Here is a 72,089-nt window from a genome sequence, read left to right on the forward strand (position 1 = left end):
TTCCATCATTGAATTCACCACCTTTAGTGTCCTGTGGATTAACATGGACCAGAAACTGAACTAAACCATTCATATAAACACTGTGACTGGGAAATTTGCATGGAATTACTCACCTTCTGACTTCCCAAAATCTGTCCAGGATTTAGAAGGCAGAAGTCAGGAGTTGGTGGAGTCCACTTGCCTGGGTGAGTGCAGTTATAATACTCATGAAGTTAACCACAATTAAGGGTGAAACAGATTGCTTTATAAGCACTCCATCCACCATGCAAAACATTCATTCATTTGACCACTGGCAAACAATGACCACTGTGGCCATACACATTGCAACAATTCATCAAGGCTCCTTCCACAGCATTTTATAAAACTGTGACCTCTACTACCTAAAAGAATGAAGGAAGCAGACACTTGGGAACACTACTACCTGAAAATTTTCCCTTTAAGCCACACACCATCCTGATCTTAAATCTTCAAGCAATTAGGGATGGGTAACAAATACTGGCCTTGCCAGTGACCTGTGTTGTGTGGAATTACCACCTTGTCAAATGGAACAGACTTTGAACACATCCAGCAACTGAACATTGAGCTGCTGTAGGCCATCAACAGCAGTAAAATTATACTCAAAGGCCATCTGCAATGTCATGGCCTGGCACATCTCTCACTCTATCATCACCATCAAGCTAAGGAATCAATACTGGTTCAAAGAAGAGTGCAGGGCAGCATGCCAAGAGCAGCATCAAGAAAACCTGACAAATATGTGTCAACCTGGTGAAGCTACAAGACAGATTACTTGCATATCAAACAGCATAAGCAGCATGTGACAGATACGCTAAGTGATTCCACAACAAACAGATCAAACCTGAGCTCTACAATCCTGCCACATTTGACTGTGAATGGTGGTGGACAAGAAAATAATTTGCTGCGGTAGGGGGCTCCACAAATATCCCCATTGTCACACCTTCTCAACTTCACCCATCACCTGAGGCATGATGACCTTTGGGCTATCTCTCTGAGGACAGAGTAGCCCTATGGCCCTCAGATTATGGTGGCATTATCTTATTTTAATTTTACCAGACTGGCATCCAATAATAATATATATAGTGCTATTCCCCTCTCAGAGTCGAGTCATAGCGAGGTGCAGCACGGAAACAGATTCTTTGGACCAACTCGTCCATGCCAACCAGCTATCTTAACCTACTCCAGTCCCAGTTGCCAGCATTTGGCCTGTATTCCTCTAAATCTTTCCTATTCATATATCCATCCAGATGCCTTTTTAAAGTTGGTAGAAAGTGAGGACTGCAAATGCTGTCGGTCAGAGACAAGAGTGTGGTGCTGGAAAAGCACAGCAGGTCAGGCAGCATAAGAGGAGCAGGAGAATTGACATATTCTCCTGCTCCTCGGATGCTGCCTGACCTGCTGTGGTTTTCCAGCACCAATACTCACCTTTTAAAAGTTGTAGTTGTACCAGCCTCCACCACATCCTCTGGCAGCTCATTCCATACACGCACCACCTGCTGCATGAAAAAGTTGCCCCTTAGGTCTCTTTTAAATTTTTTCCCTCTCACCCTAAGCCAATGCCCTCTAGTTCTGGACTCCCCATTCCAGGGAAAATACCTTGTCTATTTACCATATTCATGCCCCTCATGATTTTATAAACCTCTATAAGGTCAGTCCTCATCCTCTGACGCTCCAGGGAAAGTAGCCTCAGCTTATTCAGCCTCTCCCTGTAGCTCAAATCCTCCAACCCTGGCAATATTTCTGAACTCTTTCAAGTTTCACAACATCCTTCCGTTGGAGGAGACCAGATTTGCACACAATATTCCAACAGTGGTCTAACCAATGTCCTGTACAGTCGCAACATGACCTCCCAACTCCTGTATTCAATACTCTGACCAATAAAACAAATGCGATAGGTGGAAGGAGGTCAAGGTGAGGGTGATAGGCCGGAGTTGGGTGGGGGCAGAGAGGTCAGGAAGAAGATTGCAGGTTAGGAAGGCGGTGCTGAGTTCGAGGGATTTGACTGAGACAAGGTGGGGGGAGGGGAAATGAGGAAACTCCATCCCCCATCACAAAGGAACTGGTCCTCACCCTGAACAACTTCTCTTTCCAATCCTCCCATTTCCTCCAAACCAAAGGAGTAGCCATGGGCACCCGCATGGGCCCCAGCTATGCCTGCCTCTTCCTAGGATATGTGGAACAGTCCATCTTCCGCAGCTACACTGGCACCACCCCCCACCTTTTCCTCCGCTACATCGATGACTGCATTGGTGCTGCCTCGTGCTCCCACGAGGAGGTTGAACAGTTCATCCACTTTACCAACACCTTCCACCCCGACCTCAAATTCACCTGGACCGTCTCAGACTCCTCCCTCCCCTTCCTAGACCTTTCCATTTCTATCTCTGGCGACCGAATCAACACGGACATTTATTATAAACCGACCGACTCCCACAGCTACCTTGACTACACCTCCTCCCACCCTGCCCCTGTAAAAACGCCATCCCATATTCCCAATTCCTTCGTCTCTGCCGCATCTGCTCCCAGGAGGACCAGTTCCAATACCATACAACCCAGATGGCCTCCTTCTTCAAGGACCGCAATTTCCCCCCAGACGTGGTCGACGATGCTCTCCACCGCATCTCCTCCGCCCTTGAGCCCAGCCCCTCCAACCGCCACCAGGGCAGAACCGCACTGGTCCTCACCTACCACCCCACCAACCTCCATGTACAGCGTATCATCCGCTGTCATTTCCGCCACCTCCAAACGGACCCCACCACCAGGGATATATTTCCCTTCCCTCCCCTATCAGTGTTCCGAAAAGACCACTCCCTCCGTGACTCCCTTGTCAGGTCCACACCCCCCACCAACCCAACCACCACTCCCGGCACCTTCCCCTGCAACCGCAAGAAAAGCAAAACTTGCGCCCACACCTCCCCCCTTACTTCCCTCCAAGGCCCCAAGGGATACTTCCATATCCACCACAAATTCACCTGCACCTCCACACACATCATCTATTGCATCTGCTGCACCCGATGTGGCCTCCTCTACATTGGGGAGACAGGCTGCCTACTTGAGGAACATTTCAGAGAACACCTCTGGGACACCCGGACCAACCAACCCAACCACCCCGTAGCTCAACACTTCAACTCCCCTTCCCACTCCACCAAGGACATGCAGGTCCTTGGACTCCTCCATCGCCAGATCATAACAACACGGCGGGTGAAGGAAGAGCGCCTCATCTTCCACCTAGGAACCCTCCAACCACAAGGGATGAACTCAGATTTCTCCAGTTTCCTTATTTCCCCTCCCCCCATCTTGTCTCAGTCAAATCCCTTGAACTCAGCACCGCCTTCCTAACCTGCAATTTTCTTCCTGACCTCTCCGCCCCCACCCCCACCCCACTCCGGCCTATCACCCTCACCTTAACCTCCTTCCACCTATCGCATTTCCAACGCCCCTCCCCCAAGTCCCTCCTCCCTACCTTTTATCTTAGCCTGCTACACACTTTCCTCATTCCTGAAGAAGGGCTTATGCCCGAAATGTCGATTCTCCTGCTCCTTGGATGCTGCCTGACCTGCTGCGCTTTTCCAGCAACACATTTTCAGCTCTGATCTCCAGCATCTGCAGTCCTCACTTTCTCCCCAATAAAACAAATGCCTTCTTCACTATCCTATCTACCTGCGACTCCACTTTCAAGGAGCTATGCACCTACACTCCAAGGTCTCTTTGTTCAGCAATAGTCCCCAGTTACCTTCCCATTAAGTGTGTAAGTCCTGCTCTGACTTGCCTTACATTTATCTAAATTAAACTCCACCTGCAACTCTTCAGCCCACTGGCCCATCTGATCAAAATTCTGTGTTACTCTGAGATAACCTTTTTTTTGCTGTCCTCTACATCTCCAATTTTGTCATCTGCATACTTACTCTACCTCCCATGTTCACATCCAAATCATTTATGTAAATGATGAAAAGCAGTGGACCCAGCACCAATCCTTGTGGCACTCCACTGGTCATAGGCCTTCAGTCTGAAAGGCAACCCTCTACCACCATCCTCTGTCTTCTATCTTCAAGCGAGCTCTGTATCCAAATAGTTAGTTCTCCCTGTATTCCATGAGATCTAACCTTACTACTATCTACCATGAAGAAACTTTACCAAAGCCTTACCGAAGTCCAAATAGATCATGTCACTGCTCTGCCCTCATCAATCCTCTTTATTATTTCATCAATACATTCTATCAATTTTGTGTGACATGACTTCCCATGCACAAAGACAGGTTGATTATCCCTATTCAGTCCTTGCCTTTCCAAATGCATGTAAATCTTGTCCCTCAGGATTCCCTCCGACAACATGCCCACCACTGATGTCAGGCTCACTGGTCTATAGTTCCTTGGTTTTTCCTTACCATCTTTCTTAAATAGTGGCAACACATTAGCCAATCTCCAGTCTTCTGGCACCTCACCTGTGACTATCGATGATACAAATATCCCAGCAAGGGGCTCAGCAATCACTTTCCTAGCTTCCCACAAAGTTCTAGGGTACACCTGATCAGATCCTGGGGATTTATCCACCTTTGTGTGTTTCAAGCATCCAGCATTTCCTCCTCTGTAGTATGAACATTTTTCAAGATGTCACCATCTATTTCCCCTCATTCTATAGCTTCCACATCCTTCTCCACAGTAAACACTGATGCAAAATACTTGTTTAGTATCTCCCCAATCTCCTGCGGCTCCACACAAAGACTGCCTTGTTGATCTTTGAGGGGCCTTATTCACTCTCTAGTTACCCTTTTGCCCTTAATGTATTTGTAAAAACCCTGTGGACTCTCTTCAACCCTATTTGCCAAAGCTATCTCATGTCCTCTTTTTGCCCTCTTGATTTCCCTCTTAAGTGTACTCCTACTGCCTTTATACTCGATCCCTCCTGTCTATACCTGACATATGTTTCCTTCTTTTCTTTAACCATAACCTCAATTTCTTTAGTCATCCAGCATTCCCTACGCCGACCAGCCTTGCTTTTCATCCTAACAGGAATATATCAGCTCCGGACTCTCGTTATCTCCTGATGAGTGCAGCTCCAACTCAAGAAGCTGAAAACCATCCAGCACAAAGACATGCTTGACACCACACCCACAAATATCCATTCCCTCCACTAATGTATAGTAGAAGCAGTGGATACCATCTCTAAGTTGAACGGGAAAAATTTCACTGAAGCTCCTTTGGCAGTACCTCCCAAACCACCACCACTTCTATCTAGAAGGACAGAGCAGCAGGTAGATGAGAGAACACTACCACCTCCAAGTTCTCCTCTGAGCCACTCATCATCCTGACTTGGAAATAGATTGCCGTTCCTTCAGTGCCACTGAATTGAAAGCCTGGAATCTCTACCCTAATAGCCTACCTCTACCTAATAATGGGTCCACCTGCACTCAACAGACTGCAATGTTTTAAGACGGCAACTCACACCCTCCTCAAAGGAATGAACACTAAGTGCTGACCCAGCCAGCAAACCCACATGCCTTGAATGAATAAAGACCACAGTTCTCTTCGGTAATTAAGCATGGGCAACAAACGCTGGCCCAATCCGCGATATTTACATAAATGCAATATTAACTTGCCCAAAATAAACAGATTGACATTTACTCGAGTAGAGTTAATGAAGGAATTTTGAAAGAGTGTACTCAAATCTGTAGATATATAAGACAAATATTCTGAGTAAATAATTTTGAAAGTGTCATATATTGATAAATCTTACCAACTGATGTTTTTTAATTACTGGGAGGATTGGGGGAAGCAGCAAATATTGCATCAAAGAACCACCGAACTTTGTAGCACAGAAGGACCAACTTGATCTACTTTAATTTGGCTGGGATGTTTACAATAACTCAGAACGCTCCACGTGCCATATGACATTGAAAGTAATCTGAGAATTGTAGTACAGGAATTAATTTTCATTTTTTTTCATGACACTGTTTAATAATTGAGAATTTTATTTTTCACAGAGCTATCAGTAGATAGATATTTTTAAATTCCATTTAATAGATATAGATTTACAATAATGTTACCATTATGCAATTCCTTGGTGGGCAATTTCCTGTATTATGTAAGGTCTTTGGTTAATGAAAACCGATATTCTTTAAACACACTTTGTCCTTTTATTTCAATTTTAACTACAGTAAATGATATTTCCCATTAATATAAATTGCAGTGCTGACTAATACATATTGTCCTGTCCTTCATCCATCCTCATTATAAGAATGCACATCCATCCCCATCACTTTTGTCTTGTCAACATTGATCAGGAAATTGTATTTCCCATTGACTTGCTCAAGATCTTCCTTTAATTCCTGAACTGAGTTAACAAGTAAAATAATGTCATCAGCAAATCAAAGATTAAAACCTCATAGCCAACCAATCAGCAGCCCACATTTTTATTTTTCAGGTTATCATATTAATTTTTGCTTGAATATTGATCAACTACAGAGACAGTACATATCCCTGACTGATAAGTATTATCTGGAATAGCTTCACTCAGGATTGTGGCCACCATCTACAGACCTGTAAACATATTCATTGAGATTACATGGTCCATGGCTATTGAAGATTAAAGTTAAAAATTAAACACATTTACCAAGGCAACAGGGCATAAATTTTACACTCTAGCGTTTGCTCACTTAATGATGACAATTCAAAGGTATCCAGATGAACTTAAAAGTGAATCAATGAAATTAATTGTCTGAACAACCAGAAAAAGATCATCAGAGTGTGCTACTGGAAAAGCACAGCAGGTCAGACACATCCAAGGAGCAGGAGAAACAACATTTCAGGCACCTGATAAAGGGCTTTTGCCCGAAACATCGATTCTCCTGCTCCTCGGATGCTGCCTGACCTGCTGTGTTTTTCCAGCACCACACTTTCGACTCTAAACTTCAGCAGTACTCACTCTCACTAGGAAATAGATAATCAGATCAATGTATATTAGTTTGTAGAAAATGTATTCAAAGTATGCTTTGAAGCTCAAATGGAGCTCGAGATGCTTCAGAAAGTGTAAGTTTAGTAAAAATACTTTTTGTCAAAATAGTTTGCTTGCAAGAGAAATGGAAATACCATAGACTAACAATGCTTGAAACATGAAAACAATTTCAAAATTAATCACTGTATTATCTCAAAGTACACTGAAGTTAAAGGTACAAATGAGGTAGACTGAAAAAATATTCAGAAAGCAATGCAGGCTGATCATATCATGGCAAAGTTGAAACCACAGCCTTTTGTCCTAGTTACTGCTACTTTGAGCTCTTAGTTTATATACATTATAATCATACATTTCAAAAAGTAGGAAATAGAACCATATTTAAAACAAGTGAGTTTAAACTTATTGGCTGTTTAAAATTTGATTTACCAAATTAATATTTTTAACAGTCTCATATAAAAGATGTAGAGCTGAATTTTACTGAAAAATCAGCTATGTGGGAGGTTTCATGGAAGGCTTTTCTCCATGAGCTCTAGCGACTAATCTCTTACAATTCACTGCTGCTCATCTCGTTATGTATGCACCATGCCTCTAAGGGGCCACTCTTGCACTCACCAGCAGCAGTATTACTCATCGCTGCCAGGACCTTCCAAGATTTGTGCCACAGATGCTACATTTTGATATTAGCTGTGAACCAGTTCAAATACAGCAAGCAGGAATGGATATTCACAATTTGTTGCTGCACGTTTCTAAAGTGAAAGGCTGAGAAATAAAGCACTCCTGCTTCATGAGCATGGACCTGGACAATGGACTAACGGAAAGAAAGGCTGTCCTACTTCTTCAGGACCATCAGAGGAGACCACAGCACCATATCCTGTCAGCCTGGTCTGACGTTGCTGCCTGTGTCAGTGCAGTGTCTATGGATCAGAGAAATGCCCAACAGCGCAGGAAGGTTAACAACCTTTTCCATTTGGCAAGGGGTAAGTGACGCCATATTCTCTCTGCTGCCTCACACTCGCTCTAAATCTGCATTTATAATAAACATCGCAGCTGTGCCAACACAAAGGGTTAGTAGATCAGAGGTCTACCTTGGAAACAAAAGTAGAAGTTGCTGAAAAAGCTCAGCACATCTGGCAGCATCTGTGAAGAGAAATCAGAGTTAATGTATTGGATCCAGTAACCCTTCCTCAGAACTGATGGTAGCTAGGAAAATGTTTGTTTATATTGCAGAAGATAGGGTGGTGAGAGGGGTTAAGGGGTAAATGATAGGTGGGGATAGAGCCCAGAGAGAGATAAAAACAGTTGGATAGACAAAGGAGTGAATAACAATCTGGCTCGGAGGGTGAATAGCTGTTAACGGGGACTGTTAGTGGCTAACAATAAGTAATGTGTAACCGCAGACTATGTGATAACAAGGCCTAGTGTGTGGGGTGGGGAGCTAGGATATGGGAGATTTCAGGTCCTAAAAGTATTGAACTCGATATTGAGTCTGAAGAGCTGCAGGGTCCCCAGTGGAAAAGTAAGTTGTTGTTCTTCCAGCTTGGGCTGAGCTTGGTTGGAACACTGCAGCAAGTCTGAGACAGGGATGTTGGCCAGGCAGCAGGTTGGGATGTTAAAGTGGCAGGCAATTAGAAGTTAAGGGTCTGTTTTGCGGGCAAAACATTGATGTTCTGCGAAGAGGTCAACCAGTTTACGCTTTGTTTCCCCAATGTAGAGGAGACCACATTGTGAGCAGCGAGTGCAATAGACTAGATTGAGGGAAGTGCTGCTTCACCTGGAAGGAATGTTTGGGTCCTTGGATACTGTAGAGGGAGGAGGTAAATGAGCAGGTGTTACCACTTCAGCAGTTGGCAGGCAAGGTGCTGTTGGGCTGTGGTCGGGGGAGGTTTTGGGAGTGAAAGAAAAGTAGAGCAGGGTGTCCTGAAGGGAACAGTCCATGCAGAAGATAGACAAGGGAGGGGAGGGGAATATGTGTCTGGTGGTGGCATTTCGCTGGAGATGGCAGAAATGGCGGCTGATGATCTTTTGAATGTGGATGCTGGTGGGATGGTAGGCAAGGACAAGAGGAACCCTATCGCTATTGCGGGAGGGAAGAGAGAGGGTGAGGGCAGAAATGCAGGAGGTGGATCGGACCCATTGGAGGGCCCTGTTGACAACGGTGCTGGAGAATCCTCGAATAAGGAAGAAGGTGGACATTTTGAAGGCTCCCTTGTCGAAGTTAGCCTCATCAGAACATATGTGATGGAGATGGAGGAACTAGGAGAATGGAATGGAGTCTTTATAGAAAGCAGGGTGCGCGGATGTATAGTCTAGGTAGTTGTGGGGATCGGTGGGTTTGTAGTGGATATTAATGGTTAGTCTATCCCCAGAAATGGAAACAGATGTCGAGGAAGGAAAGGGAGGAATGAGGTGAAAATGAGGGCGGAATGGAATTTGGAAGCAAAATCGATTAACTTTTCCAATTCAAAACAAGAGAGGGAAGCAGCACCGATGATATTGATCTATCAGAGAAAGAGTTGTGGGTGGGGACCAGAATAGGACTAGAACAAGGGATGTTCCACGCACCCTATGAAGAGGTCTGCCTCAGCTTTTGAACAATGGAGACCCTCAAATCCCATTATCATGCACACTTTGCCACAGTTATTTGCTACGAAACACAATAGTTTCTGAAAGTGAAAATCAAATCCACCTAATTAGCTGAGTGGCTCAAAACCAACTTATAGTCACATGAAAAGAACTGTTGATTTGTTTGATCTACCCATGAATTACAAGACTTGACTTTTGATTGTCAGTCTCCAGACTTTGCTAAACTGCTACTGCAGATCTCAATATCTCTTTGAAATCTAACTTCTGGAAAGAAACTGATGTTTTGCCTGTGAAGTGAACCAACCTACAAATTTTCCAGCCTATAATTACTGCATCTTCACTACACACACTATGTCTGAGCTCTTGTGGTACAGACTTTGTTTTAAACTTAAAGAATTTGATGAGCCATTTTAAATTGGACTTCACAAATAGCATAAGGGGAAACACACAACAACCTCTTTCTTTTTATAAGACTGGAAAAGGAAATATGATAAGCAAATTAAAAAACACACTTCTGTTATCAGACAGAAGAGAACAGTAAAGATAATTCAATTCACCATGCCCTCTTGTCCATGACAGCTGCAAATATTAATTCTTTTTTTCATTGTTCGATTGAATTGGTCTCTACCACTGTTTCAAATCCTAACCATCTCACATCATGAAAGAAGTTTTCTCATGCCATCTTGCTGTTTATTTTCAAATGTTTCCTCTGGTTTTTGATCCTTCTACCAAACTGAACAGTTTCTTCCAATCTACATTGTCCACGCACCTCAGTATTTAAAGAACCTCTATCAAATTTCTGCAATTTCTCATTAATGAGAACAATTTCAGCTGCACTCTAATCTATCTTCATAACTGACATAATCATCCTTAAATCTTTGCTGTACCCTCCAATGTCTTCACATTCATCTTGAAGTATGGAGAAAAGAAATTGGAGAAAATACTCAGTTGAGATTGAAACTAGTGCCTTGAAAGATTCGCTATAACTTCCTTGCTTTCACTCTATGCCTCTGTTTATAAAGCCCAGATTCTCTATGTCTGCATCTTCAATGCTTTGTGCACATACACCTTGAGGTACTTCTGCTCCTGCAACATCTCCCCGTACAGAATGTCTCATTTATTTTATAATTTTTTTCTTCATTCTTTCTACCAAAATTCATAATGTCACATTTCTTTGCATTAACCTGCCATGTGGTCACCCACTCCAACAGTTGATACTGACTTGTTGAAGACAACGTTTCTCTGAGATGTGGGCTGCAGATATGCCCAGTCATTCTGATGTTCCACACACAGCGATCAACATGCCGATGTGGATCATTGCAATGACATTCGGTTTATAACTGGCAGCATCCTTCAATGCATTTGATCCTGGCCTGAAGACTTATCAAGATAGAAACACAGAACCTTGGAGAAGAAGGTCATTTGAGCCAGTGTTCTGAGCTATCCTGAGCCTGTGCTAACACTGTGCCTTGCTCATTGAGAGGAAATGGCACTGAGGATTAAAACTTCTGTCTCTCCTCTGGCATTTTTGAAAGCTGACAAAAGGGCTATAAATGTCTCATTTTGACATTTGACTTAGGAGTCAATTTATTTCAACATCAGTTATCTCAAAAAGAGATGATAGAGGATTGTAAAAATGAATTGCTATAATGTCACCAGACCATAGGGCTGCTCCCTCATGAGAGAGAGACATTAGATTACATTACATTACAGTGTGGAAACAGGCCCTTCGGCCCAACAAGTCCACACCGCCCCGCTGAAGCGTAACCCATCCATACCCCTACATTTACCCCTTACCTAACACTACGGGCAATTTAGCATGGCCAATTCACTTAACCTGCACATCTTTGGACTGTGGGAGGAAACAAGCACTGGCCTTCACATCAAAGGGCAATGCTGTGTGATCAAAACAGTGAAGGGGAGGGTAGGGACTAAATCAAAATAGAGTTGGAAGGGGAAAAGGCACAGAATTTATTGGTGCAGAGATCATTGCCGGAAAATTCCAAGTAATTAAGAGTGTCAAAAGATAGTTCAAGTGGTGCGAGTGGAGTGTCGACAAGTTGCAGACGTAAGTAAAGTGTCAACAGCAAGTGATGGGATAACTTATGATCCAATTAATTGAGGCAGACATGTAATTACAAAAATCAAAAACAAGATGGTGCTAGAGACAAACTAGCTGGAACATAACATGATAAATATAAGAGTAGCATGACAAGGATCTAATCAAAGTAACACATAATCCAAAATTGTACAAAATAATAAAGGTAGAAAAATCATAATAAGTTATCAAGGTGATGGTGTCAAAACAGAACAGTAAGGAAGAGTTTACAGATACCAAACAGTATGGTGGGGTTACACGTAGTGCGACATGAATCCAACATCACATTTGAGGCTGTCTTTATGGTTGTGGAACTTGGCTACCGGTTTCTGCTTAGCGATTTTGCATTGTTGTGCATCTCAAAGGCCACCATGAAGGACACTTACCCAAAGATCAGAGGCTGAATGACCTCAGGAGGAAACTTTTCTGCCTGGTGATTGTTGTTGGTGTCTATTAATCCGTTGTTGTAGTTTCTGCATGGTCTCACTAATAAACCAGGCCTCAGGGCATCCTTTCCTGCAGCATATAAGATAGATAACATTGGCCGAGTCACATGAATACCTACTGTGTACGTGGTGGGTGATGTTCCGACATGTGATGATAGTATCCATGTCGATGATCTGGCATGTCTTGCAGAGGTTGCTATGGCAGGGTTGTGTGGTGTTGTGGTCACTGTTCTCTTGAAGACTGAATAGTTTGCTGTGAACATTTGGCGCTTGTTTGAAGGCAAGAAGTGGAGACATAGGGATGACCTTGGCGAGATGTTAGTTATCACTAATGACATGTTGAAGGCTGTGAAAAACATGGTGTAGTTTCTCCAGTCTGGGGAAGTACTGGATGATGAAGATCCGTCATGTCACATGTCTTTGTTCTAAGGAGGTCCTTGCAGTTTTTAACAGTGTTACATTGGAACTGGTGATTGTTGAGTTGAGCATCGCATCCTGTTCTTAAGGGAGCATCTTTCAGTGTCTGTAGGTGTCTGTCATATTCCTCCTCGTCTGAGTAGATCCTGTGTGTGCAGGGCTGGAGAAGTGAAGCATCATGAGGTTATCTGTGGGCTTGCGTGAGGGTGACGTACTGTGGTGTCTGTCATTGATGGAGATGCGTGTGTCCAAGACTGAGATTGATTCTGAAAAGTAGTCTATGGTAGGTCTGAAGATGAGATGAAACTTGTTGATATCTTCATATAATTGTTTCAGTGATACTGAATGACCTCCTTTCCAAAATCAAACTGGAGAATGCATTCAATTTTGATAATGAGTAGCTGGCTGGATGGACAGATTGTGATGCAGAATGATGGCAACAGCATGAGTCCAGTTCCAGACCGGCCAAGAATACCACGAAGGACCCTCCTACTGAACTTCTTCCCTTAGCTTAAGTATGGAGACCCTCAGGTTTTACCACTACCAGTCATTTGTCTCTCCAGTGATACAGCAGTCCTATGGCCCTGTAGTTTTATGATGACTTTACCTTTATGAACCACACTTGATCCAAATTAATAAGAATGTTCTACTTTTTGGCCTATTTGTCCCTCTTAATGCTAAATGCACACTAGAGCACATAGATTACTGTTGTTCTGTCTTAATTTATGTTATTTAGATTTACTAGGATGTTGCCTGGTATGGAGGGAAGGTCTTACGAGGAAAGGCTTGAGGGACTTGAGACTGTTTTTGTTAGAGAGAAGAAGGTTGAGAGGTGACTTAATAGAGACATAGAAGATAATCAGAGGGTTAGATAGGGTGGACAGGGAGAGCCTTTTTCCAAGTATGGTGATGAGGGGGCATAGCTTTAAATTGAGGGGTGATAGATATAGGACAGATGTCAGAGGCAGTTTCTTTACTCAGAGAGTAGTAAGAGTATGGAATGCTTTGCCTGCAACGGTAGTGGATTTGCCAACTTTAAGTACATTTAAGTCATCATTGGACAGGCAAATGGAATAGTGTAGGTTAGATGGGCTTCAGATTGGTATGACAGGTCAACGCAACATCGAGGGCCGAAGGGCCTGTACTGCGCTGTAATGTTTATGTTCTATAAGCTTACTGTATATTGAAGTGTATATTTGGCTTCATTCCAATCTAAATTTAGCACTTATTTTTTACTAGATAGTTTATACATTTTCAACTATATTTCCTTTGTCAGTGAAAACGAATAATTACAAATATATTCAGAAAATGAAGAAATTGAACAATATTTGATCACAGTGGCTCAGTCGGTAGCCCTGCTGCCTCACAGTGCCAGGTACCTGCGTTTGATTCCACCCTCAGATGACTGTCTATGTGGAGTTTGCAACATTCCCCCAGTGGAGAAAGTGAGGACTGCAGATTCTGGAGATCAGAGCTGAAAATGTGTTGCTGGAAAAGCGCAGCAGGTCAGGCAGCATCCAAGGAGCAGGAGAATCGACGTTTCGGGCATGAGCCGAAGAAGAGCTGAAGAAGGGCTCATGTTGAAACGTCAATTCTCCTGCTCCTTGGATGCTGCCAGACCTGCTGCACTTTTCCAGCAACACATTTTCAGCAACATTCCCCCAGTGTCTGTGTGAGTTTCCTCCAGGTGCTCCGGTTTCCTCCCACAATCCAAACATGTGTGGGTTAGTTGGATTGGCCATCCTAAATTGTCCTTAATGTTCATGGGTGTGGAGGCTAAGTAAATTAGCCACGCAAAATGCAGGGTTACAGGGATAGGAAAGGGAGTGGTCTGGGTGGGATGCTTTTCGGAGGGCCAACATCGACTTGATGGGTTGAATGTCCTGCTTACACAATGTAGGGATTCTTTGATTCTATGAGTGTTCTTGTGAAGGGTGTTTGTTGATTTCTTTCAGAGTCTGATTTGACTTTTTGACATGTTCAGTAGCTTCTGCCTTGGTATTTCCACTCCTTTTATTTTAAATGGGGGTGTAGGGTTGAATGTAAAAAAAAAAGGACCATATTAATGTGAGATAACCAATTGTATTGGCAATGATGTGTGAATCTTGATTCACCTCTGATCCAGAGGTGCTGCTCTGCATACCGAATATTTGATCTGCTTGTTGGGAAAGATATCATGGTACTATTTGGGGGACGAGTTGGGGAGTTACCTCTGGTGGCTTTGCCAATATTTATCCTGCAGTCAACATCAATGGGTCAATTGTCTGCTCATTCCATTGCTGTTTGTGGGAATTTGCTGCTCACAAATTAGCTTGGCTGGCACGTTTCTTAGATGGTTAGCAGTGATTATACATCAAAAATTAGCTGTGAAGTGCTTTGACACTTGAGGGGTCAAGCGAAAAGAAACCGAAATCTTCCTTTTTTTTGTCACGGTTGCTATGGAGTGTGTTTACCTCGAGTGCCAAAGTCTCGCGATATTTCTGCTGTTGGCTTTGCTATAGTTTCTATGGTGACGGTGTAAACATAGCTGTTTGTTAATTATTAATTATAGGATATGGCCAGTGCTGGTGAGCAGGTCTGAGAACTCCCCAGTTAACACAACCAGCCTTAACAAAGGGTAAACAGTGCCTTTGCAACCAATGCACGTGGCGACAAATCCCTCCCAAACATTTTCAGAGTGAAAATAGGAAGTGTCCTCGCTTCACCCTTCCATTCAAACCCTTAGTGTAGTGCATTCACACCGCCAAGATGAAAGCCTACCTATCCTCCTATTCCAAGAATGCGGCCCTTCGCACGGCCGAGGAAAGAGATGTGAGTAGCAGATAATATTACAATAAAGATTAGTTGTCGCTTTGCTGAGGGAAGACTGCAGGTGGGCGCTCATCAGTGATCAGACGACAAACTAATTGCTTAACTTCGGGCAGGGGAGTTAAACAGCGTCTCTTTGGGTTGGCTTCTATCATAAATGGTAAAAACAATGACTGCAGATGCTGAAAATCAAATTCTGGATTAGTGGTGCTGGAAGAGCACAGCAGTTCAGGCAGCATCCAACTGCTCGTTGGATGCTGCCTGAACTGCTGTGCTCTTCCAGCACCACTAATCCAGAATTCTATCATAAATGTTCGATGGCAGGAGATTGGAACTAAATTAACTAGACTAAGTCATCCTTCATGTGAAGGACCAAGTAGGTCTTTCCCACTGCAATGCCACGGCAGACTGAATGGTTCTGGCCAGGAAGCAACCAGTGTTTTGTGCTGATTAGAGCTAGCAATGCCGCATTAACAGGCTTTAAGCTTAGGCTATTGTTTACCTGGATGCGATGTGTCCCTCTGGTGGCAATATTCAACGGGGCGTGCTCTTTTGGCATCAAGCAATTACATTACACACCAGGCTTTGTTAGTAATTCTGAGGACTGAAAGAGTCCCACAAGAGGCTACAGAGATGGGACAATTCACTGACAAATGAAATTCCATGAAATGGTGCATTTGTGTCAAATAGTAATAATTACATGAAAATTTGGACAAAGCTGGATAAGGCAGTAGAATGATGGGGGATTCAGATCTATAAGGCCTTTATGTAAGTAACTCAAATGGGTGAGGTCATAAAAAAGTGGAACATTGCATTCTGCTGCAGGAGCACAGTATATCAAAATGTAATGATAGCGAAGTAGGTCTTATGATTTAATTGGGAGCATTCCTGTCTCTGAAATAGATGCTTTGAATTCAAGTCCCACTCTTAGACTTGATAGCTAAGGAAGCTGTGTTCATAAAGTGGCCAGATAAGTTTAAATTAATCGTTCTAAATCTCTCCAATGGCAATAGGAGGCAATTTAAAAAATGATAGATTCCTGGTCAGCCATGTGAGGTGTTCCATGGAAAGAAATTGGAGCCCCTGCTATCACTATCAAAAACTCCAGGCAACAACATGCATATTCTGTTGACACAGCATCTGGGACTCTTTGGTTAGTTGGCTCAGCTAGTGGGCCTCATTCCTGAAGAAGGGCTTATGCCTGAAACGTCGATTCTCCTGCTGTTTGTATGCTGCCTGACCTGCTGCACTTTTCCAGCAACACATTTTTCAACTCCGCTAGTGGGATGGTGGATATGAATCAGATCAATGTGAACAGCACAAGATTTGATCCCTGTTCCAGCTGGAGTTGGCACATGCCTTCTTGCCCTACCCACTGTGGCACTGTTATTTAAACAGAAAACTCAAAAAGAATGTTGCATCCTTAAAAGTGGGTAGAAGGTGAATTTGCTTGTGAGGAGGAATTTATAATGTCATTCTCCACGTTTTAGAGAAATCTAACTCATAGTACGTTAATTACTTGGCCCTTTGATCAGCACAACTGGCCCATTTCATAGAATTCCTACAGTGTGGAAACAGGCCCTTTGGCCCCACAAGTCCACACCAACCCCTCCAAAGAGTAACCCACCCTGACCCATTCCTTTACCCTATTATCATCCATTTACCTCTGACTAATGCACCTAACCTATACATTCCTGAACACTATGGGCAACTTGGCAAGGCCAAGTCACCTAACCTACACATCTTTGGGTTATGGGAGGAAACCTGAGCAACCAGAGGAGACCCACGCAGACATGGGGAGAATGTGCAACTTCCACACAGACAGTCAGCCAAGGCTGAAATCAAACCCAGGTTCCTGGCACTGTGATGCAGCAGTGCTAACCACTGAGCCATCAAGCTGCCTCCTTCATCTCTGTCAGAGATGCAAGAATGTAAGAGGTCCATGAGGGAAAGGGAACCCTGTTAAGGGCTGGGTTAGGGTTGGTTTATGAAGCAATGCTTTACCTATATTTACAGAACAAGGTATTTGGTTAATACAGTCCAGGGTGGGTTTTTGTAGTGACATAACAAAGTTATTCAAAATTCTGAAGAAATGGGTTGGAGTAAATAGAAACAGATTGTTTTAAGTTGATATGAATCTTGAAAGAAAGCAAGAAATTTAAGTCAGATGGAGGAAAAAGGTGTTTTTTACTACACAGGACTGTCGAGCTTTGGAGCATATTTATACAATAAGTGAATAACACAGCAATCAACAATTAAAGTTGTGTCGCCATAGTCTTACCAGACTACAAGGCTGTTTTCTTATTAGAGAGACGCAACTGGTAGTGATTTAACCTGAAGGCTACTAGCTCTCAGGCGAGGGAAGAGGTTGAGAAGGAGATTCCTTCATGGTAACCTCAAACCAGTGATGGGAATTAGATTAGATTACTTACAGTGTGGAAACAGGTCCTTTCGGCCCAACAAGTCCACACCGCCCCACCGAAGTGCAACCCACCCATACCCCTACATTTACCCCTTACCTAACACTATAGGCAATTTAGCATGGCCCATTCACCTGACCTGCACATCTTTGGACTGTGGGAGGAAACCGGAGCAGCCGGAGGAAACCCACGCAGACACGGAGAGAACATGCAAACTCCACACAGTTAGTCGCCTGAGGCGGGAATTGAACCCGGATCTCTAGTGCTGTGAGGCAGCAGTGCTAGCCACTGTGCCACTGTGCCGCCCAAATTGTTGGCATCACACTCCTCTATAAACCAACGATCCAGCCAACTGAACTACACCGATTCCCATAGTTGAAGTAAACATCTAATAAACAGATAAAGGAAAAGAGGACATTAAATCAAGACCACTACCCATGTGGAATTAAGATTATTGTTTATATAAATAGCATAGTTGCCAATACTACTCCTTGCCAATTATATCAAATTATTTTAGATACTAATCTAATTGATTTAATAGAAAAGGCAAATGCTTTGGATTGAGGGGCTATTACCACCTGTGTACACTCAGTCTAAGTTATCAAACGCCATCTTCTCTTTCAAGAATAAGCAAAGCTGCATAATTATAATGGCATTCACCTATGACTGCATAAGGCACATTGAGTCAACCATTTACAATACAATAGAATTCCCACTTTTGCTTTACTTTGCTGCCATATTTCTCTCAGTCTACAGTTTTAATAAAATATAATTTTTTTGTCCCTTCATAACTGTCAAATATCCTGACCAGGACTGTCATCCTTCCAACTTGGCACTGCCTTCATGACCTGTCTTATCTGTCCATCTTCTTTCCCACCTATCCACTCCATCTTCCTCTCTGACCTATCACCATTACCCCCATCTTCATCTGCCTATTGCACTCTCAGCTACCTCCCCCGCTCCCCACCCCCAGCCCCACCCCCCTCCATTTATCTCTCCACCTCCTTGGCTCATAAGCTTCATTCCTGATGAAAGGCTTTTGCCCGAAACGTCGATTCTCCTACTCCTCAGATGCTGCCTGACCTGCTGTGCTTTTCGAGCACCATACTCTCGACTCCAATCTCCAGCATCTGCAGTCCTCACTTTCTCCTTTCATCTCTCACCTCTACATTTCTGATTTTTTTTTTACTTTTCCATGACAATATGGTGTTTTGTAATGTACAGAAAATCATGTCAGCTGCTATTGTAGGACATGTAAAAATTTACACATATCTAAGTTTACACATAATTCCTGTCTCCAGAAATGATGCCTCCATTGATAAGATTTTGTCACACTTCAGAGTGAATGTTTTCCATGACAAGTTCATAACTGCACATTTATAATGGAAACTCATGTTGTATAATGGTAGAAGGATCTGAAAGGGTTAATGCTGTAAAGTACCTTTGTGGGAGAAGCAGGGTCTGAAGAGTTAGTCCGACTGTGTGTCTTCACCATTCTTTGAAATAACAGGCTGAAACTTACAATTTTGGCTACGTGTGAACTGGAATTAGTTTTTTGGAGGGATTCCCAACAAGATTTCATTGTGCCTTACCAAACATGCTTCATCAACTGCCTACCCTGTTCTGTCCAAATCTATTTTCATCTTACCATGTGACATTCCCAGAATAACTTACCATCCTGGGGCAGCTGTTGAAAGATGCATCACTGACACCTCTGCCATCTTTGAAAGGCTACTGTGCATCCAGATAATAGTTGGAAATCTGGTATCACCTCTGACTGGCAGTGTAATGGCACAGCAACCAAAAAGCCAAGTTTCTGATGGCATATGGCTGGTAATCATTTGCATATATAACCCCATTCTTTCACTTTAACCACCAGGCCACTCAGTGTGCCTGTCCTCTACATCTCTTTGAAGTGCTTTCTTTTTGTCACTGCTATTCTTTCCTAAATGCCCACTGGACACCTACATCTAGTAATTATCCAATAGGGAACCATCACATACAGACAAGCAATAAAAAAAATCTAAGCATGAGCTTTTGTTGACAGACAGCAACAGGATTCAGAAAGGAAAAGAATAGATGCTGCAATTCACCCACCTCCACCATGCAAACCAAATGCTGGAATCGTGATCCTGACAGTCTATGATGGTCTTCTGCACCCAGCTAGCATCTACTGGAGTTGGGTATCAGTCAGGTCCCATTTGCCTTATAGGGTCCAATGAAGCTAAGCTCTGTCATCCACAAAATGAGTTCCAGTTTCAATGTCCTTCCACTTTTTTCAGATAATTGCTCCCATTTCCCCAGCTCCTCAGAAGTTATCACTCTGCTTTGCTGCCTGCTCAAATTGGGATGCACTTCAAGCCAGGTGTGTGTGGCATTCTCTGTCTGGACTATATTAGAGGACCCCACCCCCCCCCCCCCCCCCCCACCCCCCTCACCACCTCCGATTTATCCAAGCTGAAAAAGCACATCTTTAGCAGCCCTATTGTCTGCACCACAATTGCCAGCGTGGTGAATGTGCCATCCTGGTTGAGTGACCAACACACCATAAAGTGCTCGGACTCCCTTTCCATCCCAGACTCACATCAACCATAATGCGTGCCACTGAATTCATTAGAGACCATCATCATAGTTATGAGGCATGCGATGCAGTGACGTTCCCCTATCCTTTGGCACCTTGTGGAACTTCAAAAGTGAAGGGCACTTTTGCCAGTTTTGTCTCTTTTTTTAAGGTATTGTTGATAACGTTGCATTGCTAAGATGACATTGTCTGTTTGGCACAATCTGCCTTTGACCATCATTTCATGGACCAGCATGTTCACTCTGCATGCTTCTTGTATGTGCAAAAAAATGCTTGCAAAAGAACTGTTGCTGAAATTTGCAGACAGGTGCTTCATGTAATTGCCCCTTCAATGTCAAACCATTCAGTATTCATGGAACTGTGCATATGCCCATCAAATTAATGTTGACTTTGCCCACCTTGGGGATATTTTCCCATTGCATTTCACATTGAGGGAATAGCAAGTGATGGCAGGCACCTTAACATTTGGTTGACACTTTCAACAATAGCTTTACCTGGTCACCAGGTAACCCTCCCAGAGCCTTCATCATGTTCCCTTTTACCTTAGTCGACCCTAGAAGCCCATTCCAATCCATTTTGTTGACTATCTTTCTTTTACTCTTTTGAGTGTGGTAAGAGCGTGGAAAGAATTGTTTGTTCTTATTACCTGCAGCAACACCAGAAATATTCCCTCTTTCCAGTTATCAGCCTCTTAAAAACTTGAATCTACTTCCTTTAGTGTATTCTGTGATCTATTGCACACAAATTCTCTTATTATGTGGTTGGAGTGATCTAAATACGTGTGTTATACTGTTTAAAAACATCACTAACTTATTAGCAATAGATTGAAAAAGATGACTGCAGTATATTGTGTTGTTCTCACTCAGTTTATATTGTTCAGCTGTAAAGGTTAATCTAGATTCAGGATTATCTTAAAAGCAGAGAATGCTGGAGAAACTCAGCAGATCTGATAGCATCTGTGGCAGCAGAAACATTTCAATTCCGGTATAACTATTCAGAACATTGTGTTTCTATTTTCACAGATGCTGCTGAACCTGCTGAGTTCTCCAGTGTTTTCTGTTTGTATTTCAGATTTCCAGCACCTGCAGTATTTTGGTTGAATTCAGGATTGGCTCTTGCCTGTTTGAAGAGAGAATGAACTTGGTCTCATAGAAACCAATTGTTTTTTAACATCATTCTTAACTTTCTTGTGGCAGGATCAGAACATGATTTTTAGATCTAAGCCTTTTATGTATCAAACAAAAAGCAACTTGTCTAAATACAATTCAGTAGGAAACATTCTTTACGCTACAGTAAAGTTTCTTCCATTTAACTTTTAAACAACCAAATAGTCCATGTAACTCTCCCCCCACAAACCTCACTCCATGTTTATACTTTTACTCTGTCTCTTAAGTAGCTACATTCTTCTCCTGGAAATAGTCTAATATTTTTATCTGCTTCTACTTGTCAGTTTCCTTTCTCCATGCCCAGTTGGTCAACTTCTAATCTCCAACCTGACTTCTATAATGAAGGTTACCCTAGAGATTCCTCCCTCTAGCCAAAGTCCCCTCAATCCAAGTGTAAACTCTCAATTATGTTCTACTGTACATGGTGAATAAGAAAGACATCATTTCCTCTGCTTCAGGAACAGAACTAACTACCTCTATCTCATCACTCTTTCTGTCTTACTCAGATTCCTGCAAACCAACACTACAATGGTGTGCTATGAACTCTTCCCTCACCTCCATGGCAAAATGAAGAACATAGGTCTTATATCCCAGTAGGAATATTATCTGCTAGACCCCCAACTTCATTCTATATTGAAATTAAATAGATTGCGATTTTTGGGAAGGTTTGTAGCTCCGGTTGATGATATGGATGTAAGTTAGCTCGCTGAGCTGGAAGGTTTGTTTTCAGGCGCTTCATCACCATGACTAGATAAATCATCAGTGAGAGCCTCCGGTGAAGTGCTGTTGGTATGTCTTGCCACTCTATTTTTAGGTCTTGGTTTCTTAACGTGGGTGATGTCATTTCCAGTTCATTTTTTCAAGGGAAGGTGGATGGGGTCTAAATTGATGTCTTTATTGATGGAGTTCTAGTTAGAATGCCAGGCTTCTGGGAATTCTTATGCATGTCTTTATTTCGCTTATCCTATGATGTGTGTGTTGCCCCAGTTAAAGTGGTGTCCTACTTTGTCTGTATTTATGGAAACTATTGATAGTGGGTCATGTCTTTTTGTGGCTAGTTAGTGTTCATCTATCTGGTTATCAAGTTTCCTGCTCATTTGTCTGATATAATGTTTTTTACAGTTCTTGTATGGTATATTGTATATGTATCTAAGGGATCCTTTAGGTTCATTAATCGCTGTTAAAGTGTGTTGGTAGGATTGTGGGCTACCCTGATGCCAAGGGGTCTGAGTAGTCTGGAATTCATTTCTGATATGTCTTTGATATAAGGTAATTTGGCTATAGTTTTTGGTTGTGTTGTGTCTGCTTGTTTAGGTTTGTTTCTGAGGAATAGATGGATTGTGTTTACTGAGTACTCGTTTTTATGAAAACGTTGTATAGTTATTTTTCTTCGGCTGTTTGTAGTTCTTGGGTGGGGAAGTGTGATATAGCTCATTAAAATAACATCTTGATCCAGCTCTATTTGTGGGTGTTGGGATGATTGATTCTGAAGTTAAGTATTTGGTCCGTGTTTGTTGTTTTTCTGTAGATGCTGATTTGAAGTTCTCCATTAACTGTATGTTCAACTGTAACGTCCAGGAATGGGAGTCTGTTGTCATTCTCCTCCACTTTTATGAATTTTATGCCTGTCAGGATATTGTTGATGGTGTTGTAGGTTTCTTCTAATTTGTTCTGTTTTGTGGAACAACAACAGACTCCCATTCCTAGATGTGACAGTTGAACATACAGTTAATGGAGAATGTCAAACCAGCATCTGCAGAAGAACAACAAAAACGGACCACATCTGCAGAAGAACAACAAAAACGGACCACATACTTAACTTCAGAATCAATCATCCCAACACCCACAGAGCTGCATCAAGACATTATTTAAATGAACTATATCACACTGCCACACCAAAGAATTACAAATAGCAGATGAAAAATACCAATACCACATTTTCAATAAAACAGGTATCCAATAAACACAATCCACTGATTCCTCAGAAACAAACACACACAACTCAACCAAAAACTATAGCCACATTACCTTATATTAAAGACGTATCAGAAATGACTTCCAGACTACTCAGACCCTTTGGCATCAGGGTAGCCCACAAACCTACTAACACACTTAAACAGCAATTAATGAACTTAAAAGGTCCCGTAAATACTACCAACAAAACTAATGTCATTTATAAAATACCATGCAAGAACTGTAAAATACAGTATATCAGACAAATAAGCAGGAAACTTGCCACCAGGATACATGAACAATGAGCCACCAAAAGACATGACTCACTATCATTAATTTCCATACATATAGTCAAAGAAGGACACCACTTTGACTGGGACAACACACACATCCTAGGATAAGTGAAACAAAGATATGCATGAGAATTCCTCGAGGCCTGGCATTCTAACAGAAACTTCATCACTAAATGCATCAAATTAGACCCTCTATCTTCCCTTGAAGAAAGTAACCAGAAATGACAGCCCCCACCTTAAGAAACCAAGAGTTAGAAATAGAGAGGTGGGACATACCACCAGCGCTTCACTGGGGGCTCTCGCTGATGATGTTATCTAGTCATGGTAACGAAACATCTGAAAATGAACCTTCCAGTGAGCTAACTTACATTCATATTAAATAGACAGTTTAAAGCATAACCCCTTATAAAACCTGAAATTCCTATTCCACCCGATGAGACTTGAGGACGACCAATCTATTCAGACTCAACAGCAATTCTTTGCTGTTGTTGATAGTTATGAACATCTTGCACCTCATCATAGTGAAACAACTTAGACACCCTTCAACTTTTAACAACCTAGCTATAAAAGCTAGAATTCTATCTATCAGATAGAATTGAGAACAGGTCTCAAGACTCCCTTCATTCTTCTGTTTTATCCTAAGTTGAAAAGATATTTCCAGAATGTAACAATCTCATAAATATTGTAGTTGTAACAGTATTGGAGAAAAAAAAATAGAAGTTACTAAATTGATAGTGGTAGACAGATACCATGAATTTATTTCTGACATTGAATAAATACATTGTAAAACATAGGCTTATGTTTCCATTATCATACGGATTCCATAAATTCAGTTATAAAGAAGTGCTGAGTCTCTGGAAATATCATCCTTTGGATAAAATGTTAAGTTCAGGCTGTGGATTCCAGTGGATCAGATATGCAATTTAGATCCCACATTACTTTTGAAAAACAAAATCTAACTACAGTGTCCTGGACCACACTCTTTGCTCAATCAAAACACTCATTGACTTATCAGACAAATTATTGTGAGTTTGAGAATGCAATTTTATTTGCTCAACAGTCATTTGCTAAGAATTGAGTTTTTGAAGTGAATTCAGAATCCATGGGTAGAAAATCCATTTTTTGTGTGAAGCACATTCAAATATCTCAATGTTATGTGAACCTATCCATCACTTAACAACAAAAAACAAGGCAACACTATCATATTAGTATATCTTTAGAATTATCATCTGATAAATTCATGATTATGTTGTTTATGAACTATAGTAAATCTTAAAGAAGTTATCTTAAGTTACCTCTTTGCTTCATATAAATTGTGAAACTATGAATTCCACATATAAAATGTCAAACTACAAAGTCACCCCATCCAATAATAAATCAACTGTTTTTTTTATCTACAGTGTATGAGCAGTAAAGCAATCATGGGGGCAGGGTCAAAGCAACTTTTGAATTTGCCCCTGGGGTCCAAGCTTCCCTTGCTTCCAGGTAGTGGAGTTCTGCTGTACACAACAACCCTGGGTGAAAAGGTAAGTCATAAAAGTAAAACTGTAATTCCTTTATTCAGTGTTTGTTATGATTAAAATCCTAGGCTGGATTACCATTCTGCCTCTTTATACTAACTCTTTCATTAATTTAATGCAGCAGTTTCAGCTTTTTTGCTTCATTGAATCAACAATCATGAAAATTAACATTGGCAAAACCCAAACTCAGACAAATCAAAAACTCACCAGGTGACAGAGTGTCTTTCTAATCACTGTCTCTCTGATCTTCCATCACTGAAAGGCCAGGCTGTGCTTCTTGAGTATCTGAAAGGGAAAAGATCTAAGTTGTTATGAGGGGATGGCAGAAAGCAAGTGGTGCATGCTTACACCCTAAAGACTTTAAAATTCATATTTTATCTTTCGTTTTGGTACTGGATAGTCTCCCCCATTTCCTTGTGTGTGTGTTGTGTGTTTGATGTTGTGTCTTTGTTATTTTTACTCAGTGTTAATAAGTAATAAAATGGATCTTCGTTTCACTCAAGAAAACCTGGTAATAGGCACTTATTAAGAACACAAAGAACAAAGAAAATTTACAGCCCAGGAACAGGCCCTTCGGCTCTTCAAGCTTGAGCCGATCCAAATCTATTGTCTAAACCTGTTGCCCAATTCCTAAGCATCTGTATCCATCTGCTCCCCACCTACTCAAGCATCTGTCCAAACGCATCTTAAATGAATCCACTGGTGGCAACGCATTCCAGATGCCCACCACCCTCTATGTAAAGTACTTGCTGCGTGTATCTTCCTTAAACTTGCCACCTCTCACCTTGAAACCGTGACCTCCCGTTATTGATTCCTTCACCCTGGGAAAAAGCTTATCTCTATTCACCCTGTTTATACCCTTCATGATTTTATAAACCTCAATCAGGTTCCCCCTTCACCCCCCCACCCCCCCCATCTCCTTTTCCTAATGAAAACAAACCTAACCTACTCAACCTCTCTTCATAGCTAGCACCTTCCATACCAGGTAACATCCTTGTAAACCTTCTCTGCACCTTCTCCAAAGCGTCCACATCCTTTTGGTAATGTGGCAACCATTACTGTACACAGTATTCTAAGTGCAACCGAACCAATGTCTTGTATAAATTTAAAATGACTTGCCAGCTCTTATACTCAATACCCCGGCCAATGAAGGCAACCATACTATGTCCACCTGTGCAGTAACCTTCAGGGTACAATGGATCTCCACTCCCAGGTGTCTCTGCCCATCAACTTTTCCCAAGGCTCTTCCGTTCATTGTATAATTCGCTCTAGAATTAGTCTTGTCTAAATGCATCACCTCACATTTGTCTGGACTGAAATCCATCTGCCACTCTTCCACCCAACTCTCCAGTCTATCTATATCCTCCTGTATTCTTTGACAGTCCCTTATGCTTTCTGCTACTCCACCAATCTTCGTGTCATCTGCAAACTTGCTGATCATACCAACAGTGCCCTCTTCCAGATCATTTATGTATATCACAAACAGCAGTGGCCCCAACACTGACCCCTGTGGAACACCATTAGTCAACTTTCTCCATTTCAAGAAGCTCCCTCCAACAACTATTCTCTGTCTCCTATTGCTCAACCAGTTCTTTATCCACCTATTGTTTCTGGTGAATGAGTTAACAGTGAGATATGGTTGCATGCTAAAAAGAATGAAAAAAATTGTATTGTGGCCAACTGAGGATATTGAAAAGAAGGAGTCACTACTCCTCAATTAGTCGACATACTCCCCTATTTTTTTCTTGTTCAGAGATCTGTTAATGTTTTGGTGAAAAGCCCAAGAAGATATCCAGAAGTATTTGCTGAGTTTCTGCTTTGTACTATTGACTCTTGATCTACAACTTGAAACACTTAACATTCCTATTAAGGTAATGTTATACTGACCCTGAGAGTGATATCATTCAGAACACTCTCTCTGCCCAAGGGTCGCCCAAGGGTAAGATTGAGGGCGAGGTTCCAAATGTGCTGAACCACAGAGTAGGCAGCATTGTAGTCCTAAGGCTGCAAAGACAGAGAAAAAGGTTACTATAGGAAAGTGACCTTAATTATTTTGTTTTGCCATGCCACTGATTTCAGCCGCCATCCTCCAAGATGATTTGGAACTCAGCTGCATACTAAACAATGTTGTGTGCAGGCTTCCATTAGACAAAACTCTGTTGTGATGAAGAACTGATGACAGGACTGGGCTGAGGTGCCTACTGGCCTCCATCCAAGAATCTGCATAGCTGGTGGATGTATGATGGTCATTAGGTATTCATTTTGGAGCACCGGTGTCTATTGGCACCAGTGACCGAGCAACCCTATGTTTGTTTGGTTTCCTTACTGCATGGCAACCAATCACGTTGTCATGAACTGAAGTGTTAATAAGTGTTCACCATCCCTCTTTGCAGATCTTTTTTCTTATGTTAAAGTGGATATTTTAAAATGTAACTAAATTGTAAGGTTTAGTACTCATGACAATACATAACTGCTCAATGTCTTAATTACAGCTTCATCAACCATCTTGTGAGTTCAACCTCACAGATCCCAACTTGCACCTGTTAAAACTCAACTATCAAAGTCTTCATGATCCTTATTTAAGTGGTTACTACAGGCGTAAAGACATACTGAAAAAGTTAAAAAATCAGGGGCTTATCACAGAAAACAATAAGGTAATTGACAGTCAGTAAAGATGTCTCAATTTTGAATTATAGCTTATCTTTTTCAAATGTATCTTGAGGAAGGTGACAACTTTGCACATTTTAAGAATGTAACATGTTCAATGCAGGGCATCATTTTGTTTTTTTTTATATTTTAGTTTGTATGTGGAGATAGGGTAATGGGATAACAATAATACATGAATCATTAATTGATTTGAAGAGTTCTGATACTATTTTATAAAACTTGTAAATGCTTTTCTATGCTATTTCTATTAATTATTCTTTGGGTTGCTTTCATATGAGGTTCCTTCCTGAAGAGGTGAGGAATGATAATTATTGAATATGAATGTCATTAGAAAGAAAGGAACAATTTTCATTCATGCAATGCATTTTACTATCTATCATCCCCAAAAGTGCAATACAGCCAAGTACTTTTGTACTAATGGAGAATTACACAGCAAAGTCTCACAAACAACAATGTGGTAATGAACAGAACACTTGTTTTTCACTTTTTTGGTTGTGGGATAAATATAGGTCAGTAGCATAACGGCTCAGACAACTTGATTAAAGATTTAAGTTAACTTTTGACTGTAGTACCAATATCATCATATTGGACAGACTCCTACTTTTGTTCCTAAGTGCTGGTTGTGTCAAGTCTTTTTGAAATTTTTTTTGCAGTGTGCTTTCTCACAGAATGTTACCAAATGCCTGCTTAAATTCCTATGCTGCTGTATGGCTTCGCTCCCATGATTCTTTCTTATTGATGATTGAGAATAGACTGATGGGCAGTAATTAGTTGAGTTGGATTTGTTCTCGTTTTCAGAACAGAACATACTTGAGTAATTTTCCACATTGGTATCTGGATGCCAGTGTTGTAGCTGTACAGGAACAGCTTCATTATGGGTGTGACTAATTCTGGAGCACAAGTTATCAATACTATTGCCAGAATATTGTCAGGTCATAAAGCCTTGCAGGATCCAGTGCCTAGAGCCATGTCTCAAGTGGAGTGAATTCACTTAGCTGAAAACTGGTACTTACGACACTGTGGACCACAGATGGAGGCTGAGATGGATCATTTTCTTGGCACTTCTGACTAAAAATGGTTGCATATGTTTCAGACATGTCTTTTGCACTGAGTTTGGACTCCCCATTAGTCAGAATGGGTATTTGTGGATCCTCCATTTCTTGTGAGTTATTTAAGTGTACACAGCCATTCATGACTAGTTGTGGCAGGACAGCAAGTCTTCGGTCTGAACCATTCGTTGTGATATTACTTAGCACTATCTATTGCATGTTGGTCACACTACTTGGCATGCAAGTAGTTCTGTGTTGTAGTTTCACCAGATTAGCACTTCATTTTAAGATACACCTTGTGCTGTTTCTGAAATGCTCTCCTGCACTTTTTTTTATATTGGTGCTGATCCCTGGCTTGATGGTAATAGTACAGTTGGGTATATGCTGGGCCATAAGGTTAAGATTGCAGCGGAATACAGTTTTGCTCATGGCCCATAGAACCTCATGGATGCCCCATCTTGAATTTTGTCCGTCTTGTCCTGATGAACCACCTGATGAAGGAGCAGTGCTCCGAAAGCTAGTGCTTCAATATAAACCTGTTTGACTATAACCTGGTATTGTGTGATTTTTAACTTTGTACACCCCAGTCCAACACCAGCATCTCCGAATCCTGTCTTGAATTATTAGCTCTGTTTGAAATCTCTTTCATTCAGCATAGTGATAGTGATAGTGCTGTGGAATATGATGGAGGGATTTTTCAATGTGAAGGTGAGTTTTCATCTGTAGAAGAATCATGCGGTGGTCATTTCTACCAATACTATCATGGACATATGATTACAAGTAGACTGTTGAGGATGAGGTCATGTATATTTTTCACTTTTGTTGGTTCTATACTGCAGCGCTAGTCCAGCAGTTGTGTCCTTTTGCACTTTGGGAATATATTAGTCAGCAGTAGAAAGTGAGTACTGCAGATGCTGGAGATATTCAGACTTGAGAGTGTGGTGTTGGAAAAGGAAAAGAGGTCAGGCAGCATCTGAGGAGCAGGAGAATTGACGTTTTAGGCATAAGCCCTTCATCAGGAATGAGCGTTGTGGGCCAAAGAGGCTGAGAGATAAATGGGAGCTGATGGAGCTGGGAAGAGGGTAGCTGGGAATGTGATAGGTAGATGAAAGTGGGGGTGAAGGTGTTAGGTCGGAGAGGAGGATGGAGTGGAAAGGAGGGAAGGACGATGGATAGGCAGGTCATATGGTGGTACCGAGTTGGAAGGTTGGATCTGGGATAAGGTAGGGGGAGGGGAAATGAGGAAACTGGCGAAATCCTCATTGATCCCATGTGTTTGGAGTGTCCCAAGGCAGAAGATGAGGCATTCTTCCTCCAGGCGGAAAAGGAGGAGGCCCAGGACCTGCATGACCTTGGGGGAGTGGGAGAGGGAATTAAAGTGTTCGGCATGGGGCAGTGGGGTTGCTTCGTGCGTGTGTCCTGGAGATGTTCTCCAAAGCTTTCCGCAAGTAGACGTCCTCTATCCCTAATGGAGAGGAGACCGCATCGGGTGCAATGGACACAGTAATTGACGTGTGTGGAAGTGCTGGTAAATCTTTGATGGATGTGGAAGGCTGTCGATGATGTTCAGATGTGTGACGTCAGTGGAGGTAGAAGTAGTTGCGACGGCGGCAGCTACAGGATTGGAAGCACCAGGATGCGTGACGTAGGTGATATCATCAAGGGCAGAAATGATGGGACGCATGGTATGGGTGATGTCGGCGAGGACGGAGGTAGCTGTGACAGCGGCAACAATGGGGACAGAAGTGATGTTGCCTTCCACAGCCATCAGAGATTTACCTGCACTTCCACATGTGTCATTTACCGTATCCATTGCATTCGATGTGGTTTCCTTTACGTTGGGGAGACAGGACAACTACTTGCAGAATGTTTCAGAGAATATTAGGAGTATGGTACACACGCATGAGGCAACCCCACCACCCCGTGGCTGAACACTTTAACTCCCCCTCTCACTCACCAAGGACATTCAGGTCCTGGGCCTCCTCCACTGCCAAATCCTAGTCACCCAACAACTGTAGGAAGAACTGTAGGAAGAGCTTGGGCCTCTCCAACCATATGGAATCAATGTCAGTTTCACCAGTTTCCTCATCTCCCCTCCCTCCTGTTATTGCAGATCCAACCTTCCAACTTGGCACCACCCTCTCGATCTATCCTACCTGTCCATCTTCCTTCCCACCTATCCACTCCACCCTTCACTCCGACCTATCACCATCACCCCCACCTCCATCTATTCATTGCATTCCCAGCTACGTTCTCCCCAGCCCTACCCCCTCCCATTTATCTCTCAGCTTCCCTGGACACCACCCCCACATTCCTGATGAAGGACTTATGCCTGAAAAATTGATTCTGCTGCTCCTCGATGCTGCCTGACCTGCTGTGCTTTTCCAGCACCACACTCTCAGCAGTGAGTAATTGGTGCTGAGTCTTGGTGATTGACATGGAAATGCTCCTAGAGTACATTTGCTGCTTTTGTCACACATAGTGTGCCATTTAATTGTGTTCAGCATGGAGGAGTACTGTTTCATCGAGTGGATGGTAATCAGCAGGAGTTTGCCCATGTTTGACCTGATATCGCAACACTTCATGGGGTCTGGAGTCAATGTTGAAGCCAACTGCATACCACTACCAACTGCATACCTGATGTGCTTGTCCAGTCACTGAGGCAAGATATATCAAGGGATAGTGAGATGGTGGTGTCGGGGGCATAGTCTTAAAGGTATAATTCTGGGAGGATGATTGCATAAGGCTCTTATATAACTGTGGGACAGTTCTCCTAATTTTGTCACAAGCTCCCAGTTGTGAGCTGTGGATGTCACACTCCCTTTGTCAGTAAGAACATTGCAGGGTCCACAGGTCTATGTGCAGAGGCTAGGCTTTTAGATTACTAGTCCAGTGTCATTACTCATATGCCACCATCTCCTGACACTAAGACTTTTTTCTTTAAATCTCAATCCTATTCCTCATAAACATTTCTTTGAAATAATAGTATTTGTAGCAAATATTTGCAGTTTCCTTAGTGATAAACCACATTCCATTATAGTTGAAAATACAGCTGTAATTAATACCAAAAACAGCAAGCGTTGGAGAGCAAAAAGAGTTAATGTTTAAAGTCCAATGATCCCTCATTGGATCTATTAATTTGTAATTTATTTCTCTTCTTTTTCAGATAATTTGCACCCTGAAGGAATTTAATCAGTATAGACAGTATTTAACCAGCATCAAGTTAGACTTCGAAAGGAAGTATGCACAAGAACAGGTGAGCAATAAAATATCTTTGAACCAAATTCACTCTTTGAGCATGTTGGAAAATAGAAAATAACTCACTATTTTGGTTCCCCAGAGGCTACTTGCAAAGCAACTACTGAATCTTCAAGATCAAGGTTTTGCTAAGGGGATAAACCTTTCTGACCTGCAGGAATGGCTCACAAATGAATCCAAGAAAAATATAAGCAAAAAGGCTCTGAGGGACAGGTAAATAATTGACATATTTTCTTCTTTGACTAAAGAGATTCTTTCAAGAATTTCAAATAAGCCTATTTTCTGCTACATATTGTTTGTGGTAAAAGAGACTCCAGTTACCCTAATGTATCATCTTTCAAGTACAGAAATGTTAGTGATGGTTGATGGGTTTGAAGTTAATCTGGTACAGACGTAAGCTTCAATTTCTTCAATTATTTTCTGAGTCCTGATATTTAACTAATTTTAAATTATTGATTCATATCAAGATCAGAGAAGATGATGAGCAAGGAAGGGAACTGGAATTTCAAAAGAGTGTGGAAGGAGGAGATATTCTAATGGGTGACTTAGAAGTACATAACAGAAAGAGCTGGAGATAGGGATTGAGATCAGGGAGTAAAGGCAAGGAATTTTTTAATAATTCATTTGTGGGATCTGGATGTTGCTGGCTATGCCACAATTATTGACCATCCCTAATTGTCCAGGAGAAGGTGATAGTAAGCTAGGGGAGGCCAGAAAACACCAAGTGGAAGTGGTTTCACAACATTCAAAAGGCACCTGGATAGGTATCTGAATAGGAAAGATTTGGAGAGATATGGGCCAAATGCTGGCAAATGGAACTAAATTAGGTTAGGATATCTGGTTGGCAGACGCCTTTTAAATGTTGTAATTGTACTGCCCTCCACCACTTCTTCTGGCAGCTCATTCTGTACATGCACGACCCTCTGCGTGAAAAAGTTGCCCCTTAGGTCCCTTTTAAATTTTTCCCCTCATCCTAAACTGATGCCCTTTAGGTCTGGACTTCCCCACCCCAGGGAAAAGATCTTGTCTATTTACTCTATCCATGCCTCTCATGATTTTATAAGCCTCCATAAGGTCACCTCTTAGCCTCCGGTGCTCCAGGGAAAACAGCCTCTTTCTGAGTGATGGGCAGAAGTTCCATCTCCAGGCAATTAACATTGGGCAGCAAGTAGCAGCATGGATCTGCTCTCCAACAATTCTTTAAGTAACAGGTTGGTCAGAAGCTCTACTATTTGAAAAACACTGGCCTTGTATGGGTAAGACTCAGCAAACTTGCCTACTTTGAGAAAATTTCATGCCACTCCATTTTCAAATATTTGATATGGTGATCAAAGTGGGCTGACAGAAGTGTGAGTGTTCTGTTGAACTTGAATGAAATACCAACTCCATATACTGTCCAGCATAAAGACAGCATATTTTCACCTCTGTGAAATAATAGTAATACTGAAGTTTACTAGTTTCTGTATGGGAATGGAGCAGAGGCTTGTTAAATAGTCACTTGTTAGGTAATCATGATCAAACAGGTTGCTGATGCTGTCCTACCACCACAGGAGAATTTCAGGAGGAGATAGGAAGACTCTGGGGTGTGAATGATTGCTTGCCTCCTTGAGGTGGAAAGTTGATTTCTGAAATTGAGCACCCCATTAATGCAGGAACATAATACGTATGTAAATGGTTTGAATATTCAGCATTGTTTTGCAGCATATCACCCTGGATAAGTTATTTCTATCAGGAAAAGCAACTCCAAAGAGGGAAAAAGAGAAGCTCAAGTCTAACTCTAGTTCATCTCCAGTGTCCAAAAGACATCCTTGACATCACCTTAAAAAAAAAGTCACAATCACAACAAAGCAAGAATTAATGAAGTAAAGAAGGATTCACTGGCTGCACATGGAACAGGGTGGAAAAGATGCACTTTGTGAGGAGCCCATATCACGAGACTAGGGGCTACCAAAGCTCTAATGCTGTCAAAGCAATAAATGAATTTGGAGCAGAGTAAGCCATTTGAATTGTTTCGGCTGCTTGATGTGATAATGGCCGATCTCATTTTAGTCAGTGTCCATTTACTGTCTTTTCCCAAAAACCATTGTTCTCTTCACATGAGAGCTGTCAACGGAAAACTCTAGCTGATGATCAAGGCAAATGGCAACTCCAGCACTGCAAAACAAGACACAGCAGAGATTATCACACAGCACCAAGAAGGAACAGCTACATGTGTGCCACTTGAGGCAGGCATTGCCCTTCCAGAATTGGCTTTTTCAGCCAACCTAGTGAAGTTATTCAGTCTGCACTTGCACTATCTCTCACCACTTGAAGGATGTCAGAGAGATAGCTGCTGTTAATTTTGGCTCCACATTGTTCTGACTGTGGCACAGTTGCCCGCTGAAGCCTGTGGCTCTCTGTCACACAGAAGTCCCTTAGACAGGGATGCTGCAACCCTGCAGCCCTAATGATTTCACCAAAGGGCTTTTCTCTCTGATCTACATTGCATGGCACCATCTGATAGAGTACACAGTTATATTATTGGACACTACTCTGGGGTTTGCTGTCTTCTGGCTGCCTCAGTAAATCTCACTCTCTGTTGGCGCCTGGAAACTTTGGAGCTGGTTGTCTTCAGTTTGGCCTGCAATGTTAGGAGCCCTTCCCCCATTCCTAATTGAATAATGGGCCCATCAGTGAGCAAATTAGAAGGCTGTCTCCAAGGAAATGACTGAATTTGTGTTTGAGCATAGGCTCAGGATTCACTTTTGTGCCCTGATATTAGCAATTGTCTATTGCTGCTTCCATCTCAACTCATCTGCTGCTGAATGCCTCATGCATATCTTTAACTTCACAATTTCAATGCTTTCTAGGCTCAACCCTCTATAAACTAATGTAGTCTCATTCAAAGCTCTGTAATACATGTCTTTTCCAGCAACAAATCCCACTCACCTCTATCCTCACTGACCTATATTGGCTCATAGTCCTCCAAAGTGTCATCCTTTTTATGACTTTGTCACTCCCAGCAGTCTTTATTGGAATATGTCAATAATGATCCACAAAATACTGTTCCTTTGAACAGGGACTAACCATCATGGTCACCAACTGCTAAAATAAACTTATGACTTAACAAGCCAGATTTCATTGTGGAGTATGATTTTTCCAGTATTACAATCACTGGGAATCTTAATAATATTTATTGTAGACAGAACATTACTAAGGTAAGTAGTTCCCAGCCTACAATATGTAGCAGTAAGATAACAGGCCATCTTGTAAAACTGAAAATAGGAATTGATTCAAATTCTATTGCACCTTGACCTCAAGGATCTGGAAACAGATTAGGTGGAGTTTAAAGTATCAGAAAGTGTTTGCACAAATTGAATAGCTATTTTATGTATTAACCCACTTACAAGGTGACAGGATGTTGTAATTTAGGCCAGGACCACAACATTTGTTTCAAGTGAGGGGCCTGACTCCATACCAGGATCAGGTATTCCATATAATGATTCCCTGAATTGGCTATATAATGGCCAGAGGTCTGCTCCTGACTAAGGAAGAGGCAATCAGAGACCTTCCATCATGGACGAAACTGTAGTTTACTATTGAAGTTAAGGATGCCGAGAAACAATGTTCCTGTTTGAGCTGTCCTCTCAGCAGCTTTGAAAATATTGACGATAAAATATAGTCACAATTGTTGGGTCACCATTATTCAGGGGGAGAGGGGAATAATTTACAATGTGTAGTTTGCAGTAAGAGCTTTGGACAGGTAGAAAGAAAGGTATAAAAGGAATGGTGGAATTCCAATCATCTCTTAGAATTCTTGGACTCTGCCTCTAAGTTACTGTTGTTTATTTGGTACCTTGAAGTCTTTGTGCATTCTAGTCCAATTGACCTACAAATTACCTGGTATTCATTCCACATGTGAACTGACTTAAACTAAAAGGCATGGAAATAGTATGGTTCTTGTAAACTGGCATGCCAACAGTTGACTCAAAGTTCTCTGCCATTCTGACTCCATTCTTGACCTCACATTGGAGTGAAAATTCAGCCATGGAGCAAGTACTTTTTTCTTAATTTTCCACATTTTTTTCCTAAAACAACTATGTCTTGTAGCTGCAGGGCAGAAAACGTGGTTTTATAAAGTACATCTGTGGGGATCTATTAAGTTATAAGAAACACTGGGACCGATTGGTATCGCTATTGACAAGCTATATTAAGGATAAATAGTCTCTCCTTACTCAAGGTGTGCTCCTTTCTCAAAGTAAAATTTGTTGTGACCAAAATATCTGCATTACCATCTGACATTTCCACCCCAACCTTATTTCCTTCCTATTCACCAGGATGACTGCCCTATCTTCTTAATTTCTTTAGCAGACTCCCCGTGAACACCAATTATGAGTGAATGTTCTTTAGTTAACCACAATAGAATTGATTGATTGATTGTATTTGAAAAAAAATTAGAGAAATTTGTTATGGTTCCATAAAGAAGCCCTCTCTCTAAATGTACAAAAGGTTATGGATTCATAATGTCTTATTCCAACATTGAGTCTGATATTTTAGCAGATTCAAACCTAAGGGAATACTGTATTGTTAGAGGTGCTGCCTTGAAAATATTAATGCTCTGTCTGCTTGCTGAGGAAAATGTTATAAGATAGAAACATAGGAAAATGGGAACAAGCCCTTTGAGCTTGCCCCACCAATAAGATGATCATCCGACTCAGTACCCTTTTCCTGCTTTTGCGGGTCCCTGATCTTCAGTCCATTAAATTGAATATTTGTCTTTGTTTGCAAATCAATTCATAGCCTTCTCCATACAACCTTGGAAATTTCATCTAGCTTTAATCCCAATTCATGCTTTATATTCCACCATTCATAGGTTCAAGTGCATCACCTCTCACTTATTAGTAGAGTTGCTGTGATCTTTTTTACCTTTCAAAAAGCACAGGTGCCTTGTCTGCTATCTCGACAAATTCTCCCAAAATTCAAATGTTCAGTAAGTCTGGGAATGTTTGTAGACAAAGTCTCCGATGGTGGATGATCTTTCAACAGAACTCTTTGCAACATCAGTTATTTCTCTTAATGTCAACCTGCCTGATCTGCTGTGCATTTCCAGCTTCTAGAGCATTTTGTTTCTGTCTTTTGAAACCTTAATTGATCTCATGATACTCTCTGAAAAAGTGCAGTGAAGTTCTCATGTTTCAGAATATAAATCCCTTAACTAACTTAACTATTGCAAGGTTAAAAATCACACAACACCAGGTTATAGTCCAACAGGTTTATTCGGAAGCACTAACTTTCCTTGCATCCAAATAAACCTGTTGGACTATAGCCTGGTGTTGTGTGATTTTTAACTTTGTACAGTCCAGTCCAACACCAGTATCTCCAGATCATAATATCACAATGAAAACAAATTACCTGACCACTTATTACTGTTTAGATAATACTGCTATGCAAACATCGGTGACCATTCAAAGTTTGGGAGAAGATTTGTAGCTCGGGTATTCGTTGTTGTGGTTCTGTTCGCCGAGCTGGGAATTTGTGTTGAAGACGTTTCGTCTCCTGTCTAGGTGACATCCTCAGTGCTGTGAAGCGCTTCTGTGATCTTTCCTCTGGCATTTATAGTGGTGAGGAATATAAATGCCGGAGGAAACATCACAGAAGCGCTTCACAGGAGGCTCCCAAGCACTGAGGATGTCACCTAGACAGGGGACGAAACGTCTGCAACACAAATTCCCAGCTCGGCGAACAGAACCACAACATCGGTGACCATGTTCTTGTCAATTGTAACAGTAACCACACATTAGAAAGGAATTTAATATTTGTGAAATATTTTGGGAATTGGTACTATTAGCTATTTTAACAAATCTCTTTTTTCCAAAAGGTATTTCAACATGATTCAAACAGAAGAAAAGATCAAAAACTTGATAAAAGAACAGAAATGCTGTGCTGTTCTGGCAGACTCAAGTAAAGATAGTCAAAAAGCAAAAGAATTGGTACACCAAATTCAGCAAGAGGTGTGCATACAAAGATTGCATTTTTGTAATCCTATTATAAAATGTTAAAAAGAAAATACTAAAGTCTGGTTAGAAATTATACATGTATTTTTCACATCAGTAGGGTGAATAGTGGTGCACAATTAATCAGGGATCTTTTCAGTGCTTCTCTATTGGTTTTTGTATTTCTCTGCTTTGGTTCATTTTACAAAATAATGGGATGACAATCTGTAGTGATTGAGTACAGGTTGACTTCAAGGTTCTTGATTGGGGTTGTCAACCTAGGCCAATCAGAAAAGCCTTAGCTGACCAGTAAGTATAACGAGGAAATAACCAGGAAATAACGAGGAAATTTACCCTAGCAAATAATAGGGTGACTTGGTGATGGGATCTGGCCTCTGTTAATTCATTTTCTATGCCTTTTTTAATGTTGGAAATAACAATTTTTGATGTTTTCATCATTCTGGAATCTCTGATCGTTTTCCATGAATAGGGTAGTCGTACATTTATTAATTAGTTCAATAACTGGGTATCATTGACTAGTCTAATATTTATTGCCCATTCCTAACTGCCCTGGACAAGATGTGGTGTGATGTCTTCTTAAATTGCATCAATCCTGAGGCTACTGTTAGAAAAGGAACTCCAGAATTTTGAATTTTTGCCAGAGAAGGAACAGCAATACAGATCCAAACTGGGATGGTGTGTGAGTGACTTGGAGGGAAACTTGGAGGTGATGATGTTCCCATGCAACTGCTGTTCTTGCTCTTCTAGGTTGTAGTGGTCACAGATTTGGAAAATGCTGTTGAAGGAACCTTGATGAGTTGCTGCAATGTATCTTGTAGATAGTACATACTAATGCCGCAATGCTTCGGTGATAAAGGGAGTGAATCTTCAAGATGGTGGATGGTGGATGGTGGATGGTGTTCCAGTCAAGTAACCTGCTTTGTTTTAGATGGTGTAAAGCTTCTTGAATGTTGTTGGGGCTGAATCTATCCAGGCAAGCAATGTGTATTCCATCAGAATTCCTGACTTGCGTTTCTGCTGAGTGCTCCGTTTTCCTCCCACAGTCCAAAGACTTACAGGTTAGGTGGATTGGCCATGGTAAATTCCTCGATGTTGTCCAGGGATGGGCAGACCTGGGCAATCAGATTGTTAGATATGTGTCAATGGCAGAACCAAATTCATAGCCAACACATTTAACTTGAGCAACATTAAATCATTGTTTCAATAGATTTGCTCTTTTTTAAACTGAAATCTTCCATCTTTGTCTGTTTGCCACATCTGTACAACTACATTAGAAATGAACAAGTGAACAGGCACAAACAAATGATTATTAAAAATATTGATTTTTCTAAGTTATTGTATTAATCAGGAATTGAATATGAAGGACAGATCTGTTTTAATGCGACTTGAAGAAGATGTGAAGAGTGAATTTAATCTGGAAAAAAGAAGAAGGAAAGCAAAGGAAGAGAGAGCCAGAAAGGTATGTTTCAGTGCATGAGTTTGTCTGTGGAGATTCTCAAACGTAGCAATGTGAGTTGAAGGATGTAAAGATGTTTTGAATCAGCATCAATGCAAACTATTTTGATAATAAAAAAACTCCTTTTAAGATGGCGAATTTACGATTCTCAATCTCTGAGTGAAAAAAATTTGCCATAATTCCTCTCTAAACTTCTCGCAATTACTGAGATTACTGACCTCACTGGTCAATAGGTTCTTCCTACCATTTCTACCTAGATCCCTCATAACTTAATACATTTCAATTAAATCCGTCTCAGCCTCCTTGTCCTAAAGAAAACAATCCCATCTCAGTTTTTTTATAAATCTTCTTGATATCCTATCCTTTACAATCACATCCATAGTGTAACAGAGAGACTAGAACTGTTCATACTTTCGCTCTTGCCTTACTAGTATAATGTATTGTTTTAGGATATCCATTGCTTTTGTGAAGTATGCTTTGGCTAATTGAGAAAGAAATCCCAGATGACTTGTTGACAGTCCTTTCTGCCTATCGTGTTGCCTTCTGGGTTTATGCTTTCCAATGTTCATTCCCCTTCAGACTTCTCAGCATTCTACCATTTATTGTACATTCCCTTGTACTGTTTGCATTCCTTGTGATAACCACACACTTTTCAGTATTGAATTTCATTTGTCACTTTCCTGCCTTTCTGATGTTTATGTTTTCCTGCAGTCTGCAACTTTCTGACACAATCAACCATGCAGTCAAATTTTGTATCTTGTGGAAATTTTGTAATCATGTGTTATACATCTGTTGAAATCATTTATATACTGACCGTGACAAACATCTAACTTTTACATTGAACCCTGTGTAACCCTATTGGGTCTATCAGGCACTAAGACAACTTTCAACTGTTATCCTTGTTTACTACCTATGTGTCAATTTTGGATCAAACTTGTCAATTCCAATATACAGGGAGAAAGTGAGGACTGCAGATGCTGGAGATCAGAGCTGAAAAATGTGTTGCTGGAAAAGCGCAGCAGGTCAGGCAGCATCCAAGGAGCAGGAGAATCGACGTTTCGGGCATGAGCCCTTCTTCAGGAAAGAAGGGCTTATGCCCAAAACGTCGATTCCCCTGCTCCTTTGATGCTGCCTGACCTGCTGCACTTTTTCAGCAACACATTTTTCAATTCCAATATATATTAGAGATTGATTAGAAAAGTAAAAACTCAAGGAAATCAAGGGACATTGACAAGTTGGAGATTGTTAAAATCCTTGCTAAAATCTATCTAGCCTACATCAAATGTGTTAGTCTCATCAGCCCTAATTGTTACCTCCTTAAGAAACTCAGACAACTTATATAGGTACAACATTCCCAGAACAAATCCATGCCAATTGCCTTCATTTATTTGTGTCTATCCAAAGGAAAGTTACTGAAAAAAGAACTCTCACATCACCAAGATTAGGCTGAATCACCTGTAATTATTCCAAGTATCCTTTTAAATCAACAATACATTATTAACAATTCTCTACCTCATTCTTTGGATCAAATCTATTTGCAGAAAAGACTGGAAAATATAGTCAGAGTCTTTGATATCTCCTTCCTATGGGAAAGATGTGAAACTTGAAAGGGTTCAGAAAAGATTTACAAGGATGTTGTCAGGGTTGGAGGATTTGAGCTATAGGTAGAGGCCGAACAGGCTGGGGCTGTTTTCCCTGGAGCGTTGGAGGCTGAGGGGTGACCTTGTAGAGGTTTACAAAATTATGAGGGGCATGGATAGGATAAATAGACAAAGTCTTTTCCCTGGGGTCAGGGAGTCCAGAAATAGAGGGTATAGGTTTAGGGTGAGAGGGGAAAGATATAAAAGAGACCTAAGGGGCAACTTTTTCACGCTGAGGGTGGTACGTGTATGGAATGAGATGCCAGAGGATGTGATGGAGGCTGGTACAATTGCAACATTTAAGAGGCATTTGGATGGGTATGTGAATAGGAAGGATTTGGAGAGACATGGGCCAGGTGCTGACAGGTGGGACTAGATTGGGTTGGGATATCTGGTCGGCATGGATGGGTTGGACCGAAGAGTCTGTTTCTATGCTGTACATCTCTATGACTCTATGACTCTATGTTTCATCTGTGTCAATTTATCCACTTTCAATTCATTTTTCTTGCTCTGTTTATCCCTCCGAATATTTCATACTTCTCCTAAACTACATGTCTTCATATACTCTCTTTTTGTAACGAGAATGATGAGTTACTGTTCCTGTCCTTCTTTAGCAATGTTTTAATAATAGCTATGAGATCATACTTCCAAGTGTCTTTCTGTACATTCAGTTTATCTGCTTTATTAATTAGAATCCTTCCCTTAAGTAATTGCCATTAATCACTGCCAAACTCTCTTACTGTCTGTTGTCTTTGTTTCTTCTATTGTCCACTTCAGGGACTAATTTACTGACCATAGACTTGGCTCTGGTTGTAAATTCCAAAAGGAACAACCAACCTTTCCAGTTTGCAGAGCTGCATGTAAATAACCTGTTGTCAATAATCACTAATGAGTCCAGTTGATAAGAAGAGGGCAGGGTTTCCTATTCTCCATCCACAGTACAATAAGGTGTCAACATCTTATTTTTATTATTTTTGCTCCTTTCTGTCATCTTATGCTGCTTCGTATGCCAGGGTGTACAATTTCGTGAAATATACTACCAGTGCACGCCAGGAATAGCACACTGGGCTTTGTTTTAAAAAAAAATCACTTAATTCAATTTTTAAAAGTTCTAATTCCAGAAAGTTGCTAGATTGGCAGGCCTCTTGAAAACACGTCACAGACTCTTAGGGATATTGACCCAAGTAAACCCCAGCTTGAAAGCTTTAGCTTTAGCTAGCCTTGGAAGCACTTTACAGTTGCTGAAATATTTGTAAAGATATTCATTATTATGAAGAAATGAAATGTGAAATCTTTGTCCATGATAATGTCCCTGAATCAACCAGTGATAAATGTAGCCAAATAATGGACTGGAATCTGGCACTTTGTGTTATACTCTGTCAGGTAAACCTTTTTTGAGTCCTTTGGCTCAAAGAGTGCTGAGGTATCTGGGCCTTCTGTGAATATCAAGGAAAATAGTGTAGAGATTTAGAAAGAAGCAGAGAAATGACAGAGAAGGATCGTGAGTTAGTGGGCGAATTCATGCCAAATCAAGTAAAATGAAAGTTAAAATGAAGGAAAGAAAGATTCGAGTGTTGACTGGCACCGCATTTTCTTAGTAATTCATTCATAGGTTAAGGGCATTGCTGGTTTGGTCAGCATTTATTGCCCATTGTCCATTTTTGTATGTACTGCCTCAGGGAGGAATTTCCATGATTTTGATCCAGTGATTCTGAAGGAAAAGCAATATAATTTCAATTCAGGATGATAAGTGGTCCAGAGGGGAACCTGCAGGTGGTGGTGTTCCCGTTAGCTACTAACATGTCCTTCTCGATATTAGTGGTCTGTCTGAACATTGTTGCAAATGCTGCAACCTAATCATTTGCACTAATGTGCTGGGCTACCCCATTACTGAGATTGGGGATATTTGTGGAATGTACTCCTCCTGTGAGCAATTTAAAAGTCCACCACCATTGAAATGGCAGGACTGCAGATGTTCGATCTCATCTGTTTGGCATGCAAGTGGTCCTGTTTTGTAGCTTCACCAAGTTGACAATTTACTTTAAGGTATACCTAATGCTACTCCTGGCTTGCCTGCTGCTGGCCATATCCCTACAAATCTTTCCTATTCATATACTTATCCAAATGTCTTTTAAACATTGTAATTGTACCCATATCCACCACTTCGTCAGGAAGTTCATTCCCCACACAAACCACCCTCTGTGTAAAATATTTGCCCCTCATGTCTTTTTAAATCTCTCTCCTCTTATTTTAAAAATTGTGCCTCCAAGTCTTGAAATTTTGCCCATCCTAAGGAAAAGACAACTACCATGAGAGGTAGATAACTGTAAGAGATGGCTGCAAGAGGCTAATAAGATGAGGATGTGTGTATGTCAGCTGTTCATTTGGAGACTTAGAGCAAAAGAAATGAATGACGCACCTACAAATTCAATCAAAGGAATACTGTGGAGGAGAATGCTGTGGAGTGGAGTGTTATAGTGTCACCTGAAAGTTGCTTATATTCATCTCTGTAGCTCTAATGAAATCATTCAAAGCTTTTTCAGCATGAAATCCAGGTCCTGTGCACCACACTCATGTAGCTGACAATTACCATGACTTAGATTTATGCCTGTTTCATTCAACTGTCAGTAGTGTAACTGGTGGAGACAGGAAAGAGTTTCAGTATGTTCCAATTTTCTTCTCTTTTGGAGAGAGGAGCTATTATTGGACCTGATCCTGGGAAATGGGATGGATCAAATGGATCAGGTGTCAATGAAGAAACATTTACTGACTAATGATCATAAGTCATGTTAGCGACACAAACAAACAACGAACAATCTAGATTAAAAATATTTACTTGTATGAGAGTCAATTTCAGTATGGTGAGTAGAGATCTGGCTCAGGTAAATGAGAACCAAAGATTAGCAGGAAAGTTGTAGTTGATCTATGCCTTTTAAAGAGAAGATAGCTCGGAAATAATTGAAATAGATTTTGTTGAAAGGAAAACCTGGGGCACAAAAGCTGGAGTTCTCTGGATGATGAGATAGTTTATGATAAAGATGATGTAAAAAAAGTTGGAAATGGTAATGAGTCTTTATAAAACATTGGTATAGCATCGTATGGAATACAGTGTCTAACACTTTCAGCTAAAATTTTAGGAAGGATGAAAAGCCATTCGACAGGGTGCAGAAAGTATTTCAGAGGATTTGTTAAGGCATGAGAGATTTTATAGTTTTGTGGATAAATTGGAGAGGTTCAGCTTGTTCTCCTTGGAGAAAAGAGGTTGAGAGGAGTTTTCATGAGGTCTTTAAACATAGTCAGTAGGGAGAATACTAAATCCCAGTGGTGGTAGTGTGAGAAGCAGGACCCCAATGTAAGGTAAATAGCAAAAGAATCAATGGTGACTTGAGAGAAACTTTTATAGATTGAGTATTTAAGTTCTGGAATGTTCTGTCTGAGAGTGTAGTGGAGGCATGTTTAATTTTTTAAAGGAATTGGATCATTAATTGAACGTAATAAAAATGTTGAGCTACAGGAAAAGATTGGGGGAGGGGAATAGCTGAGTTTCACTTAGTGTCTGTATAGACACAGAAATCCAAAAAATCTGTGTTGTAACCCATTTATAATTCTGTGAAATGCATTTTAGTAAAGCTATTGTTAATGTTCCACATAGTTGGTCAGAAAATTAAGAAGTCATAGAATCAGGGACAAGTGGCATTCAAATTTTTTTAAAAATTATTTCATAGGATGAGGGCATCACTGGCTAGGCCAGAATTTATTGCCTATCCATAATGGTCCAGAGGAGAGCTAAGAGCCAACCACATTGCTGTGGGTCTGGAGTCACATGTAGGCCAGACCAGGTAAAGAAGGCGGTTTCCTTCTCTAAAGAACATTAGTGAATGGATGGGTTTTTCCAACAATTGACAATGGATTTGTGGTCATTGATAGACTCCTAATTCCAGATTTTTTTATTACAGGGTATAGATTTAGGGTGAAAGGGGAAAGATATAAAAGAGACCTAAGGGGCAACTTTTTCATACAGAAGGTGGTGCGTGTGTGGAATTGGTTGCCAGAGGAAGTGGTGGAGGCTAGTACAATTGCAACATTTAAAAGACTCTGGATGGGTAAATGAATAGGAGGTTTGGCAGGATATGGGCTGGGTGGGACTCAGCTGGATTGGGATATCTAGTCAGCATAGACAGGTTGGACTGAACAGTCTGTTTCTGTGCTATACATCACTATGACTCTATAAATGCAACCATCTGCCATGGTGGGATTTGAACCTGGGTCCTCAGAACATTACCTGGGTCGCTGGATTAACAATACAGCAATAATACCACTGGGCCACTGTGTCTCTGTGGTAGAAAGCAAAGGATAATGGTCAGATGTTGCATTCTACAAAAATCATTACATGGTGCCATGATTTTCATGGTATATGTTCATAATGCAGAGTTAAACTGTAGGTGGCATAAGTGAGAAGTCTGTGTAAGTAATATGAAAGTTTTCAAAGTTTGGTAGAAGATTTGTAGCTCGGGTGCTCGTTGTTGTGGTTCTGTTTGCCAAGCTGGGAATTTGTCTTGCAAACGTTTCGTCCCCTGTCTAGGTGACATCCTCAGTGCTTGGGAGCCTCCTGTGAAGCGCTTCTGTGCTGTTTCCTCCGGCATTTATAGTGGCCTGTCTCTGCCGCTTCCGGTTGTCAGTTCGAACTGACAACCGGAAGCGGCAGAGACAGGCCACTATAAGTGCCGGAGGAAACAGCACAGAAGCGCTTCACAGGAGGCTCCCAAGCACTGAGGATGTCACCTAGACAGGGGACGAAATGTTTGCAAGACAAATTCCCAGCTTGGCGAACAGAACCACAACAATATGAAAATTTGTCATGTATTTGATGAAGAAGAAAACTGTAGATGACAGCAAATTGTCAATGGATTGGTCAAGTTAGCAGAATAGTGGTGAGTGGAATTCAATTTGGGGAAGTAGAGATAAGGCATTTGAGGTGCCTGTCAAATCCAATGAGTGGCTTGTTCATCATCTACCTCTGCCTCCACTGGATCTACTGAGGCCCTTTTATGGGCAATTAATGCCCACTTAAGGACCTCATTCTGTTGCTATAGAGACTTAACCAGGAGAAGGCGATATTTAGAACAAGCAGCCATCCTTGTAGGTTTCTCTGAGTGCTCGATGTCCAGCTGAGGGTTCTTTCTCAAGGCTTTACTCTTCCCCGTACTTGCAGGTTGTCCTCACACCATGGACTCTCTATCTCCAGCTCCCCAATCCTCTCATACTCTTGGCTGAATCTGCCATCTTCTTTCCTGACAAAGCACCTACTTACACAAATTCAGATCAAAGCACACATGCCTCTGCGTTGAAGTGCTGGCCTCTGCCTCGCAGCGGTCTGAAGCAAAACCCTCTGATTTTAGTAGGGAGGAAATCCCACCCAAAAAATTCCAATATGCTGGGCAGCCAAATTTCCCTTTGGTGGACTGCCTCACCCTGAGCTTTTAGACAAGGTGGGAATAGAATACGAGCTTTGTACAATTTAGCTCATGGTTGTAATACAATTTTGACCACATGGATAAAGAATCCAAGTCCAAATGGCTATCTTGTTTGACATTTACACTTAAGATTAATTTGAAATTCAATTTATTAGACTTAGTAACTGGAGCAGAAGAATGTAAAATAGCGCTTTATTTTTATCAAACCATTCAATGGAACAAAAAAAAACAAAATGTTATGTTTATACTGGCTCATTAACCCATTACTCACATCCAAAGGCTGAACAAATACAAAGAAAAAGGAAATGGAAAAAATGATGATGCTACTGAATAATCAATTATAGAATCATAGAGTTGTACAGCATGGAAACAGACCCTTCAGTTCAACTTGTTCATGCTGACCAGATATCCTGAATAAATCCAGTTCCATTTGCCAGCATTAGGCCCATATACCTCTAAATCCTTCCTATTCATATACCCATCCAAATGCCTTTTAAATGTTGCAATTGTACCAGCCTCCACCACTTCCTCTGGCAGCTCATTCCATAAATACAACACCCTCTGTATGAAAAAGTTGCCTCTTAGATCCCTTTTGAATCTTTACTCTTTCACCTTAAACCCTCTCTAGTTTTGGACTCCCCCACATTGGGGAAAAGACTTGTCTATTCACTCTATACATGCCCCTCATGATTTTATAAACCTCTAAGGTCACCCCTCAGCCTCCAAAGGGAAAATAGTCACCCTCCAACCTATTCACCCTCTAACCCTGGCGGTATCCTTGTAAATCTTTTTATGAAGCCTTTCAAGTTCCCCAATATATTACCTATAGCAGGGAGACCAGAACTATTCCAAAAGTGTCCTCATCAATGTTCTGTATAGCTGCCAACTCCTATATGTCGTCCCAACTCCCATATTCAATGCACTGACCAATAAATGCAAGCATACCAAATGCATTCTTCACTATCCTGCCTATCTATAAATCCACTATCAAGGAACTATGAACCTGCAATCCAAGGTCTTTGTTCAGCAACACTCCCCAGGATCTTACCATTAAGTGTAAAAGTCTTGCACTGATTTGCCTTTCCAAAATGCAGCACCTCACATTTATCTAAATTAAAGTCAACCTGCCACTCTTTGGCCCATTGGCCCACCTGATCGAGATCATGTTGTACTCTGAGGTCACCTTCTTTGCTATCCACTACACCATCAACTTTGTCATCTGCAAACTAATAACCATACCTCCTATATTCACATCCAAATCATTTATATTAGTGATGAAAAGCAACCCTCCACCACTGCTCTCTGTCTTCTATCTTAGAGCCAGTTCTGTATCCAAATAATTAGTTCTTCCTGTATTCCATGTGATGTAACCTTATCAGTCTACCATGAAGAACCTTGTTGAACACCTTACTGAAGTCCATATAAATCACATCCACTGCTCTGCCCATATCAATCCTCTTCATTACTTCTTCAAAAAACTCAATCAAGTTCATGAGACATGATTTCCCACGCACAAAGTCATGCTAATATCCATAATCAGTCTGTGCCTTTCCAAATACATGTAAATCCTGTCCCTCCGGATTCCCTCCAGTTAATTCAGTAAATAGAAATTCCACCACTCTAAATAGAATAAAATCATGTTGTATCTTAATATGTCTTATTTTGCTAGAGACAAGAATCTTTCGAAAGGAAAATGGACCACCAAATTCAAAAGCTGCACGAGTTTATTGAGCGACAAGAAGAGTACGATCGATGTAGAGGGGAAGGCGCTGAACACAGAGAGAGATTCGGTCATCCCCGTGGTAGAAGAGGTGACAGTTCTGGTTCCAACTCCCTAACTTAGTGTCCAGTCCTCATCAACGAGAATAAAACGCATGATGATTTGTTTAAACTGCTTCCAGCTAACTATGTCTCTGTATTGAAAAAAATCCCATTGATTTGTGTTTAGCTAATGTGACCTACTGATTAATGTTCATAGCTGCAATGCCAAAATATTTAGCATTTATATATTGATTTGAAAATACTTTCTGTTCAAAATTAAAATGACAAGTGAGATTCGTTGCCGGAGCTTTTTTCAAATGATCACAAGTTATATGACAGCAGAAAAGGGTGCCAATTTGTTAGCAAGCTGATCGATAGGCCAAGGCAATGCTATGGAGATGGTAATGGAGAGCTATAGACTCTCGAAGCTCCCTGGTAATTCAAGAATGTACAAGGCTTAAACCTTTGATTTTACTTTCAGAGAATATGGTCCCTTCTTACAAATGAATGGTGCTTCAAGCAACCGTAAATGAGCCTGAATGAGTGCAGCTCCAACAACACTGAAGAAGCTGGAAACCATCCAGGATAAAGCAGACGGCTTGATTGGCAATCCATCCACCATCACTTAAATACTCAGTCCCTCTACCACCTACACACAATGGCAACTGTGTGCACCAAATACAAGATGCACGGCAGCAACTTTCCAACGTCCTATGACAGCACCTTCCAAACTTATAACCTGCATCACCCGGAAGGACATGGGCAGCAGATGCATGAGAACATGGGCACCTGTAGACTTCCATCCTGACGTAGCACCCTGACTTGGAAATATGTTGCTATTCCTTCAATGTCACCTAGATCAAAATTGTGGAATTAATGTCCCAATACCACTGTGGGTGTTTCTATGTCAGATGGATTGCAGCAAAAAAAAGTGGTTAACACCTTTTTAGGGGTAATTCAGTTTGGGTAATAAATGCTGATTTTGGCAACAACATCATCATCCTATCAAAGACTAAAAAAGTGATACATGAGTAAGTTGCTGTTTCATTTGGAAGTACTGTTTGAATCTTTGAATTTTGAGAAGAGACGACATAAAAGATGTGGTGTTGCATCACCTGTGCTTGCATGGGAAGATACTGCAGAAACAACATGGTTTGGGGTAACTAAGAAATGGACCTTGGCACCATGGAGAGAATAATCTTTTCAGAATGCTGAAAGAGTAGAGCAGGGAAAAGTTTTTTTTTGGTGTTGATCTTAAACTGGTGGTGGCTAAAATGGTAGTGTATCACTAATTGAACATAGAGGCTAGGTGTGATAGAAGATTGTGACAAATGGAAAAGGGCTGAGTGCAGAATAAATAAAGTAGAATGGACATGGTGGGGAATCCTGTCAACCATGCTGGGGTATAGGGAAGGGAATCCTTGGATGAGGGAAAAGGAAGACTTACCAGAAGCGCTGTTATTGAAATTGCATCATCTGAACATGGAAAATCTGGGAGAATGGAAATGAATCTGTCCAAGAGGGGGTGTGAGGAAGAGTAGGGACATCAAAGTACCTGTGGGGGTCTGCAGTTAATAGTATGTGATAACTAACTCAATTTCTGGCAATAGGGTAAGCCCAGAAAGCAAAGAGCCAGAAGTAAATTAGGTGGTGCGAGGACAGAAACTGGAGAAAAAAATGTAATTGAAACTTTCCAGTTCTTGGCCATAGCATGACGCACCAATACTTTCATCATTTTATCAGAGAAAAGAGGGGGCAGTGAGGGAGAAGGTGTGTTGCTGAGAAACATTGAAATAAATTTTGCTCATTGAATTGAATTTGTTTTTAGCTAGTTTGTGATTTACTGATGAATGTTTCTAGCATTTAGCACTCGTGTATCATTTGAGAATATTTTCTGTTCAGGTTTAAAATGACGAAAGTGTTTGTATCCCTCAAAAAGGCTGGCATAGCTAGGACCCATGCAGGTACTTATGGCAACACATTTTATTTGAAAGAAGTGTGCGGAGTTGAAGGACAAGTTGTTCAAAATACAAATATGTTCAGTGAAGTTGAGAAGGGTGATTTAGAATGGAGACTGGTTGGGTTCTGTTCAAGAATGAAACAGAGAGCACTTGAGCATCCTGCTGGGTGAAAGAGGGATTGAATGTCCACATTGAAGAGTGAGGGCCATGACAAAGAAAACATTGGAAGTGACTTAGAACATCAGAAGAGTTACAAATTTAGATAGAAAAAGAAAAGACAAGGGGAGGGGATAAAAAATGACGCGATCTTCTTGAAAGTTTCTCTGCCCGAAGGCAAATCAAACCCAGATTAGCATAATCTTCATCCTAGGTAGTTCAAAACCTACATCAGCCAGAATGGATGAAACGCCATGCTGTTGGCACTTCTCCGATCCAAACAATCATCCAATTAGCTCGCCAGCCAGCCATGGAGTTCTAGTTGCTGTGGCAACGTATATTTTACATGTACATTAAAGCCTGGAGCTGTGGATTATGATGGTAGAGGCTCCAATCTCTGGTTCGCTAATCTTCAGAGAAGGAAATTTGCTATTCTGCTAGTTTGGTCTACAAGTGACTTCAAAATCACAGCAGTGTAATTTTGCTCTATTAGGCCCTAACTAAGGCAATCAGGGAGGGATAATAAATGCTGGACTACATAGCGATGTCAGCATCCCATGAATGAATTTAAAAATAACTGGGAGCAAATCAGTGTTTTATAAAAGTGTCTTATAACTTTTACTATACATCTACATTAATAAACTCCATGATCCCGTATACCTTGTTAACCACTTTTTCAATGTGCCTTGACACTTTCAAACATTTGTCCACATATGCCACTGGTCATTTCTCCAGTATCTTTAAGAATTGTATTTTTTTTTGTGCTTTTCCTCATTCTTCTAACCAAATTGTTTTCACTTTGCGCTCCTCTGTAGTATATTTCATTTGCCACATAGAATCATAGAGTCCTCATGATGTAAAAGCAGGCCATTTAGCTCATCAAGTTTACACTGACCCTCAGAAGAGCACACCTCTCAGATCCCCCTCCCTATCCTATCCCTACAACTATGCATCTATCATGGCTAACCCACCTAGTCTGCACATCCATTGACACTATGGTCAATTTAGCATGGCCAGTCCACGTAACCTGCATGTCTTTGGTGGTATACATGTCCACTCTGTTAACTGCCCTCTTAATGTCTATCATGTTTTCCTCAAATTTCAAGTTTTATGTCATTTATACATGTGAAAATTGTGCCCTACACATGCTGGTCATTAATATATGTCGAAAAAAGAAATGGTTGTAATGCTGACTGCTGGGAAACTCCATTCTGCACCTCCCTCCAGTGTGAAAAATGAATATTCACCACTATTCATTGGGAGACAAGCTGCAGGAACCAAAGATCTGACTAGAAATGGAATGCAACTGTTATAACTTGGAAGCCTGGTGGAAATGGAATGTGTCCCAATTTCTGTGAGTACATATTCTGTTCCAGTGCCAACAATCTCTGAAAATATTGAGTAGGTTTGAACTCAATGCAATCAAGGTGGTTTTCCAGAACTGGATTTTAGAGCTATGGGGGAACAGTAGCTGAAGAAATCACAAGATACAGAAAATAGAATGAAATAGCATGAATTCAATGGATGACCTGTGGGAAAATGATGCTAATATATTACATTGCATTAAGAATTTTCACTCAATATGGGACTAGAATTTGCTAAATATTCTGTGCTGTTTCAAGTCTTCCATTGTATGACCATCTCTTTTATTTAAACAGGGGTTTCTAAAAAGCCAGGCAAACCTGATCCAAGATGTCTAGATGAGAAGTGGGCCCGGCTACACAGAGGTAGGATGTTCACAATAGGTAGAAAGTACGGTTTGAATTTTCCTGGTAGTGATGAATTGGGAAAATTGCTCAAGATGGGAGCCTGACACTGGCTTGCTTCCATGCTATTCTAGAGATGAGAACCTCTGTGATGCAATTTGTTTCCCAATTCAGGGCCCCTTTCTGGCCCCTCTGCCATTGGACCCAAATCAAAATGGGCCTGTCACTGTGGGGAGGTGGGGTCCTCTTTCACATCCTTATAGTTCATGGAGGGGTCCTTCATCTTTCTTCTCTTCCCCCACTGCCCTAACAGCGATGGCAACTCACTGACCTCACTGTCCTTGCACTCCAGTTGTTGTGACCAGCCTAATGGGCTGAGCTAATAATAATAATTAATTTGCCAGGTTGTCTAAACTGCCTCACCAAGGAGCTATTCTCTCCAACTTGCAGCTTCAACAATAGCCGACAACCAGGAAGGGGGTGTTCTATGTTGGGCAGCGGCCCTCACAATAGTTAGTGATTTGCAACAACAGCAAACTGATGGCTCCAAGATCCAACAAGGTGTTTGCGTTTTCTCCTGGTGTTGGGACCTCTCCTGCGTCAACAAAATGTGGGTCCATATTATTGTTGCCATCACTAAGAAACTTAGGAACTTTTGTTTAATTTTCTATTATGTTTGGTAATATATCCAGTTAAGAGGATTATAGTTACTTTCATTATTGATTAATGATTGGGTTTACTTTCATTGTTATGATGTGACAAGGATACCAGGTAGGTAGTAATTAACAATACCTAACAACCCCCCCCCCCCCCCCCCCCCCCTCAGTCTCTATGCAGAAAAATGAGAACTGAGGAAGGGTCACTTGGTGTGAAACATTAACTCTGATTTCGCTCCACAGTTGCTGCCAGACCTGCTAAGCTATTCCAGCAATTTGTGTTTTGTTTCTGATTTATAGCATCTACAGTTCTTGTCTTGGATAATATGTTGCTTTCCTCATTCTAGGGTCAAGGATGTCACTTATCAGCTTCAGGATATCCTGAGAGGGGAGCTACAGCGTAGTGGAAAGAGGGATGTGGCTCTGCAGTCAGATTTTAGAGAACAAGGCTGGTAGGGGAATTGGAAGATAAGGCAGATGAATGTGTGGCTGAAGATTGGTGCAGGTGAGAGGACTTCTTGGAGTATTGAGACTAGCTCTCTGGGGGAAATAGGATATGTACAGGCCAGAGGGGTTGCACATGAACAGAACTTAGACTAAGTTCCTTGCATTTTGCTGGTGCTACAGGCGTGGTTTAAATTAGTTTGACAGGAGAATAGGGACCTGAGGGTTGAATTGGTTGGAATAAGATCAGAAATGAGAATGGAGAGCAGAAAATTAGTGTATGAGTCAGGAAGGCAGAGGAAAAAAAAGTTAGAAAATAGTTTTGCAGTATTCAAGGTTATCTACCTTAATGTGAGGAGACTAGCAAATAAAGCAGAGGAGCTTTAGGACACAGATAGAAATGTTGCAGCATGGCATCATATCTTTACAGAAACATGGCTTAAGGAATAGGATTGGTATCTCAACATTTCTGGCACAGTGTTTTAAGATATAGAGAGGATGAGAAAAAAAGATGGATGAGTTTGATAAAAGAAATCATTACATCAGTGAGGAGCGAAGGATCAATATAGAAGAAGCCATATACATTGAGCTAAGAAACAAAAAATCAAGTTTACTGTAGACCACCAAACAGTTAGATGGACATAGATTAGCACATCTATTGGCAAATCTCTGAGGAGTGCGAAATCAATTGGGCTGTAATAGGGATTTTAACTAACCCAATGTCTGAAAGGAATTGAGACAGCAGAACTCTTGGAATGCATTTGCAAGAACATCTTTGGCTGATATGTGGCAAGACTAACAAAAAATATGCAAGTCTGGAATTAGTTTCAGAAAATGAAACTGGGCATATGAAAGGAGTGGCAATGGGTGAACGTTTTCTTGGGAATATTCATAGTTCTGTTTGTTTTAATATAATTTAGGAAAAGGGCAAGTTTAGAACAGGAGTTTGAGTTCTAAATGCGGCAAAGCCAATTATGCTTAAACTGGCCTGAGAACAGTTATTTGGTAAACCAAAGTCAGGGTGTCAATTGAAGGGGAGATTGAAGGTGTTCAATTAAACCTGTTCCCTCAAATAAAATAAATAGATCAATCAAACCTATGACCTTGGAAATGGCAAGGAGCTTACAGGTTAAGGTGAGGTAGAAAGGAAAGCTTTTGCTTGAAATTGAAAACTTAATACTACAGGAAGCCATGAAGGGATTAGAAGTGAGAGGTGAAATCAATGAAGAAATTAGAAAAGCAAGCAGGTGTGCAATGTTCCCTTAGGGAGGACACTCCTGATGTCATCACCATATTGTGGCAATGTGGCCTAATGGCATAAAGCTTGCAGTCTAAAGCTTACTGTGTTCTGTCTAATTCAGTTTCCTTTGCAATGGCTTTTTAATTAGGTGTTTCTATAGGCAGAGTCTTTAGGGGGGGCTGAGCAACATGGGTTATGGCAAGTTTTGTATTAGGACCAGATGAGAAGTTGATCTCCATATCAAGACTATCTCACTCCATCTTTTTGAGCTTTTCACAATTGGAGTGGTGAGATTCCTGACAAGAAGCAGTGAATTGCCAATTGATGGTAATTAAGGCTTGTTAAACACTTTTTTGATAGCCCAACTCACCTCATTAATATACAGCTATCTATCTTACTAAACGAACCAAACAAGCCAGAGACCTTTGGGGGAGAACCTGGACGACCTTTGTGTTGGTCACCTAGGCACTGACATCTCAGGGCGTGCTTCATGGGCACTGGACGCATGGACTCATCAGCAGACATCAGCATCCAACACGTACCAGACTTTAAGAACCCTCATGACACATTTGTAACCCATTTACAGGATGCAGCTCAGAGACCCACACCCTGGATTGGACCACACTACATCTAGAGGCTCTTCACTTGCTGTTGTAGTGTGTAGCCACACTGAACCGATCCAGTATCTCACGCCTTTACATTGTCTTGCCTTGCCATTTTGAGCTTCAACCCCTCAGCCAGAGATACCAGGCTAATATTATTTTTGCCTTACTTTGCTGTTTGACGTTGTTGTTAAGGAAGGAAGCTTGTCAGCAAACCTCAGTGAAGGGGATAGCCTTTGCTCAGCGATCATGCACACTAAGTCAAGAGCAGTTTCTGATACCAGTTCAGGGTTTGGATACCAGTCCAGCAGTTTTGGAAACTGTTATGCAGAGCCTGCAAGAGATGAGCAGATGGGGGACATTATCCTGATGAAATCCATACAGTGCCTATAAGGCTCCCTGTAGTGGTTGGACTGGACTGTGGTCTACGGCCAATCTTCTAACAACTTCAGTTGACCAGCTAAACTTGACCTCAATGAGTTTATTATTGATGAAAATGAAAGCGATTCATCAACAAAAATTTCTGGTCCTCGACAATTCTAGCTACAAGAATGAGGTGCTCAATCTGTTTTATTTGAAGTCTTGATCTTCACAAGAAGTGAGCATCAAGCAATGTAGTATTTCCTCACAAATATGATCAGAATAAATTTGAAGAGCATGTTAAAAGTCATTGAAAGGTGTATCCTATTTGCAAAGAACAATTTCTTCCAAACTGTGACCGACATGCATTTGAAAAACATGTCATGATACTTTTGAAAGTGTTCAGAGTTTTGATTAAATTACGAAGCCTATTTAACTTCCTTTAATGTTGAAAATGACTACTTGAAGTTACTAATGTAGTCCAGTACACCATGTATGATTGAAGAGCACCTTTAACACTGACGAAAAAATTGTTTTGCAATCTTTAAAAACATTATCATTCTCATGTAGAGAATGCAGCATATAAAGGTTATGTAAAATCATTATCAGAGGTTACTGATATAAATAGTTGCACTACAGAACAACAAACCTATTTTGTTGGAATACTATCTGCAATGCATCACTAGTAATCCTAAAATTGATTGTACAGAGCATAAAGCAAAAGTATTTTCCCTGCATATATTCTATTATGGATTCTAAACTGTATGATGTTTCACCCTTCAAAACTTGAGATAATTTACAGATATTTAGATGATCATTTGAACTTTAACAAGGTTAAACACATCTGAAATCCCAAGTTTGAATTCATTCTAACACCATACAAGTATACAAAATAGAGTGTACTTCTGAACAATAGTACCTGAATATATATCCTGTAAAATATCATATTATGATTTAAATTATTAACTAAATTTTTACATGTCTGTATAATTGTTGAATTGGCAATGAATGCCCATGTTCAATGATGTATATCTGTTTCAGATTTCTTTTGAGAAAGAAGGATGTCATCTTACAGTGCACCAACCTACCACTTTGTCCGCTGGTTTGATGGTGAGGTTGGGGTTGGAGCAGAGGGAGTGGGATCTCCCACCCACAGCTTCCAACTTAATAGTTCAGGAACCCCACACCTGATTCTATCTCCTATGCAGTATACATTTAAGGAACATGCTCATGATATTATCATATCATGTTATTATCATGTGACCTAATCATATGAAGTTCACATTCTTCATTTTATTGAGCTTTGTTCTGTTACATGGTGACATGCTGAGGGAAGTGAGGTACGCTACATCTGAATTGCTTAGCGCAGGCCCTGGTACACAAGATTGTAATGTCGTCAGTACTATATGACCCATAGATCAAATACCATATTATGCTGGTATTAAAAAATCAGAATAAACCCAATGGGCAGATGTAGATATGGTTCTTGCTGTATATTTTGGTTCCAATTTTCATTCCCAAGTTGGGGCCACAGAATTGGGAGAAATCCAGGCTCTACAAACCTGACCTATAGAATGAGTTACTTTTAAGACTTTCTGTCCAGCAGAGGGCTGGATTATGAATTAGGCCAGGCGAACCAGGAAGAGTCTGAGAGACTGCTGAGTTTAACTTCCGAGGACATCTTCAACTGCCTTCAACACACCCCATCCACTGGACACTCCGTGCCGGTCTATTACCTGTCCTTGATTTCTTTATTTCCAACTGCCGCAGAGACATTAACCACCTCAACATGTCTATCCCCCACCCCAACTCCAACTTCTCACCCTTACAATGCACAGCCCTCCACTCCCTCTGCTCCAACCCCAACCTCACCATCAAACCAGCAGACAAAGTGGTAGTTTGGCGCACTGACCTCTATATTGCTGTAGCCAGGCGCCAGCTTGAAGACACATCTTCCTACCACCTCTTCGACCATGACCTTACCTCCAATCACCAAACCATCATCTCCCAGACTGTACACAACCTCATCACCTGAGGGGATCTCCCACCCACAGCTTCCAACTTCATAGTTCAGGAACCCCACACCTGATTCTATCTCCTACCCAAGATCCACAAGCCTGACTACCCCGGCCGGCCCATCATCTCAGCCTGCTCCTGCCCCACTGATTTAATCTCCACCTACCTCGATACTGTCCTATTCCCCCCACCACCACCCTGGTCCAGAACCTCCCCACATACGTTTGGGATATCATCCACAACCTCCACCTCCTCCAAGACTTCCATTTCCCGGGCCCCAATGCCTCATCTTCACCATGGACATCCAGTCCTCTACACCTCCATCCACCATGACCAGAGCCTCCAAAGTCTTCTGTTTTTTTCCTTTCCCGCCGTCCCCAATAATACCCTTCCAATGACACTCTCATTTGTTTGGCTGAACTGATCCTCACCCTCAAAAATTTCTCCTTCGAATCCTCCCACTTCCTCCAGGCGAAAGGGGTAGCCATGGGCATCCGCATGGGCCCCAGCTATGACTGTCTCTTTGTCAGCTGCATAGAACAGTCCATCTTCCAGAGTTACACCAGCCCCACTTTTTCCTCCGCTACATTGATGACTACATCGGCGCCACCTCGTGCTCCCACAACACCTCCGTCCCATTCCTGGACCTCTCTATCTCCATCAACGATGACCAATTCAACACTGACATTTTCTACAAACCCACTGACTCCCAACAACTAACTGGATCACACCCCCTCCCACTGTACCTCCTGCAAAAATGCTATTCCGTATTCCCAATTCCTCCACCTCTGCCGCATCTGCTCCCAGGAGGACCAGTTCCACCACAGAACACATCAGATGCCCTCCTTCATTAAAGACCACAATTTCCCCTCCCACGTGGTTGAAGATGCCCTCCAACACATCTCATCTACGTCCCGTACCATCCAACACTTGGAGGAATTACGCCTTATCTTCCACATCGGGTCTTTCCAACCCCAGGGCATCAATGTGGACTTCACTAGTTTCCTCATTTTCTCTCCCCTCCCCACCCCCCACCCCCCCTTACTCTAGTTCCAATGTTCACCAGACCCAAAGCTTAACTCTGATTTTATTCACAAATCATGCCAGCTGAGCTTTTCCAGCAATTTCTGTTTTTGTTTCTGATTTACAGCATCTGCAGTTCTTTTGATTTAGTGAAAAAAATTTAAATTGTGTTTTAGAGAATTTTCTTAATCAGAATATTTCTGGCTCAATAAGGCAAGGTTCTTAAGAATGAATTGGGTCAAATTGGTCAAGTTTCAGGAGGAAACATTTAGTGAATAGTAATCATAATACATAGGTTTTAGATAGTCTAAAGAAGAAGGAGCAATCTGGAGTAAAAAGACTTAATGGAAGCAGGGCCAATTTCAGATATTTGCAATACGTGTCTCTCATATAATGTGGATTCACAGATGGCAGGAAAATATATGTCCATTGTGAGAAAAATATTATGACACAGCGGTGAACCCTTCTGCTAATTAAAGCAAACACACAGAAAAGCTCAGAGGAGAAAGTGAGGACTGCAGATGCTGGAGATCAGAGCTGAAAATGTGTTGCTGGAAAAGCGCAGCAGGTCAGGCAGCATCCAAGGAGCAGGAGAATCGACGTTTCGGGCATAAGCCCGAAGAAGGGCTTATGTCCAAAACGTCAATTCTCCTGCTCCTTGGATGCTGCCTGACCTGCTGCGCTTTTCCAGCAACACATTTTCAACACAGAAAAGCTCACCATGCCTCATAATCTGTTAAAGTATGACTGACAGAGAACTCTCTAAATTACACTATTTAAAGAAAAAAAATCAATTTTATTCTTTAACTCTAAAAGTAAACATTAAATTACAACTGTTTACAACTCTAGGCCTCCTTTCTCTTCAAGGTTTGTTATCTACCTCTAACTCTATTACAATATATTGATCAAATAAAAGCCCCTATTAAAATTATATCAACTTAATTTTCAAAGCCAGACAGCGGCTGTTGTTCTTGGTGTTAGTCTTCTTCTGGTAGTAGATCTCCCTGGGTCATCTTTGGTCTTTTGCTGCAAAGATGTTTCATATGAAAGAGGTACCTTTGATGGAGGGTGTTTCGAATAACAGTTTCTCTCTAGATGGCAGTTTGTCTCTCTCTCTCTCTCTCTCTCTGGCTAACTCTCAAAATGCCGGATTTTATTTACCCCAAACATTGGATTGTCTCATTGGTTCGATTTTGTCAAAACAGTAAAATTCAAATTTGATTGGGTTTTAGTACCCTGGGGGTGGTCAAAACAACTGAGGTATCCGGCTTACAGCCAAATGTTACATATTTTCCATTTTCCAGTAATCTCTGAGACTGCTAGTCAATTACATGACAGTTGCCTGCAAAGTCTCACTGCCAAAACAGCCTTAACTCTCTGTTAAAGGTACAGTGTACGCCTTCAAACTCTCTGACTCAGTTCGATGATATCTTCTTTGAGCATCACCTCCACTTCCTTCTGGACCTGTGTTGTTTTAAAAGGATTAAATCTGTCAGGGTGTTTGTTTTATCAGAACAGCATTCCCTTCTTCTACCTTATGCACAATAGCATTAATCCTCCCCATCTTATTCCTGCATATGACCTCATACTGCTGTAAAAACCTTTCAACTGTGTTCTTTGCTTCTGAGGCAGCTAGTTCATAAACCTATTCCAATCTTCAAGGACTTCCTTGTTGTTTAAGATATTTTGAGGCACATCAAACTCCACAACATCTGGATTTGATTCCTCAGTCTGCGGGGCAGTAACTAACACCTGCTTCTCCAGGTCCATCTCTCTATTATAATAAGGTTCCAACATATTCTTATAACATACCTGATACACTTTTTTCTATCCAGTATCTTTACCAGATAGTTTACCTGACTCAGCTTTTTCTCAATTTGAAAGGGAGCACTAAACCTGGCTTTGAAGGGATCTCCTACCACTGGTAATAGAACTAATATGTCATCCACACAGGAAAATGTCTGAATTTCAGAGTTTTTATCTGCCACCTGCTTCATTCTATGCTGTGCCCTCTTCAGGTGCTGTTTAGCTAACTCACCTATCCAATTTAATCTCACCCTCACTTCTGATACATAATCTAAGTGTGAGATCTCAGACTTCGGTCCTGTCAATTTCACTTTAATTAATTTCAGAGGGCCTCTCATTTGATGTCCAAATATTAACTCAAAGGGAGTAAACTGAGTAGATTTGTTTGGGGCATTTCTAATGGCAAACAATACGAATGGGATACTTTATCCCTATCATTCAGGTAATCCTGACAGTATGCTCTTAATATGGTTTTCAGGGTCTGATGCCACCTTTCCAAAGCTCGCTGGAATTCAGGATGATACACATTTGATTTCAAATGCTGTATACCTAAGCTATCCATGACTTATTTAAACAGCCTAGCTGTAAAAGTAGACTGTAGGTCTGACTGAATCTCTCTGGGTAGAAGGAAGCTACGAACTCCTCTACCACCCTTTTTGCCTTAATACTCTGTAATGGAATTCCCTCCAGAAATCTGGTAGACACACCCATCATGGTTAGCAAGTACTGGTTTCCACTTTTAGTTTTAGAGAGAGGACCTACACAATCAATCATAACCAATGGAAAAGTTCTTTGCATGTGGGAATTGTCAACAAAAGTGGTAGTGTTGTCACTGCCTGTGGCTTACCTGCCATTTGGCATGTATGACATGTATAGCAAAAGTTAACCACATCTATATGCATTCCAGGCCAATAGAAATGTTTTTGTACCTTAGCCTGAGTCTTCGGTACACCTAGGTGACTTCCTACTGGTAATTCTTGTGCTACCCGTAACACTTCCTGTCTCTATGCTACCGGCAACACAATCTGGTGCACTTCTGCCAATTTCTCCTCTGCTCTAATCTGCCATGGTCTACATTTTCATCTTTGGATTCTATCCTTAAGATAATAACCCTCAGGAATATTCTCTGACTCCTTTTCTGAGTATGCATCCGCATATGTATCTTTTATTGTTTCATCTTTCTTATATAAGTCCATTAGCCTTTCAGGACTAAACACTTCTGTCTGACCCTCTGCCTGTTCAGTTTTTTCCTGCATCATTATATCAAACAGGGTATCTGCTAACTGAACATAATCTCCTTCATCTTTCTCTTTAGTTTTTGCTTCGTGCTGTGACTTATGATAGTGGGATCTTGCTACTACCCAGTCTAGGAAAATTCCACAGTATTTTTTCTTATAATTCCTCAGTTCCCTAGTCTTCCTTTGACTTCTCCACAACAAGGGGTGTCACTCCAACCTTGGATCCTGCTAAATCGTTCTCAAGATCAAACTGTATTCCTGGAACTGACACTCCGTCAATCACTCCCACTGTGACTTCCCCAATCCTGAGTTGTTATCCAACCTGATTTTACATAGGGGAATGCTAAATTTCTGTCCATCTATCCCACAAATTGCCACTCTGTCAAGTAACAGGTCAGAAAGAGTTCATCTGTTCCTGATAGATACTGGTTAGATCCTGTATCTCTCAAAATTACGACTTCTTTCCCTTCTACCCCTGTTCTTTCTGAGTAAATTTTATGCACAGAGTAGAATTCTTTATAGAGATCAGGCACTAACTCCAAACCCAGCCCTTACCTCGGCTGTGCATTTTCCAGCAGCCCTTTGACTTTTCTTGGGGTTTCCTTTACTACTTCCACGAATGCCACTGGCTTAGCTTCTTTTACCACATCTTTTCCCACAGTGCCTTTCTTTAATGACCAGCACTGTGACTTTATGTATCCCACTTTACCACAGTGGAAACACCTGAGGCCTTTCACCTCCATTCCACCTCTTGGGCTTCTTTTTTAACCTGTGGTAAACAATTACCACTGATCTCTACTCTTGTGGTGTAGGATTTCTCCTTCTCCCAATTTCTATCCCTCACTGGATGAAATTCTTGGTGGAATCTAAGCTTTGCCTTAAGCATCAATGTATATTCATCTGCCACCTCAGCTGCTCTTCTCACTTCTTGAACTTTCTGTTCATCCACATGAATTCTTATGATCTCTGGAAGTGAGTTTTTAAACTCCTCCAGCAGAATAAACTCTCTCACAGCCTCATAAGCGTTATCTATTTTAAGGCCCGCACCCATCTATCAAAATTACAATATTTAATTCTTTCGAACTGAGCATAAGTCTGACCTGTTCCCCCTTTATGCTTCTGAACCACAGTCTATATGCTTCTGGTACCAATTTATAAGCACTCAAAACAGCCTGTTTAACCTCTTCATAATCTCTTGACTCCTCATCTGACAATGCTGCAAATACCTCACTAGCTTTGCTGACCAGCTTAGTCTGAACTAGCATTATCTACAGTCCTCTGACCACTCCATCTAACTAGCCAATTTTTCAAATGAAATAAACAAGGATTTGACATTTTCTCATCAAAATGTGGCAGTGTTTTAACATATGTTCTCTCTTCATCTCCGTCCTGTTAACTTTGACTTTCCTGACTAAATTGCAACTTCTGAAGTTCAAATTCTCTCTCCTTTTCTCTCTTTTTCCTCTTTCCCATTCTTTTCTCTCTCTCTTTGCTCAGCTAAGAACTTTCTCTCTCTTTCTTTTTCCTCTCTCTCTCTGTTTATCTTCTAACTACATTTTTTTCAATTGTAACCTAAGTTCTTTCTACCTGTATTGCATTTGTCTGTTTCTCTGACACACCTAAGTGTTTGAGTAATTCCCTTACAATTTCAGCTTTACTTTTGTCCTTGGTTAAACCTCTTTGCTATTTCTAAAAGTTTGGTCCTTTTCTGTCCTTCTAAACTTGCTTGACAATTTTGGGAATCATCTTCAAACCCCAGAACCTCTTTAGCAATCTTAAGAGCCATTTCTCTCACTTCTAATTTAACAAACCATAAATAGCTAAGATTAAACAAATTGTCTCACCTAAGTTTTATTTAAAGATCTAGGACACTAATCGGCAAGTGTTTAAATCTGCTGAGATCCTTTGTACCCCAAATTCATTCAAATCTGTCCAAATCTCAGACTGGAACTGTCTAAACCTGTCCAAATCACAGACCTGTGCCCCCAAACTGTTACGGCACGGCAGTGAATCCTTATTTTAATCAAATCAAATACCCAGAAAAGCTCACCTTGCCTTGTAATCTGTTAAAGTATTACTGACAAAGAACTCCCTGAATTACACTATTTAAAAAAAATATAAATTTTATTCTTTAACTCTAAAAGTGAACATTAAACAACAACTACTTTCAATTCTAGGCCTACTTTCTCTTCAAGGTTTGTTGTCTACCTCCCACCCCATAACAATATACTAATCCAAAAAAAGCCCCTATTAAAATTACGTCAACATAACTTTCAAAACCAGACAGTGGCTGTTGTCATCAGCATCTGTTTTCTTCTGGCTGTAGACCTCCCTCTTCACTCTTTTGCTGTAAAGATGTTTCATATGAAAGAGGTACCTTTTGATAGAGGTTGTTGTGAATAACAATCTCTCTCTAGATGGCAGTTTGTCGCTCTCTCTCTGGCTAACTCTCAAAATACCAGTTTTTATATTTCCCAAATATCGGATCATCTCATTGGTTCGATGTTGTCAAAATTCATATTCGATTGGGTTTAGTATCCTGGGGCATAATTTAAACTCAGTGGTTAAATTCAAATAGTGGTCAAAACAACTGAGGTATCTGGTTTGTAGCCAAATGTTACATATTTTCAATTTTCCAGTATACACTAAGACTACTAGTCAGTCGCATGGCAGTTGCCTGCCCTCTCTCACTGCTAAAACAGCCTTAACTCTCTCTTAAAATTATAGTACATGATACGCCTTCAACTTCATAACAAGAGGAAGGTGAACAAAGGTCAGAGCTGTCTGAATGATGAAATATACAGACAGTAACAAGAAGGACTGTATGACAAGTTTGTAGTGATCTTAATGAGGTCAGCCAGGTGTACCTCATAGAATGTGAGTTTCCTGATTGGGGTTATTAATCTGGACCAACCAGGGAGCCCTGGCTGACAGATAAGAACACAAGTGATAGACATCCTGCTCACTCTGAGATCTGACTCTGAGGGAGCTGGATTTGTGTCAAGGACACTACGTGTAAATAACGGGTGACTTGGTGAAATGATACTGACCTCTATGAAGTCATTTCAAAGTTGATCTTGTAAATTAGATAAGTCAAGAGTCGACAGAAGAAATGTGAGGCCACCATATCCCTGTTTCATTTTGGAGTTCACTGGTGATCTAGTTAAGTGCACAACCTATTTAACTACTTTGTGTGCCCATGACATCTTAAAGGGACCTGATTTATGTGTGATCTGCATGGGAGCCATTGAGTTACTGTGCCACTATTCAAGTTCGACAGGATATTGATTGGAGTTCTAGAGAAGAGCCATAGGATTCAAAACATTAACTCTGTCTGACTTCACAGACCTGATACCATATCTTTGCATTTCTCCGGCATTATCTGTTTTGATATTGGATCTTATCTATAGTGTTTTGATTTTATTAGAGCATCCATTGGAATCCATTGGGGACTGAAAAGGAGATTTATCTGTCAAACCAGAGAGTATGACTGAACAGCCAAATTAGTTTTGCATCTCCTTTTACGAAGATAAATGGCACTCTGTAGTTACAGAGGAAAAGGAAGAGTTAATATACTAGATTAGCTGAAATTGAAGAAGAGGTATTGAAAGACTGCTTGTTATGAACTGGGATGTGAGAGAATTGAAACTGTTTGTTCTATTATTGTACCTTCTTTAGTCAGTGTGATTTTGAAAAGGAAGATGCGTGTGTTTCTTAATCTCTTGAGTGTATGTTCAATTTGAATAACTAGCAGCTTGTTTTGCATAAGATTAAAGCAAATTACTTTCTCACAATCACCCTGGAAATATAATGTAACTACACTCACTCTCAGCCCATACACATACAGGTATTTGTGAAAAATGCAATTAAAGAGGATAGTGCACTTTTGCAAATTATAAACAATGAGACAGTTTGTATGTCATGATTAGTTTGATTCGGTATAGATCTGATGTAGATCCTTTTTGTTCTTAAATCTAGGTAGGTGAATTCAGGAACTGAAATTATGAATGAAAGTGTGTGAATGAATTAATGTGGTGAATTATCAGCAGGTCATGAAGGTAGTTGTTTGCCTGAGGATTGGTTTTCTGTACTGGTGCATTAGGTCTCGATGTTGCTGCGTTTTCAAACTGTGTATCTTCAACTTAGTCAGGTTCGTGCAGAGGTAGCTAGCTGATTCAAACCTACCCTAACAAATGGCTATTTCAAACTTGAATGACCACTGTGAGTCAGGCACGCCCTGAAATAAGTTTCATGCCAAAAGAAAATGAAAAGGAATGCTATGTACAGTGCTGACAACCCAAAAGGATGCCACATCCCCCCTTATGAACTGGATATCCATGGGCTTTTCTAACTGAGTTTGATCTTTTTAATCAGAAGGATACAACTATGCTTCATAGACCAAGCAGTTGTAGCAGCAGTCAGGCATGCTGAAAATGTAATTGTAACAGATTATAAAGGGTTACATAGTGTCAATATTTCACACTCATCTGAAGAGGACAAGAAAGATCCCACAAAGAGATGGAAAGTGATGAAAAACAGTTGCAGGTCTGTGTCGACTTTAGAAATAATCACCCAGAATTGATGTCTGCAGGCAAAAATCACAAAAATGAATAGATCAGTTTGTCAGTAAATGCCATAACAAGGACAGCAAATTTGGCTTTTCAGATGCTGAACTGATGGAGTGGATAATGGACATGGTATCTGCCTGAACACTGACTGAAGCATTCAGATAAGAAATCTTAGAAACAAAGAAAGATCATAGCAGCTGGCAGAAAATATGAAGCCATTGTAAGTGGACAGCAGCACCTGCAGGGTTTAGGTGCAGCAAACACAATTAACACTATAGCCAGGACACAAAGAGCAACCAAGCTGTGTGGTAAGTATAGTCTGTTACAAACCTGTCCTGCATTCCAAGATCTGTGCAAGGTGTTTGATGCAAAAGGATACTGGGTCTGCCTGTTCAAGAAATCTAGGTTCAAAGATACAGCCAGAGGTTTCAACAGAGTGCACCAAGACAGAATACAGACACAGCAGTGTGGCTAGTGCAGCAAAGAATGTGCCATGGACATCCATAAATATTAGCATGAAACACATAGTTCGAGAGCATCAGACTCAACTCAAGGCTTTCCACTGACTAAAATCTTTTGCCACAATCACCACCATTAACTGAAAGAAACCTGGCAAACACACATTCAAAACCAAGATTGGCATGGGAGCTAGTGCAAATATTCTGCCAATCCAAAAGCTGAAGAATGTGTACCAGCATTGTTTGAACTCAATATTACAACCTATAACTGCTACATTAACTGCACACGAAGAGTCGCTTATCCCTTGCATCCACATAATAATAATGCCATACAGGTATGGCAATTTCATGTGGAAGCCTCAGATATATTACCTGATAGACATGAGTGAACTTGCAGTGGCAGAACTACTAGCATGTACAATTCTCAAAATTATGATTATCCATTATAAGATCTTAATAAATAGGAGCAGATAGAAACCATTTGGCTTCTTAAGTCTGCTTCACCATTCAGTATCTGATCCAGCATTCTACACTTTCACTTCCTAGGTTCACCAATGCTGAATCACCAAGGGTCCAATGGCAGCAGAAGAGATAAAAACAATACAGGCTTTGAATCAGTCCATGATTTACATCTGTTGTACCTGGATATATTCAATGCCATAGAAAGTTCCAGAAAGTGATGTGTTCATTTAATAGGAAAGCTTAAGTGTGAACTGGATGATACGAAACACAATATCATGATCTGACATCTGAAACATGGCAGATTTGTGCATTTCTAATTACATGCAGTGATCCTTGGTTGAGGGAAGTCATGTCACCCAATAGAACAATGTAGAAGAGGAACAGGAGCCAGCTAAGGCAAGCATACAATACACCAATTGTGCACAGCAAACATTAAAGAACACAACAAGATGGTGATGAAACACCAAGACAACAATCAACACCATGGTAACTTGTCTAAAGACCAAGAGAAATCCAAGGCAAAATCCACAATTCCAAAAGATTGCACCATAGAGTTGTCAAATCACCAAAATGATATATGATTTCATTACTTATAAATTTTCCAATCCTAACTCTGTATAATTAATATTGCTATTACCCAATTTTTAAGATGGCATACAACAGCTATCTTTGAAAACAGAAGTTGTATTATCACCCTTACAGTAATATGCCTTTAAGAACTCAACAAATAAATTCACCAAGTATATGGTTGTTGTCACTTGACTACAGGTGACAGTCTTTCTACACTTGAGATGCGGGTTGTGTTTGGAGATTACTCTGTGTTGCACATATTAGCATAGCTGTAAATAAATCCACTAAAGATCTTCAAGAAAACAAAATCCATATTCCTAATTTGTGTGACATGTATGTAACACAAAAAATATCATTACCAGCACTAGTTGTGCATGATTCTTTGACATAAATAGAACAATTAATGAGAAGGTTGACTTGTGCAGACCTGCTGAAATTTGCCTTCTACCAAACCAAGGTTTATAACATTGCAATGAAAGATGAATGATTTAAATATATATTAAAATATCATTTATTTAGAGGTTGGATTTCAAACTAGTAGCATTTGGTGTTGATTTATTTTTGTTAAAATTAATTATGCCAGTCTTTCTGGAATCATTATTTTAAACCAGAATGTGTATTGCAAGGACTTTGGAATATTAATGAGAATTCTTTTATATTGTAGAGGCTTATGATGTGAAAAAAGAATTTTAAGCTATTAGCTGTGGCAGAATCTTGATTGAGTAAGTTGTTAAAATTTAGTTCAAAAGCTTTTGGATTCAGTTTGAAGGAGACTTGACTGAGGTCAGCAGCAAATGTGATGTCTCTTAGAAAAGGGACATTGTTCAGTGGAGTTCAGAAAATATGTTCATATAATCCCTACTAGGCAGATAGAGGCCAGTCAGCTCATTGAGTTTGCGCCGATCCTTCGAGCTTCCCACCCAGACTTATCCTATCCATGCATTTACCATGGCTAATCCACTGAGCCTGTACATCCCTAGACACTACATGGCATTTAGCATGGCCAATTCACCTAACCTGCACATTTTTGAACTGTGGGAGGAAACCAAAAAACTACACAGATACAAAGAGAACATTCAAAATCCACGTAAACACCCAAGGCTGGTATTGAACCTGCTGTGAGGCAGCAATGCTACTACCATGCCACCCCACCATTACCTCAGGAAAGACTGTAGTTTGTGAAACATTCAGAACAGAAATGTTTAGTGTGAAATAGCCATTTGTTATTCAAAACTGAGGAAATCTAAGTTTTTAGCTGCGTGGGTATTCAAAGGAAAAGCTTTGTGGCTCAGAAGACAAGAACTGATAAGAAACATGTAAGTCAGACCTACAAATTTGATAGGGAAAGAAATAAGTGATGATGTTAGGATGTTGATGCAGTATATTTAGGAATTATTTCAAACTGTGCTAAATTTACATAGCTTGGCTTGTTTTAGTTTATTTCTTTTGTGTAATAAGCTTTTGTTTTCTTGTTAAAATCAAAGTTGCAGCTTTGTGAGCTCACATTTCAATGAAAGATCACTGTATTAAATTAGAAACGAAAAGAATATGATCGACCAAACTACATTTCAATCTGGGATGTAGCTTGTCCAGCAGTAATATTAGTTGAGTTTATAACAGGGGGGCCTCTTAGGGTTATAGATTCATAGAAATGTACAGCATGGAAACAGACCCTTCGGTCCAACCCATCCATGCCAACCAGATAACCCAACCCAATCTAGTCCCACCTGCCAGCATCCGGCCCATATCCCTCCAAACTCTTCCTATTCATATACCCATCCAAATGCCTCTTAAATGTTGCAATTGTACCAGCCTCCATCACATACTCTGGCAACTCATTCCATGCACGTACCACCCTCTGCGTGAACAAGTTGCCCGTTACGTCTCTTTTATATCTTTCCCTTCTCACCTTAAACCTATGCCCTCTAGTTCTGGACTGCCCGACCCCAGGGAAAAGACTTTGTCTATTTATCCTATCCATGCCCCTCATAATTTTGTAAACCCCTATAAAGACACCCCTCAGCCTCCGACGCTCCAGGGAAAACAGCCCCACCTGTTCAGCCTCTCCCTGTAGCTCAGATCCTCCAACCCTGGCAACATCCTTGTAAATCTTTTCGAACCCTTTCAAGTTTCACAACATCTTTCCAAAAGGAAGGAGACCAGAATTGCACACAATATTCCAACAGTGGCCTAACCAATGTCCTGTACAGCTGTAACATGACCTCCCAACTCCTGTACTCAATACTCTGACCAATAAAGGAAAGAATACCAAACGCCTTCTTCACTATCCTATCTACCTGTGACTCCATTTTCAAGGAGCTATGAACCTGCACTCCAAGGTCCCTTTATTAAGCAACACTCTCCAGGACCTTACCATTAAGTGTATAAGTCCTGCTAAGACTTGCTTTCCGAAAATGCAGCACCTCGCATTTATCTGAATTAAACTCCATCTGCCACTTCTCAGCCCATTGGCCCATTTGGTCCAGATCCTGTTGTAATCTGAGGTAACCCTCTTCACTGTCCACTACACCTCCAATTTTGGTGTCATCAGCAAACTTACTAACTGTATCTCTTATGCTCACATGTAAATGACAAAAAGTAGAGGGCACAGCACTGATGCTTGTGGCACTCCACTGGTCACAGGCCTCCAGTCTGAAAAACAACCCTCCACCACCACCCTCTGTCTTCAACTTTTGAGCCAGTTCTGTATCCAAATGGCTAGTTCACCCTGTATTCCATGAGATCTAACCTTGCTAATCAGTCTCCCATGGGGGACCTGGTCGACCGCCTTACTGAAGTCCATATAAATCACATCTACTGCTCTGCCCTCATCAATCTTCTTTGTTACTTCTTCAAAAAACTCAGTCAAGTTTGTGAGACATGATTTCCCATGCACAAAGCCATGTTGACTATCCTGAATCAACCCTTGCCTTTCCGAATACATGTACATCCTGTCCCTCAGGATTCCCTCCAACAATTTGCCTACCACTGAGGTCAGGCTCACCGGTCTATAGTTCCCTGGTTTGTCTTTACTGCCGTTCTTAAACAGTGGCACCACGTTTGCCAACCTCGAGTCTTCTGGCATCTCACCTGTGACTATCAATGATACATATATCTCATCAAGAGGCCCAGCAATCACTTCTGTAGCTTCCCACAGAGTTCTCGGGTACACCTGATCAGGTCCTGGGGATTTATCCACTTTTAACCGTTTTAAGACATCCAGCACTTCCTCCTCTGTAATCTGGACATTTTGCAAGATGTCACCATCTATTTCCCTACAGTCTATATCTTCCATATCCTTTTCCACAGTAAATACTGATGCAAAATATTCATTTAGTATCTCCCCCATTTTCTGTGGCTCCACATAAAGGCCGCCTTGCTGATCTTTGAGGGGCCCTATTCTCTCCCTAGTTACCCTTTTGTCCTTGATACATTTGTGAAACCCCTTTGGATTCTCCTTAATTCTATTTGCGAAAGCTATCTCATGTCCCCTTTTTGCCATCCTGATTTCCCTCTTAAGTATACTCCTACTTCCTTTATACTCTTCTCAGGATTCACTCGATCTATCCTGTCTATACCTTACCTATGCTTCCTTCTTTTTCTTAACAAAACCCTCAATTTCTTTGGTCATTCAGCCTTTCCTTTCACCCTGACAGGAATATACTTTCTCTGGATTCTCGTTATCTCATTTCTAAAGGCTTCCCATTTTCCAGCCATCCCTTTACCTGCGAACATATGCTTCCAATCAGCTTTCGAAAGTTCTTGCCTAATACCAACAAAATTGGCCTTTCTCCAATTTAGAACTTCAACTTCTAGATCTGGTCTATCCTTTTCCATCACGATTTTAAAATGAATAGATTAATGGTCGCTGGCCCCAAAGTGCTCCCCCACTGACACCTCAGTCACCTGCCCTGCCTTATTTTCCAAGAGTAGGTACATCCACATACTGAATCAGAAAATTGTCTTGTACACACTTCAGAAATTCCTCTTCATCTAAACTTTCAACACTATGGCAGTCCCAGTCGATGTTTGGAAAGTTAAAATCCCCTACCAGAACTACACTATTATTCTTACAGATAGCTGAGATCTCCTTCCAAGTTTGTTTCTCAATTTCCCTCTGACTATTGGGGGGGGGGGGGGGGGGGGGGGGTCTATAATACAATCCCAATAAGGTGATCATCCCTTTCTTATTTCTCAGTTCCACCCAAATAACTTCCCTGGACGTATTTCTGGGAATATCTTCCCTCAGCACAGCTGTAATGCTATCCCTTATCAAA

General features: G+C 41.0%; 1 protein-coding gene across 1 annotated transcript; it reads left to right on the forward strand.

Moving 5' to 3' along the window:
• The first annotated feature begins 15,152 nt into the window (after window positions 1–15,152).
• LOC140495655 (fibrous sheath-interacting protein 2-like) lies at window positions 15,153–49,081 on the forward strand. The gene is made up of 9 exons (XM_072594647.1): window positions 15,153–15,318; window positions 25,129–25,254; window positions 27,741–27,902; window positions 32,131–32,220; window positions 32,305–32,435; window positions 38,080–38,212; window positions 39,564–39,674; window positions 48,455–48,596; window positions 49,028–49,081. The coding sequence occupies exons 1-9, from the start codon at window positions 15,256–15,258 to the stop codon at window positions 49,051–49,053; spliced, it is 984 nt and encodes a 327-aa protein (XP_072450748.1). The 5' UTR covers window positions 15,153–15,255; the 3' UTR covers window positions 49,054–49,081.
• Window positions 49,082–72,089: the final 23,008 nt, after the last annotated feature.

The sequence above is a fragment of the Chiloscyllium punctatum genome, chromosome 25, assembly GCF_047496795.1.
Source record: "Chiloscyllium punctatum isolate Juve2018m chromosome 25, sChiPun1.3, whole genome shotgun sequence".
NCBI classification, from domain to species: Eukaryota; Metazoa; Chordata; class Chondrichthyes; order Orectolobiformes; family Hemiscylliidae; genus Chiloscyllium; species Chiloscyllium punctatum.

Bases quoted from the DNA above. Each gene is read 5' to 3' on its own strand.
- LOC140495655 (XM_072594647.1), top strand. From the start codon at position 15,256: ATGAAAGCCTACCTATCCTCCTATTCCAAGAATGCGGCCCTTCGCACG. The intron at 25,255-27,740 runs GTAAGTCATAAA...TCTTAATTACAG, and splicing joins CAACAACCCTGGGTGAAAAG to CTTCATCAACCATCTTGTGA. The intron at 48,597-49,027 runs GTGACAGTTCTG...TTTTACTTTCAG, and splicing joins TCATCCCCGTGGTAGAAGAG to AGAATATGGTCCCTTCTTAC.